This window comes from Arachis hypogaea, chromosome 1 (assembly GCF_003086295.3).
Source record: "Arachis hypogaea cultivar Tifrunner chromosome 1, arahy.Tifrunner.gnm2.J5K5, whole genome shotgun sequence".
Classification (NCBI taxonomy): Eukaryota; Viridiplantae; Streptophyta; class Magnoliopsida; order Fabales; family Fabaceae; genus Arachis; species Arachis hypogaea.
This window is the reverse complement of record NC_092036.1, coordinates 110,995,817-111,067,905: the sequence shown is the minus strand read 5'-3', so window position 1 is coordinate 111,067,905 and position 72,089 is coordinate 110,995,817. Positions and strand designations below refer to the sequence as shown.

General features: G+C 33.0%; 4 protein-coding genes, 1 long non-coding RNA gene and 4 other non-coding genes across 10 annotated transcripts; 5 read left to right on the top strand and 4 right to left on the bottom strand.

Annotated features, from left to right (window-relative positions):
* Positions 1-18,146: 18,146 nt before the first annotated feature.
* Positions 18,147-21,517, top strand: LOC112710172 (cyclic dof factor 3). Its single transcript, XM_025762295.3, has 2 exons — positions 18,147-18,662; positions 19,672-21,517. Exons 1-2 carry the CDS (start codon positions 18,456-18,458, stop codon positions 20,947-20,949), a joined length of 1,485 nt encoding a protein of 494 aa, XP_025618080.1. The 5' UTR covers positions 18,147-18,455; the 3' UTR covers positions 20,950-21,517.
* Positions 21,518-31,737: 10,220 nt separating this feature from the next.
* On the bottom strand, positions 31,738-34,394 carry LOC112710163 (uncharacterized). The gene is made up of 4 exons (XM_025762288.3): positions 33,791-34,394; positions 33,160-33,198; positions 32,301-32,385; positions 31,738-32,183 (listed from the first exon to the last, which is right to left on the bottom strand). The coding sequence occupies exons 1-4, from the start codon at positions 34,181-34,183 to the stop codon at positions 32,101-32,103; spliced, it is 600 nt and encodes a 199-aa protein (XP_025618073.1). The 5' UTR covers positions 34,184-34,394; the 3' UTR covers positions 31,738-32,100.
* A 281-nt stretch (positions 34,395-34,675) lies between these two features.
* Positions 34,676-39,808, top strand: LOC112710140 (agamous-like MADS-box protein AGL65). Of its 2 annotated transcripts, XM_025762253.3 has the most exons (13): positions 34,776-34,824; positions 35,214-35,227; positions 35,375-35,560; positions 36,863-36,922; positions 37,017-37,035; positions 37,171-37,235; positions 37,316-37,331; positions 37,427-37,488; positions 38,084-38,180; positions 38,339-38,386; positions 38,470-38,597; positions 38,850-39,255; positions 39,378-39,808. In XM_025762253.3, the coding sequence occupies exons 3-13, from the start codon at positions 35,376-35,378 to the stop codon at positions 39,378-39,380; spliced, it is 1,089 nt and encodes a 362-aa protein (XP_025618038.1). In that variant the 5' UTR covers positions 34,776-34,824; positions 35,214-35,227; position 35,375; the 3' UTR covers positions 39,381-39,808. The 2 variants fall into 2 exon arrangements, with proteins under 2 accessions (XP_025618051.1, XP_025618038.1); XM_025762266.3 differs by having other exon boundaries at positions 34,676-35,227; positions 38,476-38,597.
* Positions 39,809-40,289: 481 nt separating this feature from the next.
* LOC112710156 (expansin-A10) lies at positions 40,290-42,677 on the bottom strand. Its single transcript, XM_025762279.3, has 3 exons — positions 42,318-42,677; positions 41,076-41,388; positions 40,290-40,938 (listed from the first exon to the last, which is right to left on the bottom strand). Exons 1-3 carry the CDS (start codon positions 42,454-42,456, stop codon positions 40,632-40,634), a joined length of 759 nt encoding a protein of 252 aa, XP_025618064.1. The 5' UTR covers positions 42,457-42,677; the 3' UTR covers positions 40,290-40,631.
* A 1,432-nt stretch (positions 42,678-44,109) lies between these two features.
* Positions 44,110-44,182, bottom strand: TRNAA-AGC (transfer RNA alanine (anticodon AGC)). The gene has a single exon. It is a non-coding gene; the product is annotated as a tRNA-Ala (tRNA).
* Positions 44,183-54,345: 10,163 nt separating this feature from the next.
* Positions 54,346-54,432, top strand: LOC112714709 (small nucleolar RNA R44/J54/Z268 family). The gene has a single exon (XR_003159332.1). It is a non-coding gene; the product is annotated as a small nucleolar RNA R44/J54/Z268 family (small nucleolar RNA).
* A 189-nt stretch (positions 54,433-54,621) lies between these two features.
* On the top strand, positions 54,622-54,701 carry LOC112714882 (small nucleolar RNA snoR122). The gene has a single exon (XR_003159392.1). It is a non-coding gene; the product is annotated as a small nucleolar RNA snoR122 (small nucleolar RNA).
* A 1,204-nt stretch (positions 54,702-55,905) lies between these two features.
* Positions 55,906-55,979, top strand: TRNAI-AAU (transfer RNA isoleucine (anticodon AAU)). Its single transcript has one exon. It is a non-coding gene; the product is annotated as a tRNA-Ile (tRNA).
* A 10,593-nt stretch (positions 55,980-66,572) lies between these two features.
* On the bottom strand, positions 66,573-68,024 carry LOC140184047 (uncharacterized). The gene is made up of 3 exons (XR_011880688.1): positions 67,693-68,024; positions 67,524-67,597; positions 66,573-67,027 (listed from the first exon to the last, which is right to left on the bottom strand). It is a non-coding gene; the product is annotated as an uncharacterized lncRNA (long non-coding RNA).
* Between the last annotated feature and the right edge of the window lie 4,065 nt (positions 68,025-72,089).

Here is a 72,089-nt window from a genome sequence, read left to right as displayed (position 1 = left end):
TTTATTGAAAGGTCTTCAAATTGATATAAAGTTTGTAAAATTTGGATTTTCGTAGAGGAAGTTATGATCATTCAAAGTTTGGTGTCAAAATCTGAAATTCTGCAAAGTTGACGAATTTTGTGATTTCTTATGTGCGCACGCACAGCCCTGTGTATACGCACACACGGGAACAGGGCTACTGGTAAGAGTGTCAGCACGCCCTGTGCGCTCACATAACAAATGAAGTTTTACAATCTGTGCGCACGCACAGCCCTGTGCGCACGCACACGTTGGAAAGGACAATCTATTGAGGGCGCTAGCATGCCTTGTGCGAGCGAACAGAATTGCAAATTTTGGTACCTGTGTGTACGCACACCTCTATGCGTACACACACGTTTTGAAATTTTCTCTGGGCGTGAGCACGCTTACTCCTGTGCGTACGCACATGTTTGTATACTTCTGTGACACCTAATTAAGACTCTTTGGATTAATATTGGGCATTAAAACATGGGAAACGTCTTTGGATATTTGATTTGGTATTATTTTGAGAAGTTAGAAAACAGAGGCTTAGGATTCTGGAGTACTAAGGATGGATCTGATGAAATGAGAAAGGAGAAAGATACCTGAATTGAGAAAATTGACGAACTGATGATTTCGGAATGGCAATGTTGAAATGGCAGTGGTTGAAAAGAGTCGAGAACTCGGAATGGAATGATGGATCCATGATATATTGAAAATGTTTTTTGAAAAATCACTGAATCATTATTTTATACTGAGAAATGATGAGACGATATGCACCTGGCAGGGACGGTCGTTAATCCCGCCTGTCGAGGTAGCGAGAAATGATGAGACGCTATATGCCTGGCAGGGACGGTGGTTAATCCTGCTTACGTTGAGATGTGAGGTCTGTGGCAAGAGTATCCCGCTCGCATCCCTTCATATTAATGGAGTGTGCAGGTACAAAATCCTGGACTATGTTCCGAGCACCATATCTCGGGGGTTCCCAATGATGATTCCGAAGGGCGACATCTCCATGGAGATGTGTTGGGTTGGCAGTTGAACGACAATGTGATATCACAGCCAATAGGGCAGGCATTTATCATGTGCATCTTCTATCTATTTGTTTGCTTTTCTAACTTGAAATTGTCTGCCTAATTGTATAAGATGTCTAATTGTATACTTGAATTACTTGCCTTACATGCCAATACTTGTGTTTTACTTGCATTGTATATAATTGTGCTTTCTACTGGGATTGAGGAGGCTCGGAAGGCAGTGGCGATGGGATCGCATGGAGGATAGGTTGGCGAAGACTGTGGGACAGCGGAGAACTGTTAGACTAGAAAATTCCTTAAGTTAGATTGCCCCTTAAGTTATGTTAAGCTTTTAAGTTATGTTATGGTTTTAATTTATGCTTTGTTGTTTTAGATATGCCTTAAGAGGAATCTTGTGATGGATATGACGTTCTAGGATTGCCTCTGGCGTCCCTGAGTCTTATATCTTACATCATTGGGCACTGTTACCATATTGAGAACCTCTGGTTCTCATACCATATTATGTTGTTGTTTTTCAGATGCAGGTCGTAACCCACCTCGGTGAGTTATTCTGATGGTGACAGAGCGGAGGATCCCTGGATACGTTTTGGATGTCTTTCGTTTATTTGATTTTATATCTCTCATCTTTTGTATTTTACCTTTGCTTAGAGGCTCAGTTTGAGAGAAAAACTTGTATAAGCTTTTTTATAAACTTTCAGATTTATTTATGGTCTGTATATAGCTAGCCGGCTTAAACTCCACGAGCCGTGGCTAGATCTTTACACTATTATACTCTGATATTTTGTTATATTGTATCTCTTTTTTGTGTGTTAAGTTAGTAACTTCGTGTGTACGTTTCGCGCTTTTAAATTCCGTATTTGAGCTTATTTTCTTCATCGGGCTTCTAGAATTATTATTTCTTTCTATATATATTTATGTATAAGCTTTATGATTGTCGTAACCTCTGATTAACTTTTGCTTTACGACTAGAGGTAAGGCCTAGGGTAATTAGGGTGTTACAGCTTCGCTAACTGAAATCTACCAACAGGTGTCACAGAGAGGAATACTTTCCAAGGCAAGGCAGATCTGACCTAGGGCTTCTCTGAAAAAGTCACAATACTATGACTACCACAAGTCCCATAGCCACAAGGCTGAAGATTGCATTGATCTAAAGGATGCCTTGGAGTAAGCAATTCAGGATGGGAAGCTTCTTGAGTTTGTTCAGCATGTTAGACCACTAAGATGGCATAATAATGATGAAGATTGGGAAGCTAGGAACCCTAGAAATGCCAAATCCATTGAGATCCTAGATGATACTACTCAAGTAATGGTGAATGTGGTTGTAGGGAAGAATGAATTGGCAAAATCTAGGAATGTGTTGAAAAAGAATATCAAGGTTGTAACCTCAAAAGTCTTGAAGGTTGAAAATTTTTCAACTATCCAATTCACTATAGATGATTTCCAATATGCCACATCTGACGATGATAAAGCATTGGTAATCACATGTAAGCTGAGAAATGGCATAGTTAAAAGAATTTTGGTTGATACTGGAGCGAATTCAAATATGCTCTTTAGAAATGTCTATGATACCCTGGGTTTGAAGGATCAGCACTTGAAACCATGTCTCCCAGCAGTAATGGATTTAGGAGATCATTTTATCAAGCCTGATGGGACTATAGATCTCATTTTTACAGTTGGAAAAGGTGATGATATCCGCGTGGTACAGACTGAGTTCGTGGTCCTAAAAGATTCTACAACATATAATATAATCCTTGAAAGAAAGAAGATCAATGATCTCTGTGCCTTTATTTTAACAAAGTTTTCAGTAATGAAGTTTCTGACTTTAGAAGGTCAGGTGACCACTATTTGAGGAGATCAAGTAGCTGCTATAAAGTGCAACAAGGCAATTTTGACTTTAAGGGATAAAACCAAGGATTCTACTGGGGTATTTCTGGTAGATCTGGGCTCACGAGTTCTAGAGAAGCCGAGGCCAGAGCCTAAGAAAAACTTGGAAAAGTTCCAAATTGGCGATGTTGCCGCCAATTATACCATGATTAACAGAGATCTATTTCAACCCCTGAAGTCAAAACTTCTTGAGAGTTAATGTAAACTTGTTTGCATAGGAACCTTTCGATATGCCTAAAATAGATCCCACATTCATGTCTCATCAACTTGCTATTGATGTATTCATGTCGGTTGCACAACGATGTCGAATGATATTGTCAGACTGAGCTGTCGAGGTCAAGAAGCAAGTTTAAGGGTTATTAGATGCTAGGTTTATATGCGAATTAACTTATTCAATACATCAAATGGTTTAATTATTAAAAAATCTAATGAAAAATAGCGAATGTGTGTTGATTATACTAATTTAAATAAAGCGTGCCCAAAACATTATTTTCCATTACCTAACATTGGTAATATGATTGATTCTGCCTTGGGATATTAGATTCTAAATTTATTGGTAATATGATTGATTCTACCTTGGAATATCAGATTCTAAATTTTTTGGATGCATACAGTGGTTATAACCAAATATTAATACATCCACCTGATGAAGATAAATTGCTTTCTTTACTTTAGAAGAAATTTATTGTTATACTGTGATGCTTTTACGAGATTTACACTAAGGACTATTATATCTAACGAAAAAAATAATGGATATTGATCTATATATTAATTTTTCTTAAAAACTAAAATCTACACGTTTAAAATTTTTGAAGATTAATTTGAGTAATTATTTTTTTATTTGTGAGATGGGTCGATCAGTCTATAATCTTTAACATTATAACATGAATAATACTAAAGGGCCAATATATATAATTTATTATTTTTTATTAGTAGATATTAATATTTAAAAATGTAAACTAAAAATATAGTTAGATTGTTGGACAAAATACTAAACTACTAAACTACTAATTAAAAATGTTTGCCAATATAAAATAAATGCTACTCTTAAACTTTTTTATTACAATATCACAAATTTATCTATACTACATACTCTGACAAATAATATTTATTAAACCACTCTTCCACCTTAGCCCATGATAACAATAAAGACGTCTCACGGCCCACAAATTCAGCCCAACAGAATACACAAATTAAATTATAATTTAGTCTTTATCTTATCTTATAGTTATCTTTATCTTTATCTCTATCTTATCTTTATCTACTTTTATCTTTCATAGGCCAATACTCTATATATACTTAGTTTTACCTTCATAGTTTACAATTTTCATTCAACAATCAATAAAATTTCTTCATCTTTTTCTTTCACAATTTTCTTATTTTGCTATTCTTTCACAATTTTATTATGGTATCAGAGCTCCTTTTGAGCTCTGCTGACATCCATGGATCAAGGAGAAAGGGCACACCAGCAACTTCATCCGGAGTCTCTTTTGGACCTTTCGTCAGCCCAACACTTTTCTTTCATGGCACTTCCTTTCAATGAAGAAGCTCGTCCTTCAAACCAACTTGAGCTTCTGCCAAGTCCAACTACTCATTATCTTTGTTCTTTCAATACCTTTTCTACTGTTAACAATTCTTCAAATCGAGATTCATTCTTGAATACTTGGATCATTGATTCTGGTGCCACAGATCACATTGCATCAAATTTGTCTTGGTTTATTTCTTACACACAAATTTCTCCTATTATTGTTCATTTACCAAATGGTTCTCGAACTACTGTTTCTTATAAAGGCATCGTGCAATTTTTACCATCCTTGGTTCTTCATGATGTTCTTTATTCACCTCATTTCAACTTTAATATTATTTCTGTTTCAAAAATTACTTCAGCACTCATATGTGAACTCACTTTTTCATGTTCTTCTTGCACTCTACAGAGCAACAATTTGGGGACAGTTGATTTGGCCAGAATGAGAGAGGGATTATATGTCTTTGAACCCAATTTCGGTAAAAATCCATCCACTACACACTTCATAAATTCTATCCAATCTCCACCCATTACACCTTCCAATATATGGCATTTTCGTTTAGGACACCTTTCCGGGAAAAGACTTAATCATTTACATAAACAATTTCCTTTTATCTCTATGCATCATGATGAGGCTTGTGATATTTGTCATCTTTCTAAACAAAAGAAACTTTCATTTTCTCAAAGTTTTAACAAAGCCAATGCAAGTTTTGATTTATTACACTTTGATATTTGGGGTCCGTTTCGACAAAATTCTATTCATAATCATAAATATTTTTTTACTATTGTTGATGATTTTAGCCGTTTTACATGGGTTACTTTATTAAAATCAAAAGGAGAAGTACAAAATCAAATAAAAAATTTTATTACTTTAATTGAAACACAATTCAACTCCAAAGTCAAAACTATTCGTTCCGATAATGGACTAGAATTTATTTTACCTGATTTTTATGCTTCAAAGGGCATCATTCATCAACGTAGTTGTGTTGAAACTCCTCAACAAAATGGAAGGGTAGAACGCAAGCATCAACATATTTTGAATATAGCTCGTGCTCTTATGTTTCAATCTAATTTACCATCATCTTTTTGGTCTTATGCTGTTAGACATGCTGTTTATTTACTTAATAGAGTTCCATCATCCGCAATTAATTTTAAAACACCATTTGAGATTTTATTCAATCATCCACCAAATTATCATGACATTAAAGTTTTTGGATGTTTATGTTTTGTTTCTACCCAAATGGTAAATAGATCAAAATTTGATCCAAGAGCCAAAAAGGCTGTATTTATTGGCTTTCAATCTGGTTTTAAAGGGTATATTGTTTATGTTTTAGAAGATAAAAGAATTGAGATTTCTAGAAACGTGATTTTTTATGAAAAGATCTTGCCCTTAGTCACAAAAAATGTCCAATTCCAGACACTCAGCCCAACATTGCCAAACACACCTTCTCAAAAACAAGATTTAGTTAGTCTTCCAGTTGAACCCTCACATATACCCATTGACCCAACTCCACCTAGTTCTTTATTTTCTCCAACAACCTCTCCTTCTTCCTCACTATCGTTTCCTAACCAAGTTGAACCCATGACCACCGAATCACTTTCAACACTAGACACCAGTCCACCATCACCTTCTCATCCCCCGTCACCTTCTTCACCACCTGAGCAACCCCATCCTCGTCATTCTGACCGGCCTCACCGACCTCCAGCATATCTCTCTGATTACTTGTGTAATTCCTCTCTCATCTCTACAAATCAATCTCCCTCAAAGTGCAAGTACCCTTTATCTTCAGTTATGTCTTTTTCTTCTCTTTCATCTTCACATAAAAGGTTTCTTTTATCTCTACATTCTGACGTTGAGCCAAAGTCTTTTAAGGACGCCAATCAACACTCTAATTGGCGTAGTGCTATGAAAGATGAGTTGGATGCTCTTGAGCTGAACAAAACTTGGCGTCTTGTTGATTGCCCTGCAGGGGTTAAGCCGGTTGGATGTAAATGGGTCTATCGCATCAAACGCAAGCCTGACGGTTCAGTTGATTGATATAAAGCACGCCTTGTGGCTAAAGGGTTCACTCAAACTGAAGGTGTTGATTTCTTGGAAACTTTCTCCCCTGTTGTCAAGCCTGCCACTATCAGATTAGTTTTGGCATTGGCCTCTATGAAGCATTGGCCTATACATCAGTTGGATGTCAATAATGCTTTCTTACATGGGGATCTTTCTGAGGATGTTTATATGACTCTGCCACCCGGATTTATATCTCCTCAACCGAATCAATGCTGTAAGCTACTAAAGTCACTGTATGGTTTACGACAATCTAGTCGTATGTGGTGTGACAAACTTTCTCATCTTTTGCTATCTCATGGATATCAACAGACCTCATCTGATTATAGTTTATTTGTCAAATTCATTGGTGATCAAATTTCTATCCTTTTAGTCTATGTTGACGACATTGTTCTCACTGGTAATTCCATTTCTGAACTTGCTGTCATTAAGTCTATTTTACACCAACACTTTCGAATTAAAGACTTGGGCCCATTAAAATATTTTTTGGGTATTGAAGTTGCTCAATCAGAGAAGGGAATTTGCTTATCTCAGAGAAAATATTGTCTTGATCTTTTAGAGGATTCTGGTTTATTAGGTGCTAAACCTGCCTCTGTTCCAATGGATAGTACCACAAGACTATATCAAGACAAAAGTCCCCTGCTATCCGACCCTTTTGTATATCGTCGTTTGGTTGGCCGTCTTATCTATCTCACCACTACTCGACCGGACATTATGTATGCCACTCAACAATTAAGTCAATTCATGGCATCTCCTACTGAATCTCATCTTCAAGCTGCCAAGCATGTGTTACGATATCTGAAAACTAGTCCCGGCAAAGGACTTTTCTTTCCAAGGGAATCAGAAATTCAGCTTCTCGGCTTCAGCGACTCTGATTGGGCTGGATGTCTTGACACTCGGCGATCTTTAACAGGTTATTGTTTCTTCTTAGGCAGTTCTTTAGTCTCTTAGAAGACCAAGAAACAAACCACCGTTGCCCGCTCTTCCACGGAAGCAGAATATCGTGCACTTGCCAGCACAACTTGTGAACTTCAATGGATACTAAATGTGCTACAATTTTTACGCATCTCTCCTATCCGCCCACCAGTTTTATATTGTGATAATCAGAGTGCTCTTCATATTGCTGCTAACCCGGTTTTTCATGAACGGACCAAACACTTAGAGGTTGATTGCCACTTGGTTCGACAAAAAGCTCAAGCTGGAGTGATGAAACTTCTCCCAATTCCTTCTTCTGGGCAACTAGCTGACATCTTCACCAAGCCTTTGTCTCCTCAACCCTTCTATCTTAATCTGAATAAGCTTAGTGTTCTCGACATCTTCCAGCTTGCGGGGCATATTAAACCACTCTTCCACCTTAGCCCATGATAACAATAAAGACGTCTCACGGCCCACAAATTCAGCCCAACAGAATACACAAATTAAATTATAATTTAGTCTTTATATTATCTTATAGTTATATTTTAAAAACTTTTATTCACTATTTAATCTGAACCAAGTTTTGAATCTACAAATAAATTAGAATTGTACCAAGACTTTTTTGTAGGTTATTGACTATGCTTCTTTCCCCCACCCAAAACTCAGCAGAATAAAGCAATGTATACAGAATTCGAAGTTTCTGATTTATTCTTGCGTCCATCATTAACTTTTGATTTTATTTTGTTACATTTTTAACCTATTTTGGACCATTTGACTATTTGGTCATATATAGATTATTTTTATCACCGTCGTATATATATTATGTAGGGTTATTAGGGTTATGCCTAACTCCAATGACTTTTGTTGAACAGTTGTTTCATTTGTACTTTTTTTTGGTAAAAGCCAAACTAAAGTATATAACTAATGTCAAGCCCATGTGATGGGTTGATGGAACACTAATTTTAAAGTCAATGTACTCATTTTTAGAGTTTAGAGTGCATGGATGCATGACATCATGATGCACACCAATAGTTTTCTGCATTCACTTAATTAAATTTGGTTTCTTAAAGTTCAAAATAAAAAATCAAAATTTATCTCTTTCACACACTAGCTACACTACTCCTTTTATTATTTTATAAGTATTATTTTTACTACAAAATTAGCAATCAAAAGCCTTTGTTTATTTTTACTTTTTAGAAGGGTGGTTATTCTTTGAGAATAGAAATTTAATTTTAGAAAAACACAGAAACAACATAAATCTTTGTGCTTGTAATTTAAATTTATAACAAGCAGCGGTAAAACTAACTGCATTTGATTATAAAAATAAGATCTTGACATATAAATATAGAGACACACAATTATATTTGATAGATGAAATATAAATAAAGATATTATATCTTGTAATACTAAATCGGTATATATTATATCTAAGATATATATTAGATAAAAACACAATTTATTTTATCATTTTTTTATTTTATTGTCATTATTAAATTTTTATAATTATATTTTTTATTTTAAATTTTGGGTGAAAAAAAAGGTAAATTAAACTTTTTTATTATTTGTTCTATTTTATATTTAATTTGTCACCAAATAAAGGATAAATTACTAAAAAGGTACTTAGATTATTTTATTGTTGACAAAAATATTCTTAAGTTTTATTATTGACAAAAATACCCTCAAATTATTTAAAAACGTGATAAAAATAAATATTCATATGCTCAGATGTTTTATATTAACAAAAAAAATATGTCAAATAAAGTTTTTTTGTGATAAGTGAGACTCTAAAATTAGCAAATGAGTCATGACTTACTTTTTCATTAATAGAGAAGGCTTTTAATCATGACTGAGTACTTTTGGAATATTTTTAAATTATTTGAGAGATTTTTATCGATAATAAAATTCAGTGATAATTTTGTTAGCGTCAAAATAATTCAAGTGTATTTTTGGTGGTTTATTCCCAAACAAAATATAAAATTATTATTTTTTTAGTCTCTGTGTGTCATTTTTTAAAAATTTTGTCTTATCCTATCCTCAACGTCAAACACTAAAACGTTGAGTACCGTCGAATTTATCAGCGGAATAATAAAAATAATCCGTCAATAAATTAGTTACGTCAAATTTTACGTCGGATACAATCCGACGGTATAAATCTCGCTGGTAATTTATTACCGACGAATTTATTTTTCCGACGGTGAGTTACAGAAAAATTAGTATCAAAATATGATGTTAAGGTTACAAAAATTTGATGTTAGTTACCATTAAAAATTATTCGATAATAAATTTGGCACCAGACATAAATTCAACCATAAATCTGATAATATTCAACATAATTTAAGGAATAAACATTCATCTCCAACAAAAGAATTAGGGATATTTATGGTCTAATTCAGCCGAAAATTTTGAACTAAATTAATTTATTCGAACTAAATTTCGATATTATTTCATTTGAATTTGATTGAACTCGAAATCAAATAATTTTATCCGGTCATATTATATTCTGAATTCAGCTATTATTCGATCCCATCGATTGAATAAAAAAATTAAAAAATATGAATTAAAACCCATGCCAACATGTTAGTGCAACTAAACTCTATACTAACCTACTACAATTTTTTTCTTCTTCTTCTTTTCTTTCTTTATATCAAAACAGTATTCCACTATCTTTGTTTCTCTCGTTAACTCTATTTTCATTTTTCACATCACTCCAAGCTATTCCTCATTTGAAATTTCTTCTTCAATTCTTACTTTCAATTAAGTTTTTTCATTAATTTTTTTTATAAAATAATAAGAATAAATATAAAAGATACAACGAAAACAAAAAATAGATAAGTAATTTTTTTATTAAATTTCTAAAAAATCTGTTCGTTTCTTAGCAACTTAAGTCATTAAAAGAATTTTTTCTACTAAACTTTCAAAAAACTTATCCTTAACAACCTAAATCAAAAGGCTAAAATTAAAAGAATTAACACTAAGAATTATATTAAGTTGGATACTTCAAATTTTTTCATACAACAAACAAACTAAATCATTTATCTTACCGCTTGATCACACAAGATAAAAACGTGCATAAAACAACTTAGAATTTTTATTAATTAAAAAGTGATTAGATTGTCTCATAAAAATGTTTAAATAGACCCTTAACAAATTAGTCTAGAGGTCAAATTTTTTTAGATATGACCCTAAAATTAACTCTACTAATTTAAATTAGATTTTATTTAAGTTAAAGCTCCTAAAATATATAATAACTAATTTAAATTAGATTTTATCTTATTAAATTATATCAAATTTGATTTAAACTTAAAACTCTTAAACTTACAAATAAGCAAATCAAAACCAAATCAAATTTTTTGACAATTCTTAACAACAAAACAAAATGAAATATAGATTAAATAATTTTAAAATTAATACCAAATTTATGTTTTCTACTTAACTTAAAAAATATTATTAAACTTCTTACTATCGTAACTTAATCCAATAAATCTTGTACTTTTTTCTTTAGTTAACAATTGATATATTTTATGAGCACTGCTAAGTTTTTAAGGCTTTCCTTAAACTTCTTTAGTGATAAAACCTTTCAAAAAATATGAAATTTTTATTTTACCCTTTTGTCTTAGAATATGCATATTATCCTTTCGAACATATATCATTTTTATTGGATTATTTATATTCTTTATAAATTTATGGCTATTGTTTAACGTGTCGTTTTGTGACAATACAGATATTTAATGGGTATGTTTGGTTTTTCAAAGGTAATGAACTAATATTTAAAAAATTTCATATTTTTCTCTATTGTCAACAAACTTAGCATAATATATAGAGTTTAATATTTTAGTTTTAAACTTCATCTAGATCAGATTTTTATCGGTCTAAATCTGATTTTATTGTGATTTAAAAATAATAAAAATTTTATCAGATTTAGATCAAATAAGAATCTAAACTCGATTAATATTTAAGATAAAGTCAAATCTAAACCAAAACAAACACTTTTATTTAACCCATGAACAACCCTAACAGGAACAAGTTCAGGCAAGAGCAACGACCAACCATTTTTTAGAATTTTCTGTTTTCTAAAATTAATCAAATAATAAAATAATAACTTAATCACTATTAAATTTATAATTTTTATCAGTGGCAGAGTCACGTTATTGCCCCTTCCAAATTAGTAAGATGTATATATGTATAACTATAAGTTTCTAATTTTTTAGTTTAGTCTTTTTTTTTAATTTTTAATTTTTTTATTTATATTTTTTATATTGGCCCTTCTCAAAAAATTTCGAACTCCGTTCCTGATTTTTATGACTTTTTATTTTCTATCTCTACAAATATTTTTTCCTACAACTTTAGTCATTTTTATGCCCATTGTCTCCTTAGTCCTTTTTTTTAGTTAACAGAATTTTATTAGTTAGAAATAGAGCCTAGCCTTAATACATATATAGATTTATCATTATACAATAATTTTAAGCTAAACGTACAATTTAATTTTGCTTTTTATGGTATTTCTCAATCAAAATCAAGAACTAAATCGAAATTTCAATTAAAAATTTTATCGTTGACTAATATGTTGCTGCATACACAAAATAGAATTCAAACTTTAATATTTATTATTGATAAACCTACAATTTTAAACCATGAAAATTTTCATCTTACTCTGTATAATATTTTTTATTTTCTTTTTGGTATAATATTGTTTTTTTTTTTATTCTATAGTCTCCACTATATTCAAGAACATTATTGTTTGGGTCTCTAACCATGAGCCCATAATTAAGACTGGCCCAGGAAAATGTTTTTGTTGTGTAGTGAAATAGTCGATCTTCTTTGAACAACATTTTTTTTTATCAAAAACAGTTAAATAGTCAAAAAAGTATTTAATTGATCAATGTTGCCTTGATTATCATTATGTTGCTCTTGTTTTAAGCTTCCAATAATAATCAAGTGCGTACAAAGTACAAACTACAACTATTACTACTACTAATTTAGTGTGAGTCCTAATCAAAGTTTAGGGAGATTGTTATTATTAATATTAAAAGTGGTTTTAAGTGACCCTATCAACCGTCCACTCGGCCGCCCCTTCCATTATCAAATTCAAAAAGCATTATTGTTAATTAATCTCAGTTTAATCTCCTCTCTGCTTTTAGTTTTTTGTACTTTTTCTCCTTAATTATTTGTGTACTCCCAATGAGAACATTCTTTAATTAGTAGAAGATGCATGTTTACTTTGCTAGCATGATGAGACTTGAGTGGGTTTTACTGTTTTAGTAATCACTTCATTAATGTTTCTAAATAAAATTTTACTATTATCAGTAATAAAATCGTAAGTTATTCATACAATCCACTAATTAAATAGAAAATATTGGTATTTAAAAATAAAAAAAGTATGTATCTATCCGTGTTCCATTTTGTTTTAAAATGAAAAACTAAACCCCAATTTGTATATTTTTAAAGATAATGCTATATTTTAAGTTTTTTTATGAATAAAGTCTAATTAAATTAAATAATAAGACTTAAAATAATATTAGACATAATTAATTTTTGTTATATTAGATTAATTTAATTAAATTTGATAAAAAAAATTAAATATATAATATTATTCTATTTTAAATAAATGTTTTTATAGCTAACATTTTTATATATGAATAATTATAATGTAAAATATAAAAATATTTGATTATATTAATATTTTACACGGTTATAATAGTAACACAAAACGTGGTTAACATTTAAAATTAAAAAAAAATTAATTATAAAAGAATAAAATTTCATTGACGTTTTATAATAAAAAATATTATTTTAATTATTAAAATATAAAACGTCATTGATATTTTGTTAAAAAATATTATTTTAATTATCAACACACAAAATATAATGACATTTTATAAATTATTACAACAGTGTCAAACACGTAGTTTGGTTTTGTCATAGAGGATTTCACATCTAATAATACAATATAAAAAAAAAGGGTTATGTTTCTATATCATTTTTAGTCAATATTAAAATTTCTTGCTAATCAGGACACGTGTCTTGATAATCAAAGAGAGTAGTTGCTTAGAAGTTAGTAAAAGGAGGGAGGTGAATAATGCGGGACACGTGCCAATAATCTTGAGACATGTCTACCCACGTGAGAAATTGGTTTAATATTTTAATATCTTAATGAATGCTTTTAGGCTTTTAGCTCGATAAGAAGGAAAAGAATTAAAAAAAACTTGATAAGAAGGAAAAGAATAAAAAAATAAAATTAAAAAAAAATATACATGGAGGTGATGTGTTTAAGGAGAGCCATCAATGTTGTTTTCTCTGTCCTCCCTTTAGATTAGCATTAGCATAAGCCGTTGGTTTAGCCATAATGCTTGCTTACTTTTTCTCACTTGTTTTTTCAACTTTGCATCAATGCCTCTCACACATGACACTTCCATTTGCTTCCAAAACACAGGTCTCTGAGTTATTTGAGGGTCAATCTCGGCTTTTCATAGACGGACAAGTTTCGTTTAGATATATAAGACAACAAATTAAACTATTTTAAAATGTAAAGGTCTACACTCTCACTATTTTGGATAAACTTGCATGTGTAAAGATTTGAGAAAATTTTACGTTACTTGAAGATAAATGCTCATATAATATAAGAAGGTTGTACTAGCAAACAAATTAAAAGAAAATGAAATAATGATATTCTAACAAATATCCTAAAAGTAATTTTAAGAATATATAAAAATATAAAGATATAGTTTATAACTTTAATGGATGAAACTTAAATTTTTTTTCATTTGAACAATAATATCGATGTAAATCAAGTTAATCATTCAGTTATCTTCTTAATAAAAAAATGATAAAATAATATTATATATTTATTCTAAAATATATTTTATACAAATAATGAATTCGTAGCTATTTTATGTATATTTAATGTATATTTGAGGTATTAACTTGTTTTTAATTTCGATGTTGTGATTCAATTCTTAACCTAATTACAACTTAATTTTCTTTATTATTATTCGAGATAATTAAATTACACTGAATTAAATTAATGTACTTTTTTTACATTTACTTATGACGAATAATGCTAATGCGCCTTAAAAAAAAAGAAGTACAATTTTTTTAGAGATAATCTAATTTATTATTAAGGTAAATAAAGGATAAACAAAAAAAAAATACGTAAAATCCTAACTCTTAAATGATATATTTTAAATTCTAACTATTGATATAAATAAATAATAAAATTTGTTTAAATAAAAAAAATACAATATTCTTTCCTTAATAAAAAATATGTAGTCGATATTTACTGTCTTACAAAAAGTAAAAGAAATTTTTTATTTTAAAATTAAATAAACAGTTTTTATTGTACAATTAATTAAGACTCAAAAGTATGAAGCCGTACAATAATTGTTCAATAAAATTGTTTGCTAAAACAGTTTTTCGACTGTACATGTTTAGGAATAGAAAAGTCGTCCGTGCACTTGGCACCACTTCTGCCAACCAAATCACGCCATGTCATCATTGTCGCAAAGGTTATTTGATTCCCATGTCCCACTCTGAAGCTATCAAGCCATGAAGTTGCCATTTACTTTTTACCAGTTTAGCAGGGATACACTTTGAACATTTAATTTGTACTTTTTTTTTTGGTGTTATTTAATTATTGTATTTATTTCCTTTTATTTTCATTAGTTTTTTTTTTCTAACTTTTTTAGGTAACTTTGATTTAACAGTTAATTTTATTGTTTTTAAATCATATCTAATTTCTGGACTAATTTTAGGAGAAAACAAAGAAAGAGTGTTGATAAAAAAAATTGACAACCCTGAAATATAAGTTATATTTCAAAAAAATTAATATAATATTTAAACAATAAAGCTGGGAGTTCAAAATTTTTTAAACTCTTTAATTATGTAATGGTCGCTTTCTCTTTATACGCAGGTACATGCTGCTTTTTTGTTTTTTTTCTCTTCTTTCTCTTTTTTTTTTATTTTCTATTATTATTATCGTCGTTGCTGTCGTTATTGTTGTCTTCTTTTTCTTCTTTTTATTTATTTATTTTTTTTCTTCTATTAAAAACAAGAGGTAATTTGAAAAAAATAATTGTGTATTATTTGAATATATTCAAATTGTGTAAAATTATACAATATAAAAAAATATTTATAGATGTTAAGATATTTTTTGATATTTCTTGCATCTAATGCGAATTGATCTCTTTTTTCACTTCCCATGAATGTAGTTACCACTTACTACAATATTTTCTCTTTTTCTTCCTTTATCTAAAAGTTTTATTTACTCATGCTTTGTTCTAGGGATATAAATGTTTATATATTTTCGTATATAAAAATTGACAGATATTAGTTGACTCCGAAAAATATCACATTCATTTTTCTTTAAAAAATACCTGTTATACCGGTAATAAATAAATTAGTAATATCTTTACCTACATAATGACCAAATAGATAAATAGTAGTAATGACAATATTAGGCTTCAAGTAGGGATGGCAATTTTTTCCGGCGGGATAGGTATTCGCGGGATTTATCAGTCGAGAGACAGATTTAGGGGACAATTTTCCTCTGCACGTGGCGGATACGGGTCCCCGTTTAACAAACGGGGCGGGGGCAAAGGAAAAGGTACCCGCCCCGTAAATATCCGTTTATGTGAAATTATAAAAATGTCCTCTTTTACATATATATATATATATATATATATATATATATATATATATATATATATATATATATATATATATATTAATTTGAAACCCTAGGTTTCACGACTTTAGCGCCTCCCTCATTAGTTTCTCACCTCTCTCACCTAAGCACTCTCTTTGCCTCACCCAGACCCTTTCCTTCCGTCGCTTACTCTCAAGCCACCTGGTGTGTCGCCAACGAGGCTCCCACCCACGCTTTTGTCTTCACTTGTGCCTCCTTCTCTTCCTCTCAAACCACTTGGTGTGTCACCAGAGAAGCTCCAGTCGCGTCGCTACACCTACCCACGCCTCTGTCTCCACTCGTGACCCTCTCTTTTCCTCTCAAACCACCTGGTGGCGTCGCTGGCGAGGCTCCAGCCACGTCGCTGCCCCCACCTGTGCCTCTATCTTCACTTGCGCGGCTGCTTCACCTTCACCTCTATAGGCATTGCCGCTTCACAATCCAGTGTATTAACTTTCTCAGGCTTCGATTTGTTCTTTCTTTCTTTCTTTTTCAGTATTTGAATTCATTGCATGTTCTGTTCTTATTACTCTAGCAAATTTGGGTATCAAGGAATAACAAAGAATTGATGAAATTAGTTTTATATTTGATGAAATTGATATGAGATTGGAACTAGATATATGAAATTGTTATAAGATTTGTGTAATAATAGATGTCTGTTATTGAAATGATTAGATTTGTGGTGGATTCAAATGTTGCAATGGCCATTGGACACAATATTTTCGAGAGACTATGGTTTCAGGGTTTGAAAATTTTGAATTTGGAAATTAGAAACAGATGAAGATGAGGAGTTAAATTTATTGTATATGTGAAGAAAACTCAATAATTCTGTGAGATGAAAACAGTTGAATTTGTATAAGTATTGAATTGAATTTGTGTTATGGTTGAATTGAGTTCTAAACTTATTTGCTTGCTGGGAATTTATTTTTTTTATTTTTTTATTTTTTTAAATCTGCGGATATCCGTGGAGACTCCTATTCTCGACAGATACGGGTCCCCGTTACCCGTGATGAAAACGGGATAGGGACAGAGACGAATTATGGTTGGCAGAGGTGGGGAGCGGGGGCATGTTCCCGCCCCCATGAGGACCCGTTGCCATTCCTATATATGTATTAAGTAAAGATATTAAGCACAAAACTTTTAGTGCACAACATAAAAAAAATTAGTACACAACATAAAAAAATTTATATGCTATGTCAATAAATTTTGGTTATGTTAAAAATTTTTTGTATTATATTTATAAATTTATGTACTATGTGCTGCATGTAAAAAATTATGTATTATGTAATAAAATTTCTGTGTTCTATAACAATTTCTATGTTATATAACAATTTTTGAAATGAAGAAACATGCAAATAAAAAATCACATAACGAACGTCCACATTTTTTTTTGTTAGGCTTATGCTAACTTAGTTGAATAATGTTTGTATATTTAACATCACTAATATTTAAAATCATGAAAATTATTCTTTTACCAATGTTTTAGATTAAATAAAATGTAAAAACAAAAATATTATTTGTACACTAAAATTCAGTTATTTCATTCTATATTTATATATATTTGTATATATTATATTGATTTATATATTTTTTTAGCTAGATAACGAGTTGCTAAAATAATTCTACGTGACATAATAGAATAATCAAATTTATTTATAATAATATAATAAAAACTTTTAATTAATAACTAAACTTTTATATATATTTAGCATTTTTAATAAATACATGCATAACTATATATTTTCAAATTTTTTTCTTCTTTCTTGTTTTTTATACTTTCAATGTGAATTTCAAGTTTTCAATTTAGCCAAAGTGATCTCTCTCCTATTCCAAGGATCATTAACCTATACTTATGCCCTAATTGATTTTATCACTTAATTAAAAAGTCTTTAAAAATAAAAATTTATATATAGTTATTTTTATATAAAATTAATGTTTGTGAATAACTAAATAATTTTTAACTACTAATTTTATACAAAAATAATTGGAAAAGCTTAATGAGATTGGAAAAACCAAAGAGAAGAGACAAAAGCAGGTGCAGGGGAAAGGAGTGAGGGACAGTGGTAGAGAATCCAAAAATACAAGACAGCAGAGCAGAAAGAAAAGAAAGGAAATAAAAAAGGCAAAAAGGAAAATCTAACAGAGGCCACAAGAACTTGTGGCTAGAAATCGAAACAACAATCTGACGTGGCACCCGAACGTCGTTGGTTTATACGCAAAATCAAAATCAAAATCCCCCATTACTCCTGTGCCCTCCATTCTGTCAGATCCTAACATTGCAACAACTGTAACCACTCCCACCCACCAACCCCCCTCAACTCTATACTCTTCCGCGCGCTCTTTTTTTTTTTTTTTTTGATAATGGAGGACCAAAGTACTGTTACTATTAGGGACCCTGCAATTAAGCTTTTTGGTCAGAAGATTCCCCTTCCCGGAGATCCTGATGTTCTTCCCGCCGCGCCCATGGACCATGAACAGGACCTGCATGAAGAAGACGAAGAAGAGGAGGAGGAGGAGCTGGATGACGACGAGGAAGACGGAGAAACCCAAGACACTCACGAGGACAAGGTAAAATTGTTACAAAAATCTTCTTTTTTTCTTCTTTCAAAGACAAAGCTTTGTTTTTGGGGATGACCCATTTCTTCCGATGATGGAATAAATTCTGGGTCGATTTTGCCTTCTTGTTCTTTTCGAATGAAAAAGAAGAAACGAATTTTATTTATTTATTTATTTTTGGGGTCGTATTCATTCCTATTGAGAGATTTAGGACTTCATTGCTAATCAATCAGTTTTGAATATATGGAAAATTCTGCAAGATCCTTTCTTCCCTTGTATGAACAAAGTTTAACTGATTCCACTCTTTTTTGAATTCCTGATTTTGCCGATCATGGTTTGTTCTTTTTTTGTTTTGTTTTGTTTCATAGTTTGGTTGACATGTTAATGAGTACTGTTCAACAGTTTTTAGTCCAGTATGTCCGAGGAAAACATGAAAATGACTATTTCTTTTTGAGTAGTAAATTTTAGCTTTTCAACAATCAGTACTTACAAACAGTGAGCTGTACTTTATGTTGGCATGGTCCTAGTCCTACTCTAAATCTCTGTAAATAGTCTACTATGCAGCCAGAAGGATCTCTTTGACTCCTCTATATCTTTGTATTCAATGTAAACAAGTTTCTTCTTCCTAGTTAACTTACTTGAATTCTTGAATCTAGCACTTTCATCTCCTTAGAGTAAGTTTTTTCTTATGTTGGATACTGTATTGAAGAATTTATATTTTCTTGTATGTTAAAGTTGTTTTATATGGCGATTCATTTTCATTCAACAAATTGAAAATATGCATACAACCTCTCTCCCATGGATTACTAAGATAAGTAATTGCTCTTTTAAACAGTAATTAATCACAACAAACTGATACAAGGTTTTTAGAAGTCTCCTTCCACCTTGCATCTTAGTCATAGCTAATGTTCTTATAATTTCATTTCAACTCATGATCTTCCCCATCTTAATATGCATCTTGGTTTTATTTCTGCGGTTTTATTTACATTGATTAAGCCAATCATTTTTCTCAAAATATTAGGATGCAGAAGCTGAAAATCTTACCACCCAAGAGCAAGAAGCTGATCCTCCTCCAAATGTAGAAGAGGACAAGAAATCAGCCACATCACCTGAGGCTATGGTGAATCCGAAAACACCTGCCATAGAAGAAGATTCTGCAAAATCAAAAAGTGACAAGTCAGATAAGGAACAAGGTGACACATCCATTCCACAAGATCAGAAACCCCTGAAGAAGCCTGATAAGTTGCTTCCATGCCCCCGCTGCAATAGCATGGATACTAAATTCTGTTACTACAACAACTACAATGTAAACCAGCCACGTTATTTCTGCAAAGCCTGTCAACGATACTGGACTGCAGGTGGCACCATGAGGAATGTGCCGGTTGGAGCAGGGCGGCGAAAAAACAAGAACTCTGCCAACCATTATCGCCACATCACAATCTCTGAGGCTCTTCAAGCAGCTAGAATTGATGCTCCTAACGGGACTCATCTCCCTGCTTTGAAAAGCAATGAGAGAGTCCTCAGCTTCGGAATTGATGCCCCAATCTGCGATTCCATGGCATCTGTCCTTAACCTTGGAGAGAAAAAGGTTCTTAATGGCACAAGAAATGGATTCCATCATGGCTTTGATGATCAAAGATTGAAAGTTCCTTCCAAAAGTGGTGAAAACAGCGAAGCTTGCACGAGTTCATCGCCTGTTGCAGTTTCAAATCCAATGGGGGAAAACAGTAAAAGTACTTTCCAAGAACCAATGCTTCCAAGCAACGGTTACCTTCCCCAAGTTCCTTGTATTGCTAGTGTTCCTTGGCCTTATCCGTGGAATGCGGCAATTCCCTCACCAGCTATGTGTCCTCCAGGATTTCCTGCCCTTCCATTCTATCCTGCGGCCTTTTGGAACTGCAGCATGCCAGGGAACTGGAATGTTCCATGGTTTCCTCCACAGTCCTCCCCTTCAAACCCAAAATCTCCAAGTTCCGGACCGAATTCTCCAACTCTGGGGAAGCATTCTAGGGATGGTGACACGGGTAACCAAGATTCTTTGAGCAAAGAAGAGCCACCAAAGCAGAGAAATGGAAGCGTTTTGGTTCCCAAAACGTTGAGAATTGATGACCCAAGTGAAGCTGCAAAGAGTTCTATATGGGCAACTCTAGGGATCAAGAATGAATCCATTAGTGGGGGAGGCATGTTTAAGGCCTTCCAATCAACAAAAGAAGAAAAGAATCAAGTCGAAGCTTCTCCTGTGTTGCGGGCTAACCCTGCAGCTTTGTCGAGATCCCTTAATTTTCACGAGAGCTCGTGAATTTGCGACCAGACTCGAAGTACCTGATATAAAACCATTCATCTGTCTTGGCATAAAGAGGCTTTGGTACCATGTCATTAACAACTGTCTCTCCAAACTATCGGGCTGACACACGTTAATGGTTTAATATCTAATAGAGTTCTTGAATCTTGATGGCAACAAGATTAGTCATTTCTTTGAGTAATGGAGCATTTGACTATGCCTTCATTGACCTTCTGCTGAAACAAAGGGTGGTGGTAGTCTTTGATTTGTTCAGCATAAAAGTGGAGTATAACTTATGTTGGAGGTTACAAGAAGTTTTGGTGAGATGGAAACTAATTTTGTCCTTTTCTTTTTTTCTTTCCATTTGACACTATGAATAGGTGCCTTTTTAGTTTGCTAAGTTTGTGAGTTTCATGTAAATATATATGATGTAGCATATGTGAAATACTGGCTAGATATGGAGAAAGATATTTACTATGTATAAAATGCAGAGGTGCTGTGTTTTCTTTTCCTATCAAATGGGGTCTTCCCCATTTTTGTACCATGGTTTACTAAGCAGAAAATAAGAAAAAACATTGACACTTTTTTTCTCTGAGTTCTGATGAACGATTTAGAAGGAAAAAAAAGGGGGAGGGGGGTTATTTGCTTATTTTTCTCTGTCTATCTTTTATTTGTTAAGAGTGTGTTCAAGAGTGCAAAATTAGGAAGATAACCACAAACATTATGAGCAAGACAATAAAGTAGTGGATAGTGGATACCCGTGTCATACCTGTCAATCTTCTATGATAATTTAATAATAATTGCAACAAAAGTCAGTAAGCATCTGAATTTTTTTTTAAAGGAAAAAGATATGAATTTTTATTTATTTATATTTTTTTGGCTATGAAATTTGAAGGTATCACATTCAGATTTAATAGCTCCCCTTACTCCACAACCAATGATACTTTTTCCTTTCCTTTTGCTCTTTTCACATTAAAAAAATATTATTTAAAAATTAAAATCTCAAACTAATTTAGTGTCTTTAATCTTTATCGTATGACTAAATTACATAATAATTTATTAGATCTTCAACCTAGCTTTTAAAAACTAAATAATGGAATGTTTCCAAAGGAACTTTGGAGTCTAATATTTATTTATTTTATCTCAAATTTTGTCAAATATTCTTTATCAATAATTTAATAAGTTTGCTAGAAAATTAAAAGAAGAAAAGAGTTACCATTTTATGCAAAAAATTGATGGATACATCAAAACCAGATTGACATGTGTCCTCAATCAACCACCCTCGAGAAAAAGATTTTAGATATTTTTTCAACCTCCATCCAATACAAGTCACATATAGTGTATAAGATTTATTTTTATAATGAGTTGTGATGGGACCCTAAAATGCTATCAAATGACCCACTCATATGATATCCTCCTCCCTTGGCACTCTATTTCTGACTTTTTGTTCCTTTTTTTTTTAATATTATTTTTTCTTTTTTCATTTTTTGCCTTTTTGCCCTTTCACTGAGATACAAGAAAGCAATGGCTTATTTCTTTTCCTCCATAGAACCATGCCATTGCCCCAATTTCAATTATTAGGGGGAACCAAAATAATAATAAAGATAATTCGTTGCACGTAAGCATCATCATCAATTTGTAGCCATGACTAATAAAAAATGACATCATTTCGTTTTTCCTTCATACCCAAAATTTCAATTATTAACACCCACATTTTCAGGATATTCTGTAGTATTCATTACCGTGAGTTGAAAAAGACCCTTAATTTGTATTGATCAATTTGGTGATTTTATCCCAATGCCCTAAATTTTTGGTAGCCAATAGCCACACATAGCTTTAACCATATCACCCCAAAAGAATCCTCTATTTAGCAAGTAACAATCAAAGATAGAGATAGCGTAGAGAGGGATGCCAAATTCCATTACCAAAGTTTTAGGTTAATTAGTACGTAGTACCAAGGGAATAACTTTTATTCATTTAGTTAAACTTGGTGTTTGATGCAACATTTATTAAATCTAAACAATTTATAAGGAATTAATAATTTTAAATGTTATATTTTGCACTCTAAAGTAGAACTTTCATTTTAGAGGAGTCAAATTTGATTTCTAAAATAAATATATGAAAAATAGGTATACATAAAAAAAAAAAGAGTAATCATGTCACTATTTATCCTAATAACAATGTACCTTAGCCTGTTTAACACGTCAAAGTGAGTTTTCAAAAAGAAAGAAAAAAGAAGAACGAAGATGGGAAGCTATATCTTAATCATCACATGCAATTGGATGGCAAATGATGGCAAACTTGCTTGCCATCAAGAAATTGGTCCATCAATTTCTATTGGATTAAAGTGCTTAACACTTTTTAGTATTGGATTTGCTGAAAAATGTAATTAGTCAACCATTGCTTTTATAATCTGAATTATAATTCTGGTGAAAAAGGGTAAGCTAAGAGACCTAAAGTCTATGGTCAGGACACGGTATAAGGAAGTATATGTGGCCACTTAATTAGAAATGTTGACTTAAGATAATGACAATTTCAAAATAAACTCTAAAATAATCCAATGTCAACCTTAGTAGACTCTGAATCAATGTCCACTATAAGGTAGCACTTGATCTAAATTCTATAGTTTTGTTGGAGATAAGTCAGATAACATAAAATAAAGCACACAGATTTACATTTCAATTCAATGCTCTTGGTATCTGTTGTATCAACTTCAGATATTGATTATCATGAGTTTCATTTGCAGCTTAAGGATTCAAATTTTTTTTTAAAAAAAGGAAAATCTCAACAGAGTATATAACTGATATTAAACAAATAAATAATTAGAAATTATAATCAAAATCAATTCATATCTCATTTTTAGCATAGGCATCAATAACATAAATTAATTATTATACTATTTCTTAGAGTAATAAAGTAATCTAATAACACAATTCACCATGTCTATTGTTTTATTTTAAAATACAACACTATTTCTTAGTAGTTAAATATTTTATATAACAAAAAAAAACTAACTATGTTTTATACATTTTTTTTAAAGGCATAATCTTTGAACTTTCAGGTGTGTGTGGTTTAAGTATTACTTTGTTATTCAAATTCTATTTCTATGGGAATCAAATATACCCAGGAAAATATGAAAATTGAAATGATGGTATTTTGATTCCATAGAATCAAACTTGCTTGAAAATAGTTTTTCAAACTTTGAACCAAACATAGAAATATGATATTTCCATTTTAAAATTTCTAAGAATTATTTATAATTCTCCCAATCATACACACTCTCAAAGTGTTCTTTTATAGTTTCTGAAATAGTCCAAGTATGACCAATGTCAGTAATTCATATGTACTATACCTACTAAGAAAATACACAAATAACAAATAGGTGTTGAAATGTTGCATAGTTTCAACATCCTTCTTACATAGAATGCACACATTATCAACATATTCAATGATACTCAACCTATTCAACTAGTCCTTAGTACTGACATAGCCTACTAAAATAAACTAGGTAACAACTCAACTTGAGACAACATTAGTCCTTTTCAAATTTCATTTGTGAATCTGTTAGCTAATTATATCATCCGCCAAAGTATCTTTTTGCAGCACCTACACAAATGAGTTAGTAGAATAAACGTCTTTCTTATCAAATTTTCACACCACTATATCTTGTACTTCTGTTATCAATCTAATAGATTTTCAGACATCAAGCATTTGATTTAAGATTATATTTCTGCCTCCCATTGGCAGAGTTTTCTTCTCTACTAGAAGTTCCAAACCCACTCTAACCCATCCCAAAATACAAATTCTCCAATTTTGGATCCTTTTTTATTTGAAATCAAGAAGAGTCACGGAAATGAGTCTTTCAACTTTCCAGCTTGTAACCATGTATTCTCCTAAAATCTTGTTGATCTACATTCTCCTACCTCCATGGCAAGTCCATCAATCATCTTTTCTCTAGTATATTGCTTATTTATTTGCAGATGACATATATCTCTTCACGGAGTTTCTCTAACGCATCTCCCACTCTGCCACTCCCAAACCTCCTAGCTTCTTTGGTACTTGTACCATCTCTCACCTTACAAGGATTAAGCCAAGTCGCTCATCTTCCTTTCCCCCAAAAAAATCTTCTTTGCAATGAAATTATTCTTTGTGCAACTATATTTGACATCTTATACAAACTTAAATAGTAATAGGTAAAATGTTGATAACTCACTTAATAACGACCAACTTTTCATCTTTATTAAGAACCTTTGTTTTCCAAAAATTAAGTTTCTCCTCCACCTTATCTCTTACTAGCTTCCATGCTTTTACTAGCTTTGGATTTGCTCCCAGATTAATACTAAAATACTTTATCGGTAGTGTTGCCGCCTGACACTACAATAATTGACGCATTCTCCCAACCCACTCCTCATTATAATTTATTGGTATCAAGCTAGACTTCTCAAAATTAATACTCAACCATGACATTATTTCAAAATACTGAAAAAGTCTCTTATAATTTCTAACTGTCTTCTCTTCCAGTAGACAGAATAATACAGTGTCATGCAAACTGTATATGTAATAATTCTATATTATCTCTACCCACTAATAATGTAGATATTCTTCTATTCCTTATCACCTCCCCAATTATTCCATTCAACACATTCACCACAAGAACAAACAAAAATGACAACAGTTGATCACCTTGACGAAGTCCTCTCACTATCTTGAATGGTTTCGATAGTGACCTGTTTACCAGAACAGAGATAGATGCCAACCTAATGCACTCCTTAATTCATGTCCTCTATCTTCTACTGAACACAATATCAATAAAGCTTCAATTTATTCTATCATAAGCTTTATGAAAATTCAGTTTGATGATCGTTGATCCCTTCTTCCTCAATTTTAACTATTGTACTATTTCACATGTAATTAATGCTCCATCATATATTTTTCTCTCCTTGACAAAGGTACTTTGTGATTCTTCAACTAACCCTACGCTCCTCATTTTTTTCGTGAATACTTTAGATATAACCTTAAACACATCTAACCATGCTAATATGTCTGAAATTTTTTCTCTCTTTTGTCCAACAACTTTTGGAGTCAAAGTTATCCATATAATATTAGAATCTGTTGGTACTTGGTAGCCTTGCCGTCTCAAAGAAATTCATCATATCTACAGTAAATTTTGCTCCAATCTCCTCCCAACTCTTCTTTATACTACATCATCATTGATATCCAAGTGAGAATTTTGGTCACAATTTTTGTGGTACCACAACTCAATCCAACATGACAAATTTTTACGTTTTCTCGATTATATTTAACTTGCTTTAAACATATTTTATAGTGACCTTTTTTAAAGAAAGTATTTGTGTGTATTATTCAGTCAAGGAAAAGTACAATGTACAAGGGGTATATATAGCTGCTAGAAGAATCAAAGTAATAAAAGCATATAATCCTACAATTAATATACAGATGCGCTATATAAATACAAATGATACTAATTGATCTAATTTGATTCTAATTATTCTCTTAACATTCCCCTCAAACTCAAGTGGGAGCTAAGGACACCATCTTGAGTTTGGATAACAAGGTCCGGAAACGAGTCGGATGATGAGCCTTCGTGAAGATATCAGTAGTCTGATACAGTGTTCCAACAGCGATGAGACGAATAGTGTCAATAAAGATACGTTGCCGAACAAAGTGACAATCAATCTCAATCTGTTTGGTGCTTTCATGAATACATCATTATGGGCAATCTGAATAGCACTGCGATTGTCACAAAAAATATCAGTTGAGGATGACTAAGGAGCACCCAAGTCTTCGAGAAGCCAACAAATCGAGATAACTTAAACAATGGTGTCAGCGAGAGCACGATATTCAGCTTCTGTGCTTGATCGAGCAGTGAATGTTTGCTTCTTAGCTCGCTAGAAAATGAGAGAGTAGCCAAGAAACAAATAATAACAAGTAGTGAAACGACGATCAGCGGGATCACCAGCCCAATCAGCATTGGAGTACGCCCGAAAGGATAAAGATGAATGGGTAGAAAAGTAAATGCCATGGAATAGGGTGCCTTTGATGTAGCGAAGAATACAAAGAACTGCCGGATGTGAGTAGTACGAGGAGCTGACAAGAACTGGCTAAGAACATGAACCGGATAGGCGATATCTGGTCGAGTGACAGTTAAGTAGACAAGTCCTCCAACTAGCTGTCGATAAAGAGTAGGATTATCCAAAACAATGCCATCAATAGGAGTAAATCGAACATTAGGCTCAAGAGGAGTAGACTCAGTACGACTATCTGTAATATCGGCTCAAGCAAAAAGATCTGAAGCATATTTAGCTTGAGAGAGATAGATGCCATCATCGGTAGATATGACTTCTAGACCAAGAAAATAGCTGAGAAAACTAAGATCTTTCATCTCAAAAGTACGCTGAAGGAATGCCTTGAGATAAGAGATACCATCAACATCATCTCCAGTAATGATCATGTCATCAACTTACAGAAGTAGAAGAACAACTCCACGTTCGCTTTTACGAATGAAGAGAGAATTCTCATGAGGGCTGTAAGTGAAACCAAGATTTCATATGATAGTGCTAAACTTGTCAAACCATTCACGAGGAGCTTGCTTAAGTCCATAAAGTGCCTTGCGAAGGAGACAAAATTTTGCTAGAAGGACAAGGATAGCCCAGAGGGGGTTTTATATAGACTTTCTTTTTTAAATCTCCATTAAGAAATGCATTCTTCATGTCCATCTGACTAAGAGACCATTTTTTAACCGCAGCAATGGCAAGAAGAGCTCAAACAGATGTGAGACGAGCAACAGGAACAAAAGTCCTTTCATAATCAATACCATACTCTTACGTATAACCCTGAGCAACCAATCGTGCCTTATAACGGTCAATAGAACTATCAGAGCGAGTCTTGGTCTTTTATACCCATCTGCTTCCCAAAACTTTCTGATTAGAAGGAGGATCAACCAAATCCCAAGTGTGTACTTTTTCAAGTGCCTGTATTTCTTCCTGCATTGCTTGTTGCCAATTTGGATTTGTGGAGGCTTCTCTGAATAACTTAGGTTCATATTGATGAAGAATAGTAGAAAAACAATGATAATCAAGAAGATGGGGAGGTGGATTTCTTAACCTAGTAGAACGAGTGGAAGGAGGAGGCATGACGGTAGGAGCAGGATCGTCGTCCGGTCTGGAATCATCGGGAGATAGAGAAGGCAGAAGAACAGGGGGTTATAGAGGGTGACTCGAGATAGAACCTGTAGAATCATCACTAGGAAAAAGACCAACATTGGGGTTAGTGATAAAAGGCGACTGAGTAGGAGGAATGGACTCAAAGGAGGAGAATCGAGAAAACATGTGATGCTCCCAGAAGACAACATGATGAGATATACAAATACGTTTAGAGAGAGGATCCCAACAACGATAATTCTTATGTTTAGTGCCATAACCAAGGAAACAACACATATGAGCCCGAGGTTCAAGTTTATTATGTTCATGAGGCTGAAGAAGAACAAAACAGACACAACCAAAAATTCAAAGAGAACTATAATATGGGGAGGTATGATAAAGACGCTCAAAGGGAGTAATGTTACCAAGAACAGAAGAGGGGAGTCTATTGATAACATGAACAACAGTAAGAACAGCTTCACCCCAAGTACGCTCAGGACACGAAGAAGAACGAAGCATTGCACGAACAGAGTCAAGAATGTGACGGTGTTTGCGTTCAGCTCGGCCATTTTGTTGAGACGTACCAGGACAAGAAAACTCAGACAAAGTACCCTGTTCTGCAAGAAAGGTTAAAAGTTTGGAATCACGGTATTCCATAGCATTATTTCGTCGAAAAACCTTAATGACCTTGAAAAATTGAGTTTTAATCATAGTGGCAAAGTTAATATAAATCTGGGGTAACTCATGGCGATTAGTCATCAAATAAACCCAAGTAAAACGTGAATAATCATCAATGAAAATGACAAAGTATCGAGCTCCACCCATAGAAGCAGTGGGAGCGGCGCTCCAAACATCAGAGTGAATAAGATCAAAAGCAGAGCAAGCAAGAGAGAAATTATTGTGAAAACATAAAGCAGGTTGTTTGGTAGTTTGACAAGGAATGCAATCAAAAGATTCATTAGGAACCTGACCCAAAACACCCTGAGACACAAGAGGACGCAATTTTTCTAAGGAGTTGTGGGCAAGGTGTTGATGCCATAAGTGAAGGGTAGATGGAGAAGAAGCAGCACAGAGATTTGGTAAAGGAGGAATATGAAGATTCTCGAGTTCAAACAACCTTCCGACCTTACATCCAGTTGTGATGATTTGTCCCGTCTGACGATCCTGTACACGACAACCAGAAATGAAAAAGTAACATCAAAATCCAAATCAACAAGTTGACCAACAGAAAGAAGATTAAAGTTTAATTTGGGAATATAGTAAGTATCAGGAAGATTAAGAGTCGATTGGGAGATAGAATTCTTGTGTGTTGCGTACAAGAGAGAACCATTAGCAGTATTGACAGAAGGTGCATTTGTAGTGGTAGACAGAGACGAGAAAAGATTACGTAATGGAGACTTGTGATTAAAGCAATCCGAGTCAAAATACCATTTAGAATTACCCGAAGGAGTCGAAAAAGCAGTAGGGGTATTACCAGAAAGGGAGAGAAGATGCTGAAGAAGAGACGCAATATCAGATATAGAGATAGGAGACATGTTGAGAGGAGTAGAGGTAGTAGATTTAGTAGTAGCAGCAACAGCAGAAGCAGGCACAATTGTGGAGAAGGTGGGACGAGAATGATACTTGAGTTGATCAGGACGTGGTAGGCGAGTAAGACAGGTAGTAATTAAATGTCCCGAGAATTTACAATAATGACAGAACAGCTGTGAATAATGGTAGCTAATATGACCTTTTTGGTGGCATGTGTGACATTCAACAGAGGGACAGTTGGAGAAAAGGTGCCCGAAACAGTTACAGTTTCGATAAAAGTTACCTTTTCTGTCTGTGGCAGCAAAAACATCTGACTTTTCCATAATAGTAGTCACAGAGATCAAAGAGAGGAGAGAAAACTGCAATTTCATAGCAGAAAATGAGAAATCTAATAGCAAAAGCGAAAAGAGCTCACCAAAAAATTTTAGGGAAGGTCCCACTATCTGCCACGTCAGCAGGAAGGACACGTGGCGTTGCGTGATTGGAGGTGGAGAACACGTCAGCAGCTGCCTAACACGTGGGTCGGGCGAAACGGGTTGAGCATGGGTTCGTGGAGCAAGCTGCCTAACACGTGGCGTGACGGAAGCCGTGGGCGCTGATCCAACGGCGTTGGAGGCGTCTGAAAGGAGAAGAGCTTCAATCGGACAGGGAACTTCGAGCGGCGCGTTCGGCGGTGTACAGCGGTGATTCTGGAGGTGTTGGAAACCTTGCGACGAGGAGAAGGTGATGGTGGCAACGGTGACGAACCAAGGCGTCGGGAAGAAGTTGAAAAATGAGGACAAAGTACTGTCGGAGGAGAAAAAAAAGAGCTAGAAACCAATTGTTACTGAAAAAAAAGTAACCTAAGCTCTTGATACCATGTAAGAAATAAGAGAGCAGTCTAAAAAAGGTATTTGTGTGTACTATTCAGTCTGAGGAAAAGTACAATATACAAAGGGTATAGATAGCTGCAAGAAGAATCAAAGTAATAACATAGAATCCTACAATTAATATACAAATACGGTATATAAATACAAATGATACTAATTGATCTAATTTGATTATAATTATTCTCTTAATGCCATTTAATATTTATATAAAAATAAAAAGTAAATTGTGGATATTCCTATTTAATAACAGTATTTTATGAATATGTAAGTACTTTATTAAATAATGAAAAAACTTTATTATATATTTGCCCTTAACGTGCAATGATGATTAACTTAAATTGTGTTAATACTATTTATGACATAGAAATATATAGACACCAACATAAAAATTCATTTGATTATAAAAAGAGGAATATAAAATATAAATACATATATAGAAAATATTTGTATATCCTTCTATCTCTTATTTCTACTTAAAGAGTTACAGAGATATTCAAATCATCCTTAAGTAGATAAAAAAAAATGGTTTATTTAGTTCATAGAATTGATTAAACCATGCGTATTTTGGTAACTTTTCGAGCAATAAGTGGCCCAGAACTTGAAGTGGTGGACATTACAGGAACTAAGCAAAAAGTTAGGCATGTCACCAAAAAGGAAGCGCATGAAGAAAAAGGAAACAGGAAAGGAAAGAGATAGTAAACTGTTCGTTTGGATTGGAGGGCATATTGAATGAAAGTGTGGACATTAAGCTTTGCTTTTTGATATAAAAAGGCAAGAAAGAAGATAAATGTGTGGTAACCTTTTTTTCACACTAAATCATGAGACCAAGACTGGTTTTAGTCAAATAGGAAAGGAGAAAAAGCTCCAATACACAACTGTAGAATGAAGCAATGTATGGAAATACATGGTTTGGAACCTTATTATATGTTACTCTAGGAATGTCCCATTAATGCTATTAGGACGACACCAAAATTCTGGACTAGATTCTTCCGAGAATAAGATTCAATAATAAATATTGAATTGCAAAAGTTACCTCTATGTACCATAAACAATGTTTAATGGAAACACGTTTATCTTCAACACTAGCAGCCAAAATTCTTAATTTCAGTTTATTTGCTTTTTCTTCAGTCAAGATAGTGGTACACTGGATGACTGGAATATTTTGATTCAATTAAAAGTAAACATATTGGGTTATTTCAATCTTTCCACGGCTGGATAATATGATATTGAGAAATTGCATTGAACTGGAATTATATATTGAAGGTCATTTGCTTTTATATTTATATATATAAAAAAGGTATCAGTTATTTACACTCATTCGACAAGAATAATGATAATTTGTGTGCAACAATAATCATTTTACACTTCTGTAGCAATAAATAGTGTTCTGATGTTCCAGCATATAGGCTAAATGTTCAATGCAATAGTGGCTCTTCAATGGATCAGTATGCTATAGACTTACAAGACCAGTTAAGTCATTTTTTCTTTGCAGTTTCAACTTGTGAGTGCACAAATGGAGCTCCAAAATATCATTTTCAGGATGACTAGCTACAAGGTTATCATTTAGCTCTCATTGGCAATCATCCACAAAACAAGTTAGTATGCTCAATTGTTCATTGGATTCTACAACCCCCAGACTCCGGTCCTCGCCGTACGTTGCCATATGCTGACAGTTCCAAAAGATCCATATCGCGACCTGTAAGGCATCCAGAGCTCCATCAACAGTTGTCATCACTACTCTAGGTAATATACATGCTACCATTGGAAGCCTACAGCAGCAAATATGTATAATCAATTAATCATATAGCCGTACCTGAAACCCTGCAATAAGAACTCTTCTGAATAAGTTCAGATTTGGATATATCTGTTCGATTACCCTTCGATCGGTTAACTGTTGCCTGAAAATCACAACAGAAAAGAACTATCAAATGAATGCTAAGAAAATCAAATAAGGAAACAGACTAAATAACTCATTGGTTTTTGTTCTGAAAATAAAGTCGAGCTTGCATCATAACTTTCTTTATTATTTGCATCCGAATTGGAACTAGCAATGAACTTTAGCAGCAGAACTAAACTGCATATAATTTACCATCATGAAATTATGTGAACACTGTTTAAGGATTAACAGTAAACCTTCCACACCTCATCCTTAGATGGCTTGAAAGTGTGAAGTCACTCAGAAAGAAGTGTAATGGAAGAGACAGGAAAAATGTCAGATTATCTGAGTTATCTAAATGCTTCTCCAATAGAACAAAAAATCTGTTTCACACTATGTCTATATGGCTACATGGTTCTGTTAATGGTGTCCAAGTCTTTGATTTGTTGTTCAACGACCAAAAATATGTTAGTGGAGTTCCCTTTGAGCATGGACAAATCAGTTACATATGGCTGTAATAGGCTAATAGCTAAAGAATGATCCCCCAATAACATCAGTATAATTATCTACATACTACTGAAAAAGTAAATGCTTATAACAAGTTTACTGGCCTTCATTATAGCATTACAGGACACAGCTCTCAGTTGAAATATGTTTGCGTTTATTGAATGATGTTATTGTTTAAATGGATTTTCAAAAGGGAATCCTAGTAAAGCACATCATCAAATAAACGAAAGGTATTATAAGAGCACTGAACGGAGAAATTGAGAAACTGAGAGGAACCGAGACACCTTACCTGTAAAACTTGACAGTTTTCCAGTGTGCTTTTCCCACCCTGTAGTTCACAAAAAATCCCAAATAAAGAATAAGCAAACAGAACAGTAGTAATTGAGTTAGTAAAACATTAATCTTTAAAATGTTTCCTTTCTTGGATTGAGGCGGGTGTTTTAAGTGATGATTTTCCTTTCTTTGGAATGGATAATTATAAATATATAATCCTCTAAGACTTATGGTACTTTAAAATGTTCATACAAATGGATAGTTAGATAGGGATTTGGAGGATCACATTAAAAAAGCCCTCACTATCTAATCCCCAGACTTCCAAATAAGATAATGGTTTATTATATATAGATGCAGATCTCGATTAAATGTACTCCCACCAAAAGATAAATCTAAAAAAGTTAAGCTATTATAATTCATCAAAAGAAGCAAACACCAGTTTCCATTGAAGTTTCATATCCATTAATGTCAGAAACTGTATCGGAATCACACATATGAAAGTGCAAGGTGAATTTGAAACTTACTTCATGGTTCTCTTGGTGCTCATCTACAATTTTGTACATTGAGCATGTAATAATCAATGGAATGCTACATGCATTTCTATAATCTGACATAAAATGCGTCAAAAGAGGGGAAATGAGTGTGACCTTAGAGTAAGGGAGGATGTGGTCGTAATCATGGCAGAGACAACCAGGGCAACCGACGAGCTTGCGAAAGACGGTGTTGCCGAGGGCATCCCTGCGCCAGCGATCGGGGTCTCGGCCTTTGATCTTCTCGGCTTTCTCCCAGCATTGCTGCTTCACGCTGTAAGGGAAGCTTCTAGGGTTAGGGTTAGGGTCCGAAGAGATTCGAAGGTCTTCAAAGTCAGCTACGAGGTCATCGTCGAGCCCGGAACGGGTGAGTGTTGAGGAGCGAGACGACAACTTGGAAGAAGTCGTTTTGGATCGGTCCCTTATGGGCGACTTGCTTGGGCTGCTTCGTCTTCTTCTCCTTTCTTCTACTTCTTCTCTGTTATTGTCACTCCTAGAAGAAGAACTCATCGCCTCCTATCCACTTTCCAATTCTTTTCTCCTTTCTTACCCTACTCCAATGGATAATAATATATCTATTTCTCTTTTCTTCTTTTCATTTTTTATCAGTTCATATCACTATTTTCTTTTTGTACCAAATTCTATTATTTTCACTTGTTGGTAAGAGATTTATTTAACTTGTAGGGTTTTCAATTATCACAACTTAAAAGAAATTCTCCTCAAATGAGTAAAAAATAATAGTGTTTAACTGTTTATACAAAAAGTTAATTACAATTTATAAATGAATTTGGATGACTTTAGAAAATTAAAAAAATTATTTTAATTGAGTGAAAATTTAAAATAACAATTTGACGAATACGCAAAATTTAAAAGATGACCTTGATTATTTATTCTGTTAAAATAGGAGATAAATAATAAATTAACAAATTAAATCCTTGAATAAAATTTATTAATTTACACAACATGAGACTTATATTATTTACATTTGAATAGTGAGTTAATAATGTTTACTTTTTATTGTCTTGTAAGCATGGTTGATAAATGAGCGCACCAATCATTACATACTCAACAGGAGTAAAGGCATCATAGACACTCGGTGAAGGAAAAAAAGAAGAATGGCAATGGCATGACCGATGCACGATACATGAAAGGTGTGTTGTTATTTGTTAATACAAAAAGAAGACGTGGCAAACTACCTAGAAACTGAATGAAAGAGAAAAGGGGGAAATAGTTTGTTGGTAGAGGATAGAGATTAGAAGAAGAAGGGTGTCATTGTTTGTTGTTGCAGAGGTTGGCAGCAGTGTGGAATCTGACCGTACTTTTTGGAAAACAGTATATAACTTGTACGTTTGGGTGGTTCTCCAAAACTTGTATCTACCGAAATCACAGCTCAGCCCCTTCCTCCTCCTTCTTCTTCTTTCTCTCTTTCTCTCTCTCTCTCTCTCCCTCTGTCTCTCTTCATTTCTTCAGTTACCTCACACCACCCTCCCACATTTCAATAATTCCCTCTCTTTTTCTTTCCTCCCTGCATCTTCTTCAGTACTACCTTACGAGGTTCGTTTTTCTCCTATCTACATCAAATTCTGTTATCTTAAATTTGTCGTATTTACATATTGTATTGTATCGATTGTGTTTTTGTGTATCGATTATGATTTATGATTGATTTGAAAATATGTTTGCTCCTACCTCCTAAATGTGCAGGATGGGAAGAGTTAAATTAAAGATAAAGAAATTGGAGAGCACCAGCAATCGCCAAGTGACTTATTCAAAGCGGAAAAGCGGAATCTTGAAGAAAGCAAAGGAATTGTCAATACTATGTGATATAGATATTGTTCTTCTCATGTTTTCTCCAACAGGAAAGCCTACATTGCTACAAGGAGAGCGCAGGTAATAATCATCATTGACACATTCCTTCTAAGATGGAATTTGTTGCTAGTGAATTCAAAATCTATTCCTAGAGGAAGTAAAAAGCAGAAACTGTACTGTGATATGCATTCATTTTTTTTCATAATTTCGGAGTTTATCGTTTCAAGAATCAGAGACAATCTTTGCATTTGCAATAGGTGCAAATCATATTTTATGAGGATGATGAGATATCGTAATATCTGCATGTGATTCTATATATTAGGTATTGTTTCTTGAACAAGGAAGTTTCGTCACGGGGAAAAACTAATGTCACATGCTCAATTCTAACTTCTATACGATAATCAATGAAGTGAATATTGTATGAGGGACGAAAAGGAAGTGTTGAAACAATTTTTTTTAGCTTCCAGATTCGAGTAAATCCACGTGTTACTGTAATTCTTTTCAAGCTGGTGAATTCTTTATAGATGTTCACCTTTGAAGTTTTGAGATGCCAAGAACATGGAAGAATCCCTACTTCTAAATTTAATGTTCGTATTCATAATTGAAATTCTTTCAAGCCAGGCCTAGAGCCACCCTGGAAGTTGGAACAGATATATTGATATTTTTATGTGTGGTTGTAAGACTAGGCAGAAGCAACAGAATAAGAATAAGAGGTGTAAGAATAGGATTATAGAAGAAAGAGTAGAAGAGAGTGTGTATAAGAAACAGAGAAGCTGAAAGATATCAAGGTGATACCCTCCTAGTCTCTGATGTATTATTATTTGAAGAACAAAATCCTGAAAAGTAGAGAACAAGGTTGCATTAGAAAGGCTACCACTCTCCTAAGGTCCTGCCCAGTCCAAATCCTTTCTGTTTTCCTATTAATTCCCTTCATCCCTCTTATATACATTCTCAATCCTCTCTCCTATAACAAAATTCATCTCTCTTTCTCTCTCTCTCACAAAATCCACACTAACTTTTCCATTCCAGCTGTCCAATTTTTTACATCAGCTGGTCCTGCTTTATATTTCATTTTCAACTCTCTAACTAACTTAACTGCCAATTTTTTCTCATTCTTCTTGTTTTCTTCACTTGGGTACTAAGGAACTTTCATATGTGTAAGATGCTACTTTGTTTTTATTTTTACAAAAGAAAAGCCTCGTTTTTATAATAATGGAATCGGTGTATTGATCTTTTAATATACATAGAACATGTCAGCTTGTAAGTATCTTGTTTATCGGAGGATATTATTATAAATTCATCTTTATAATGTTTAACATTCAAATGAAAAAGAGTAAATTCTTGTTGCATTATTAATGACGGTATATTGATGATGATTTACAGCAATATTGAGGAAGTCATTGCAAAATTTGCTCAACTTACCCCACAAGAAAGGGCCAAAAGGTTTGCCAAAACTTTCTGCTGAGGTTGTGTTTTTTCTATTTCATTTTTTGATTATATATGAATTAATCTTCTTTTTGCCATTTTATTTGAGCAGGAAATTGGAAAGTCTTGAAGTAAGACATTCTTTTCATCTCACATTTGTCTTTTCTATATATTGTGCATTTGATGCATCAGGTTCATATTTCGTGTTTCCTCTGAACTTTTATCAGTGATGCTGAACAAACACTCTGGTTGTGTTTAAAATATAGGCACTAAAGAAAACCTTCAAGAAATTGGATCACGATGTAAAAATACAAGATTTCTTGGGTTCAAGGTAAGTTATTGTGATAGTTGAATTGTCACTTTTTTAAGAGCTTTTGATGGGTCTGACTTTGCTTCTTTTCCATCTTGCAGCAGTCAAACTGTGGAGGTACAATTTCTTCATAAACATCACAATGATCATGATTAAAATAGCTTCAGAAAATTTAAGTTGGAAGTTAAACAACAAAAATGTTCCACATGCAGGAATTAACTCATCAAGTAAGGCTTCTACAAACGCAGCTAACAGATGTACATCAGAGACTGAGGTGCAACTTTGGAGCTTTTGGTTGTTAAAGTATTTCTTTTTCTTCTTGATGTTATCTTATTGCCCTCTAACTGAATTATTGTTGATTTGACCTAGGCTTAGTTATTTGTGACCTGAGTCATTTTTCAGTGGATTAGTTGTGCTAGTAAGTGATATGGTGACTAAAATATTATAAATTGATGAATAATCATAAAAATGGATGTGTTATGTATTGTATAGCTTTTTAGTAATGATTAAGATAAATCCACCCACAGTCCATTTGTATCATGTGACGTTTTATGCAGATCATGAAGTTGATTTATACTTTGGATTTTGTCACAATTTGACCACTATTTAGTATTTTGAACCGAAAATATATTGCTTTACTAGTCGACTTTTCTTGAAAGCCCCAGATTTTCTTTGTTAGCAGTTGGGTAGAGCTTGCTTAATAATTTGAATATTTCCTGTGATTAACCTCTACCTTGACCTTCGATTTGCCAGCATTTAACATGATTGCAAAAGCCTCTTCTAACCCTATAAATCTCATGCATGCTCTTGGGTGATGAAAGTTTGAGGCCATCATATATTAATTTTGTTTTACATTTGCAATTTTTTAGCTATTGGAATAATATTGACAAGATCAATAGCATAGAACACCTTAGGCAAATGGAAGAATCACTCAGGGAATCAATTAATCGAGTGTGTTTACAGAAGGTAAGATTTTGTTTGATGTGGTCTAGTCATATTATTTTGACATCTTCAAGTTTCTGACATACCGGTATTTTAGCATATATGCACGTCTTAGACTAACATCTTTCATGTTAAATGAGTTGTGAAGTGGAGTTTATATTATAAATTATTTTTGTCTGCAGGAAAATTTGGGAAAGCACCAAATAATGTCTCTTGAATGTGCCAATCAGGTAGAAAATGTACTCTGTTCATATGTGAATACCATGTCCTTTCTTTGGGGATAAATCTTATTTGGGATATTGTTGCTTCGTAGTTACAGGATGGAATGACTTTACCCTTGATGATGGCTGGTCTGCAAGAAAACCAACCATTGTCTTGGCTTTTGAATAACGATAACCATCAGTTGATGTTGCCGAGCGAACCGAAATATCTGCAATATAGGTGGGTCAACTGCTATATAAAGCTTCAACTCAATTCTACCGAGCGTAGAGCAACTTTTGTTCTAGCAAAATTGAATAACATTCCTTCTAAGAAAGCTTTACATTTCAATTTATTCACATGATCTAAAATATTCTCCTTAATTATCATGTTCTATTGTAATTATTATTTATCAAATATTTCCTTTTATTTGGTATGGATGGCCTTGTGCTTTATTTGCCAAACTAATTACCGAATTGTTTGTATAACATACAGCGATAATACCAATAGAGAAGCTGAGCGCTCAACTGATGTTTCGCTCCCTGGATACTCCAGTTACATTGCCAATAATGGCAAACTTGACAGCTCTCCCCAAGTCAATACCATAGGTCAGGCAGGCAGTGGCTTGAATGAGTTGAACGGCACTGCTTGCTTAAATATACAACGTTGTGAGCAATTTGCATACCCTCCTCCTCCTCCTCCTCCTCCAGATAATGAGGAAGTGAAACATCGCACGACAATGTATAATGAGAATGGCCATGATAAACTAAATACTTCAGATTACCAAGTTCATAATGGCTTTGATTTGCCAAGATCACTGTTTGAAAACGGACACCAGTTCTGGAATTCTGCTCCTGGGCCTTGTGGGGTTGCCATGTATAACGAGAATGGCTACCATAGGGTATGCAGTCCTTTTGATTTTCACCATGTTCCAGCTTTGGCTTTTGTTCTTCAGTTTTATTATAAACAAGATGGCTTGGATTGGCTTGAAACTAATTTCTATTCTTTTCATTCTTTTTGCAGTAATCGATTGACTCTGCCACCCCTACTAACTGATTGGCTTCTAACATTTTTATCCTTTGATGATGTTAACTTTGAAGGACTCCAGAAACCAGATTAGGTTGCATCTCCAACTATGAGGGTCAATGCACTTCATAAGGGTTGGTTGTGTTAGCTGTATATACTGTATGACTTAATAGGATGCAGTTTGTCCACATACAAATATTTTCTGTTATTTTTCACTTTTTGTTTACTGTTAGATTCTTGGAGTTGATGCAGTTATCCAAGCCATGAATGTAAAATATTGTAGAAAAATTAAATTGATTTACATTGAGTAATGAGTGCAGTTGTAACTACTAGTATTAGGAAACTGCTTCTTGAAGTCAAATGTTCATTACTAACCAAAGGACATGAGTATGATTTTAGAGCACACATCCAATTATCTATTTGCAATATTCACTCATGTCATTCAAGACTTAAGAAGCATTTTATATATGTAATTAGTAACTACCACAAAATGCTGAAAGAAGAATAAACTTACCCTGTTTTGTTATTAGAAAACATTATGCTTGTGTGATAGTGGATATATATTAAGGTATAGTCTATAGTGTATGCTAAAGTAGTGTGCAAAAATACCTATGCTAATCAGAGAAAGACACTGTGTTTGATAATTAGTTTAGAAGATTATTTTTCAAAATCACGATTTCTTTCCTTATTTGGAAATAAATAAGATATTGTCTTTGTTTGAGGTCCAATATTTAGAGCATAACCAGTCCATTACCAAGTTATTGTTTAGATCAGGGTAAACAACAATGTTTTTCTGCCAAACTGCACCAAGAACTAGAATTTATGCAGTGTATCCAGAAACAAGGAAAAGATAATCTATCACAGAACACTAGTTAAGGAATTAAAGCTGATAACTAGCTAAGATAAACATTGCAGCAAAAATGCTTCTTATTATATATATTCTTGTTATTCTTGGCTAAGCTCAAAAATCATGCTTCAAACTTGACTAAACCTCACAATAGACCAAAAAAATAAGATAAAATGGCCGGTGATAATCTCCCCACTGCCTTTAGAAAGCAGCGCATAACTCTTATTGTAATACAATCCAAATGATAAGGAACAATTTAAAATAATCCCCTCCCATTTTCTCTTAATGTCTTACTCCTATATTTGTTTTACTCTGCATTATAAATTTATCCTACTGAATATCAACCATAAATGGTAATATAGTAGTAATTGTATGAGAAATAAGGATCTATGTTATTGTGTCTCCTAAGGGAATTGTTGGCCTGTGAAGGTCTGGCCAAAGGACCAACCAGGAGGGGCAACATCACTGGAGACAAGGGTGCGGCCGTCGCTGGCGGTGATCTTAAAGGAGAGGCTTTGTCCATTGAGGTAAGAATTGCTCTGCCAGTTCTGACCCCAGTTCCTGGACATTGGTTGCCAACCGGTTCTTGATCCTTTGATGGAAACCGCGGTAACGTCGCCCGCACCCCCAACATTGGTGATTAGGACTAAGTTGAAGTAAGAATGGCCATTGATGGTGAATCTGATGCCTCCTTTCCTTTGGCATGGGACCCTGCTCTTATCACAAAAGGAACCTAAATTTACTTGACACACTAATTCTAACAAAATCTTTTGAAGCAAAATATCACCATTGCGTTGTTCTGCAATCATATAATAACAACAAATGATAGATTATGCAAAAAGAATTACCTTCGATAAGCTACAGAGACTATGCCAGCTCTGTATTGAGCAATTTGTTGGAAGACAGGTTGAGAGAGATCAAAGTGTTGAAGGGGAGGGTTGCACCAACCGCCGTTATCGCTTGGGAGGGCATTGTTTGGAGGACAGAAATTGGTGGCAGTGACCACAACTGAGCCAGGGAGGCACCATCTTTGATCACTCACACACTTCACCTCAAAACATGCCCCACAGCTCATGCCATTGTTGAACAATGCACTGCTCAAAGCGGCTGTTTCAGTCCCATATCCTTGCCTAATCAGGTTTCCATATCCACAAGCTCCACCTAAAATCAATCACAAAACGATAGAAATTCAAGATTTTGTTGTTATTCTCACACAAATATTGAGAAAAACTAATATTTCAAGGGTCATTGAAGACATGGGATGAAAAAGTTTAGAGGCAGCACTTTTATTAAAATTTGACAAGCACTTAACTAGTAAAAAAAAAGTGAATAATCTTATATTATTAGATGTAATCTCACACCATTAAAAATATTAATGATGACTAATTATGGCTATAAATTACAAAATCTACTAGCTCCTACCATTCCTCTACTTAATTTCTAATAACATCAATTATTAAGTGAAAGAAAAAGTGTTACTTGTCTAAAAGATTAAAAATATATTTGTAATTTGTTAGAGATATATTTAATCAAATGCTTTTTTCTCTATGCTTAAATTTATAAGGTAAGTAATTTTATGATATATAATTAAATTTTTTATGACAAAAAAATTTAAAGTTAGTTTCTTATTATCCAAAAATAAATTAATAAATATAAAGCAAATAAAAAAAAGTAAAAGAATGTCTATATAAAATTCACATAAATTGAAAAAAAGAATTATTTAAAAGAAATTCTTATGTGTGAAAGACATATTAAAAATATAATTATTTATATATTTTTTTAATTTCTTAAATTTTTATAAAAATAGTTTCATGATAATATTAGATATTGAAGTAAAGAAAGTACATACCTCGAATTGAGTATATTTAGAAATATATTGTGAAATCACTTCTACCTTGTAAAAATTTCAAAATTCAGTTGATTTTGAAAATCTTTTATTGTAGGTGTTGTGATTCCCCTCTCTTATTATTGAAATGAAAGAATAATTTGTCTAGCAATTTAATTAGTCAAATCAACCTTAAACCTTGTCATATATATAACTCATATAACCATAATAAACATTAAAAAATAGGAAAGTGTGACGCACATACCCACTGTGGCAGAGGCATCACCCCCACCATAGAAGGTTGCATGGGCATCCAACCAACTATTACCATTAGCATCATTCCCATGAACACCTACTCCTACTAATAAAATAAACCCCATCAACACAACTCCCAAAAATCCCATCTTTCATGCAGCAGTTAATGGAGTGAAGAATAAATGGAACTATGGAAGAAGAATGCAAAAGGTAGTGGAATAAATAGATGCTGCATTGTGGCCAAATAGTAATAACTGTGTCAAGTGTGGGGATCGGACTCTAATCTTGCCAAGTGTTGATGTTCTATTTTTCTATGCTGAGACAGTCAGACAGCTCAAATTTTCCTTAAACCACGTGGTTTTCATCATTTTCTTTCTTTCTTTGTTTTGTTTTTGAGTTAAAGAGTGCATAATTTAATTTGCTCTTGTATGTGGTAGTGAAAACTGTCACTGTCACCACACACTACTTTCTTTCTATATATTGTTACCAAAATTTGGTGAATTTGTTACCCAACTATGCATAGAGTGAGTGGAATTTGAACCCCTTTTTTATTCCTGAAACGCTTGATAGATTGCATGGTTTAGAATCATAGGAATGAAATTAATCAAGTAAATGATTATATATATTGCGTTAGAAGTTATAGAGGTGGACACGGGGAAAAAACACAAGCAGCTAGCTCCTCTCAAGTCTCAACTCTCAATCAATGCTAGCTAGTACTACACAATTTGCATGGCAGGTTGCAAGCTTGTTTCAAATTCAATTAATTAAATAGTATGTACCACCATGCTTTGATTTGGAACATCAATCAAATTGGGTCCAATTTTCTACTAACAAGTTCAATCATGTGGGTGAGGCGGTGGTTGATTGATAATAACTCTACCAACAAAAGTTAAATTAGAGGACCATCACGACCACTCTCATTTATTACATTTCATTCCATTAAATTAATGCTAACGTGAAACTTACTAAGTTGAAATTACCTACAAATAATTAAGAGAAATTTTAGGAGACTAGCATTTTTATTAAAGAAAAAATATAGGTGAACAATAAAAATATTAAACAATGTAAATAATAAATATATTGGATGTTTATTTTACTAGTATACGAATAGTTATTTTAATATTAAAATTTAGAGAGTCAAATTAAAAGTGTAGTGTGTTTTTATTTGATTGGTGATTGTTCATATTATTAGATAAAGTCATTATTCTCCTAGCATTTCTCTTTATTAAAATATGACCATCACTTAATCAACAAAAAAGTGAATAATTCTATATTATTAGATATAATTTTATACCATTAAAAATACTAATAATAACTACAAATCATAAAATTTGTTGACTCTGACTCCTATCACTACTCGAATAATTAAACCCTATAATTAAACCCTAGTTGAACTAAATTAAACCTCGCGCATACAGTAGTTAGTAGTTTCATGTGGAAAAATTATTAAAATATTGGCAACTACGTACTAAGCTAGTTTAACCGAACCATATATGAGTTGTAAACTTGTAATTTTAAATTTAATTGTAGCAGTTTGAGTTTGTATCTTTGCAGCAAAATTTAAAGTCCTGTTTCGTTTTCGATTCTCTTCTTCTAATAATGAGTACTCATCAGCAACGAACACGTGTTTCCATATTTACGGCAATTGGATCTTAGTGCATAGTGCATATGTATATAGCTAGCTTGACCCTTTCGGTATATAAAACAAAGAAGCATGTCATGGTATGATTTCTGAATCGAAAAATTATAGAACAAAAATATAAAAAAGTCGGTTCTTTTGTGAATTATAATAATTATTGAAGTGGAGATGCGGGGTATCGATCCCCGTACCTCTCGCATGCTAAGCGAGCGCTCTACCATCTGAGCTACATCCCCATGTTGCTTGCTGATCCAAAATAAAATATTATTATTTAATTCATATTTAATACGCTAGTACGCATACGCTTCAATACTTCATAATTTCATATATAGTTGACAGCACATGGACAGAAACAAAGACAGGTCATATATCTATCTAGCTATGCACCGATGTGAATGTGGTACAAAAACATGGAAAAAGAAAAAGAAGCAACCACTTAATTTTCCATTTTTTTGGGCGATCGAGAACACAAATCAAACATTATCATGTAAAAAATAGATATATAAAGTGTGGAATCACTTTGAACTCATCAACATATATTCAACATAGTATGTAGATCTATTTCCACCGTCACTTACAACTCTTGAAGGATATCTTCCCTGTTTCAACTTTGGTGAGTCAATCATTATTCTGATCTTCCGAATGAAGACATTCACAAACACTGTACAATTTCTTTTTCTTTACTTGCCTCTAAAACAATTCAATCCTTGTTTGCACATGTGGCTATTATATCTTTACTGCATTTAACGGTGCTTCTTGTTGTATTCCAATCCAACACAAACACACATATTGTCTTAATCAGAATATCTAGCAATATATTCGTACGTACTTTTACAAAACTCATAACAATCATACTTCGACACATACGTACTTCATGACAGTTAACATATTATCTGATATAAAACATTAGATCATCAAACATTAGATCTTTAACTTATTGCCTCTATTTTTTTACATACAGTAAAAGAATAATATAAAGTAATAAAGAACTACTTTAGATATGGTACTGTACCCCGTATTATTTCGGAGGAACTGACTTATACCTCAACACGATTCGCTTTAAAAAATAAATAAATGACTCCATCTTAACAGAACACCGTTCACGATCTCGCCACGAGATTGGTCACGAAGATCTCAGCTGAAGTCGAGGATCTATTCAACACCAACTAGACTATAAAACGAGCATAAGGCCGACTATAGTTAGAACAAGAAAAAAGACTATCACACAAACAATTCACCGATATATTCACGCTTTTCTTAAAGTAATTCTTTATTGATTTGGGCGTCGGAGTCCTTTTTGCAGGTAAGTGCAAGTTCACGATAATACTCTCAGTTCGGTTCGAGTTACGGATGCTTTAGGATCAACACACAGCTGACACATAGTTCAAAAAGAGTATCCTTGGCAGAATATTTGGCGCCCACCGTGGGACCCACGCCTTGCTTTCTAGTTTTTCGACCTAAACATTATTATATCCACCCTGTACTTTTTTTTTTTTTCAGGAACTGTAGCATGACGGATCATTCAGTGACCCCTTAAATCAATCCGACCAATGCCGACTTCTTGGCTGTTAACGCTACCCTACTGGCAGAAAACCAACAAATGGCCAAAACATTAGCAACAATGTAGAACAACATCGAAGGAAAGAACGACAATAAGGATCAACACGAAGATCATCAGTTAGAATCAAATGCAAAGACGGGGAAACACCTACCAAAACAGGAAGACGACGAATTAATCCTTTCTTGGAAGAAATAATGAGTTTTAAAATGCCTAAAAATGTTACACTTCCAATGACTTTGACACCGTACAAGAAGATCGGAGATACTAAACTCCATGTCACTAAATTTGAATCTATGATGTTTCTCAATAACGACTCCGATCCCATCTTGTGCCCATCTTACCTGCAAGGTCGATATCAAGCTTTGAAGAGTTCGCTAAATTGTTCATAAACCACTTCGCAACATCCAAAATCTACGTGCGAGACTCAAATTACCTCAATACGATCAAACAAGGACAACAAGAGAGTTTGAAGGATTAGATGATGCACTTCACAACGGCTGCCATGGAAATCTCAGGCCTTAACTCGGAAGTACAACTTCACGCAATAAAAAGTTGTCTCCAACCTGGAAAATTTCAGGAAGCAATAGCCGTCGCAGAGCCAAAGACATTGGAGGAATTCAGAGAAAAAGCAATCGACCAGATCGAAATCGAGGAATTACGCGAAGCTCGGAGGAATGAAAATCACCATCTCGGAAGGAAGAGGAAAAACCTCACAGGTCCTAAAATAAGGACTCTAAAAAGCCTTTCAAACTAACCTCAAAGTTTGATTCATATACCAGGTTCAACACTCGAAGAGAGGACATCATTAAGGAGATACTACACAACAAGCTGATAAAACTACCGAGCAAAGCAGAAACATAACAATACCAGAAGTACGTTGATAGAAGTAAACATTGTGCATTTCACCAAAAGTTCGACCACACCACAGATGCATGCATCGTAGCCAGAGATCTGCTAGAAAGATTAGCAAGGCAAGGCCTATTGGACAAATACGTCACTTCTAGAAACCAAAAAGAACCAACCAGGGATACAGAGAGGTCGAGCTATAGCTCAGATCGCAAAGAAAAAGGGACATGGCATGGACCGATCGAAACCCCTACTTCTAAGGGAATTATAAATTACATTTCAGGTGGTTTCGCTGGAGGTGGAGCTACTAATACAGCCAGAAAGAGAAGCTACCGATCTATGATGACAATGGAAGGATATTATCAAGGCCTGCCAACCCCAACCTTATCCGCCCAGATCAGTTTCGATGCTGCTGACTTTCAATATCAATCCCCAAATTTAGACGATCAAGTGGTGATCTTAATGCGAGTAGGAGAGCTAACAGTAAAAAAGGTCCTGCTCGACCCAGGAAGTAGTGCCAACGTCTTGTTCTACTCCACATTCAAAAAGATGCAACTAAGTGACAAGGCATTGCAAATATCAAGCGGAGAATTGGTAGGGTTCTCCGGAAAAAGAGTTCCCGTATCAGGTTATGTATGGCTAAGAACGACATTGGGGGAACCCCCAAACTCAAAAATATTAGATATTCAATTTTTAGTAGTCGACTGCGTTAGCCCTTATAATGTTATTTTGGGATGTCCGTCCCTCGATTCTTTTGGAGCTATTGTTTCCAAAATTCATCTGTGTGTTAAGTTTCCTGTGCAGGATAACATAGTGGCAACAATGCATGTTAACCACAAGGAAGCCAGACAATGTTCTAATGCAGGTTTGAAGACCGTCTCAAAGGAGACCATTCCAAGAATCCATTATGTGTACAACTTGGAAAGCATTCCAACTCTGGCCGAGATTGACCTAAGAGACAACAATAGTCGCCCCGCCCCAATGGACGACCTGGAAAAGGTACAACTTGGACAAATAAATCAGTTCACTAACATTGGATCTGCTTTTTTTTGCAGGAACAAAACAAAATTGGTAGACATACTAGAGACCAGTGCCGACCTATTTGCATGGACCCCTGCTGATATGCCAGGGATCGATCCAAACTTTATATGTCACAAGTTGGCAGTCAATCCTAACACCTGACCTGTAAGATAAAAGAAGCAAAATCTGGGCACGGAAAGAAGAAATGCCGCAGCAGTAGAAGTACAAAAATTACTTGATGCAGGCTTCATCTGAGAAATTCACTTTTCCTCGTGGCTAGTGAATGTAGTGATGGTCAAGAAAAGCTCGGGAAAATGGCAAATGTGTGTAGATTTTACGGATTTGAATAAAGCTTGCCCGAAGGATTCCTATCCACTGCCGAACATTGACAGGCTAGTAGATGAAACCTCAAGATATCAAGTGCTCAGCTTCATGGATGCATATTCCGGTTACAACCAAATAAAAATGCACCCAAATGACGAAGACAAGACGGCATTTATAACTTACCAAGGTAACTTTTGCTATAAAGTAATGCCTTTTGGACTAAAAAATGCAGGGACAACCTATCAAAGACTGATGGACAAAGTGTTCAAGGATCAAGTTGGACGAAACATCGAGATTTATGTCGACGATATGGTTGTCAAGTCAAGCTCAGAAAAATAACGTGAAGCTGATCTTCAAGAGGTATTTCAACAGTTCAGAAAATACAATATGAGGCTAAACCTAGAAAAATGTGCATTCGGAGTACAAAAAGGTAAATTCCTTGGATTCCTGCTTACAAACAGGGAAATAGAAGTCAACCCCGACAAGTGCCAAGCTGTCATAAACATGCAGTCACCTCAAACTATCAAGGAAGTGCAATGCCTCAAAGGTCGTCTAGCTGCCCTGTCCCGATTTCTACCAATGGCAACCGCCAGATCATACTATTTCTTCAACATAATGAAGAAAGCTTACAAGTTCATCTGGATGGGAGAATGTGAAAAGGCCTTCGTCGAACTCAAACAAATCCTAGGGTCCCCACCTACAATAAAAAATCACAACAAGGTAAACCACTTTTCCTATTCCTTTTAATTTTCACTAACACGGTTAGCTCCGTGCTTGTAACAGAAACAGGAAAAGATCAACACCCAGTATACTTCGTGAGCAAAGTCTTACAAGATGCCGAGACCAGATACCCGATGATAGAAAAATTAGCGTTTGGATTAGTCATTACTGCTCGGCGCCTACGACATTACTTTCAATCATATCCAATAATAGTTCGGACTGGACACCCCCTGCGACAAATATTGTCACGACCAGCCTTAGCAGGCCGACTCACAAAATGGGCGATAGAGCTCTCTGAATTCGATATTTCATACCAATCACGAGGATCACCTAATGCCCAAGCATTGGCCGACTTCATCTTGGAGTTCACAAACAAAGAAGAAATACCCAAGACATGGGAACTATACATAGATGAAGCATCAAATGAAAACAGATGTGGAGCAGGCATCCTTCTGAAAGACAATACTGGAGTTCGAGCCGAACAATCAATCAAATTCCTCTTTGAAACAACCAACAACCACAAGTGGAATATGAAGCTCTACTGGCAGGCCTAAGGCTAGCCAGGGGAGTAGAAGTCACAAGCTTAAAGGTGTACTGCGATTCACTCCTAGTAGTACAACAAGTAAATGGGTACTTTCAAGTACGAGATCCACTCTTAGAAAATTATTTACACTCGGTCAAAACTATGTGATAAATATACATTTTATGATATTTATTTGTTCTATTTGGGTGGATTTCATCAACTTTTCTTACACTTATCCATTGAAATAGCATAGTTTCATGATTTCTTCTTAAATTGTGCTTGAAAGTAAAAACATGCTCTTTAGGCCTTTTAATTGCTAAATTTTATTCACTTTAATCCCATTTGATGCCTTGATGTGTTTGCTAAGTGATTTCAGGTTTTTAAGGCAAGTATGGGTTGAAGAAGTGAGAAAAAGAGCATGCAAAAGAAAAGAAACCATGAGGAAATAGAGTTTGAAAGATTCAGCATCTGTGCGTGCGCATAGTGATGCGTGCGCACACACAAGTGCGAGCTTGGCGACACGTGTGCGTGACCCACGCGTACGCGTGAGGATGAATTTCGTCAGGTGATGCGTACGCGTAACCCACGTGTGTGCGTGACCTGTGTCACGTGAGCTCATTAATTGTAAATCGTTGGGGGCAAATTCTGGACCTCCAAAACCCAGTCCAACTCATTTTTGAAGCTATTTCAAGTCAAAGTGAAGAGGAATGAAGGGGGGAGCAATTAGGTATAGTTTAATATCATGTAGGTCATTTTCTAGACAGAGAAGCTCCCCCCTCTCTCAAGAAATTAGGGTTTTTAGCTTAATTTCTTTGTAATTTTTATTTTTAATTCTTATTTTCATCTAGTTTCTTCTACCTTTTTTTGTTCTATTGTCTTAATTTCCTTAGTTTATCTTGTTAATTTCTCAATTTTGTCACTTTCATGTTTATGGATACTCTTGTTAATTTTAATTTCAATTAATGCAATTTATGTTTTCATGTTAATTGTTGCTTCTTTTAATTGTTATTATTATTTTCTTGCTTTTGATAGCTTTAGAATTTCATTTCATTTCAATTCAATTTGATTTTATTTTCATGCACACCAAGTGTTTGACAAAATGCTTGGCTTAATATTTGCTTCGTTTTTTTCACTCTTGACTTAGAATTGAGGACTTTGGTGACCCTTGAGTCCTTGATGTCCATTTTTGTTTGATACATTAGAGTAGTTAGTTGATTTGGTTTCCACTAACTCTAAGTCTTCCATTAATAGAGTTGACTAGGACTTGTGGATTGAAATCAATTATGCCTACTTGACTTATCCTCGATGTAGGGTTGACTAAGTAGGATTAACTCTTCATAATCATCATGTGTTTGTGGTCAATGGCTAGGATAGGCAACCTTAACTCTCAATCCTTGCCAAGAGATTTTTAGCACTTGAATTCCCTTTTTCTCTTGATTAATTGCCTTTGAATTTAATTGCTTTCATTTAATTCCTTGCATGATCATTTACTCTCTTGCTATTTACATTTCTTGCTTCTCTTGCCATCAAACCCCCATTTTCCTCAAAGCCAATAATTAAACATTTCATTACAACTCCTAAGGAAGACGACCCGGGATTTAAAACTCCCGATTATTTTGTATTGATTGTGATAATCCTTTGATTTAAATTTGATTCTTGGCCAGTTGTTGGGTTGGGAACTATACTTGCAATGCCAAAACTTATTTCGAGAAAAATTCCTAGCCTGCTTAAGGCCCTTCATCAAATTTTTGGCGCCGTTGTCGGAGAGTTGCAATAGTGTTATGTTATGAGCTATTGTAAATATGTTAATATAAAAATAGTTTGCTTTTTGGTTGTCTTTTGTTTTTGTTAATGGTTAGGATTGGGATCCTGGAGGACATTGGAAATTTAAGCATTGGTGGGGAAGTCAAGTACAAGCCACCATAGCAAGAGCTCTCCCAATTATCTATCTTAAAGACAATAAATAAAAGTGCTAGGTGGGAGACACCCCACCTTGGTAACATCTTTCTAACTCTCCCTCTCCTTTAGTATTTGTTTGTTGAATTTTTGCTTCTTTTAGTTAGCTTAGTTTGGTAGAATTTTTGTGTTGATCTTGCATTTTTAGAGTAGAATAAGTTTTGCGGTTGGAAAAGCTATTTTGGATGTTATGTTTGGTGTCTTAGAGTACTAAATTTTTTTTAGAAAAAAACAGAGCATGTGCGCGCGCACACACTTGTGCGCATGTACACCTCCCCAAATTCTGCATTTTGTGCGTACGCACCTACCTGTGCGTATGCAAACTCATGATCCCCCCTCTGTTTGGAGCGCTCGCACGCCATGTGCATTTGCATCCCCCTTCTTTTTGCCCCTGTGTGCGTACGCACAGATGTCGAATTTTGACGTTTCACATTTTCTCAAAAAAAAAAAATTGCCTTTCTGTGCGTGGGCACAGGCCTGTGCATGGGCACACTTCAATTCAAGGCCTCTGCCTGTGGCATTAGCACACATAGTCCGAACGTACAACCTCTAAATTTGGCCCATAACACGTACGCGTGACCCCCCCATTTTCTCTCTTTCACGCGTACGCATCCCCTACGCGTCGTTGATTCCCGTTTTCACCCAAGTCACACGCACGCGTCCCCCACGCGTACGCGTGACCCCCTCCCCTATTTCACACTATTCTTTTCTCCTCTTCTCTCTACTTCTTTTCTTCTTTCCTCTTCCCCTCTCTTCTTTCTCTCCTCCAACTACCACCCACCACTATCATTCACCACCTACCATGCTCTCCTTTAGTTGGTTATTTAGTTAGTTAGTTAGTTAGTTAGTTATTTGTTTAGTTAGTCAGTTTAAATTTTTTGTTTTGGTGCTAAGTGTTGGATGATTGCCATGATTTGCTGATTTTATTGAGACATTATTGCTGAATTGCTGATGTTGTTATTGATAGTTATTGTTGGATGTCTTTATTGAGGTCATACTTTGTTACTTGGTATCGAGTTTTTCATGTTTAATTTTGCACATACCAAGTACTTATGACATTACCTTCAAGAATATTTTTAGATTTTTAAATTGCATGTTTTGGCCACCATGTAACTGGATCTCATTATCTATAGATAGGCAATTTGTTCTTAGTTGAATCATTTTTTGTTAGGTGATACTTGTTATGATTGATTTTTATTTAAGTCACCTATTTGATGCATTGACATTAAAAATTGTGAAATTGGATCATAAGCTTACCTAATGACACTTTTTGAGCTTTTTTTTAAGTTTTGTGGACTATGCTTGCCATGTTTTTCACTTCATGTCAATTAGGTGTTGCTTCATGATCCATTTCACAATTCTTTGATTCTTTCTTGAATACTTTTATACTTCTTTATTACTTGTTTGTTTATCTTAACCTACAAATTTTCTTTAAAGCATTTCATGCACACTAGAATGAGTAAAGTGCATGTTTTTTTTGTGTAATTGTGACATAGCTTTCTTTGCTATTATGTGTGTTTTAAACCGCGCAACTTAGAATTCACACACTTGTTTCTTTCATGTCACAAACCAACTCACTCACTCAATTTAGTGATCATTACCTCATTCCAACAATCTATGCTTCATTATTCTTGCATTTACTTGTCTTATGGTGTTATTTCCACTTTTTCATGAATGATTCATCGTAAGCAACAAGGGAAGTGGGAGAAAGAGCACGCAGCAGCCGGTTGATCCACCAGTTGAAGGTGGAAACTTGTGAAGTCGCCGTACCCCCCATTGGTCACCTTTGAATGCATGGAGGACTGTGCAAGCCTTTAAGTGTGGGGAGGTTGTCACCGATCAGTAATCTTAGGTGACAATTTCTAAATCCTAAACACTTTCACATTTTATTTTTTCTTAGTTTGTATATATTTTAGAGCTTTAATTGCATTCTTTCTTAGTTTATTGCATGTCTTTGCATACAAATAATAAGCTTAGTTAATTTAATAAAAATTTTCAAGAAAAACATTTTTGATAGGGCATTGACATCCTAATTGATTTGAGTTAGTATTTGTTTGATTGAAACTTGTTTGAAATATATTGTTGAACATGTTTTTGAAAGTGCTGTAAGAGTAGCTTGAGAGTGTGTGAAATTGGAAGATCAAAGGAGAGAAATTTGCAAGATAGAAGCTAAATCAATAAGTGGCAAAACTCATCATTCACTGTAGGCTCATTTGTCTTATATACATATGTATACACCTAACTAATTATGCAGCCACTGTATCTGATAACCTACTCTAATAAATATCTCAATTAGCTCTAACTAACTCTATCACTTGCTGAATTATACTAACTACTTGAAACTAACTAACAAACTGCAGTTAAATGATTTTGTAAGTAATATTTAATGTGTATTTTGTATTTTAACATATAATTTATTCTAATGACTGATTTTAATGTACACGTAGCATACTTGATTTCACTAATATGCTAAAATCATTTTAAACTATCAAATTGAGTTTAAAATAAAGATTTTTTTTCAAAAGATAATGTTTTTGTTCAAATAGCAGAAGTTCTTACTTCTTTTTTTTTTTTTGGTCGGTAAGTTCTTACTTCTCAAACTCACTAAATTTTTCAGTAAAAGGAAGGGGCGGAGCCCAAAGAATTTCCTCCATCATGTTCTTTCTTTTTTTTTTTATGTTGGCTATCCATTAAGCTGATTGTTGTTGACAGGCCTAGTTAATTAACGATTCAATTTCTATTGCCATTTGGACCCAACCCAAGTTCCCTACTAAGATAAGAAAAACAAAAGCAAACTGCTGCATAACAACTTAACGCGCCCCCTTCTGAAACCCTAATCTCTCTCTCTCTCTCTCTCCTATAAATCCGAGAATCTGAAATCCCTAAAACTGCAGGGCAGAACCAAAAGCCGTCAAGGATTTTCCTTGAGCTTCATTACTGGTTTCTCTTTCAATGCTGTTTTTATTCTTCATCTCCGTCTCTAATTTCACCCCTTATTTACCAGGGGAAAAGAACACTGACATCGTGGTTTTACATTTAACAACAAATGCTTATTATTCGATCGCAACATTATTTTGATCCCGTGATATGTGCCAGTGATGGTGTTAAATATACTTCGAGATTTAATTCGATGATATCAACTTTGAGCTGAGGCACCCGCTTTTTCTTTCACTATTTTGTTTTTCCCCCTTTTTTCACATCTTCATAATAGGAAGCTCTATTTTTTTAATCTATTTAGCAATGCATATTCTGCGTTATTGGATTTTTAAAAAATTGAAACTGGCATTCTACTTGTGTGAAGAATTGAATTCAAGTTTTTTCTTTTTTTTTTCTCATTTATTATTTCTCTGGTTGAATTATAGTTACGATCTCTGGGTTCGTTATTAGTGAAACTGAGGTAGTGTGTGAAAAATCCATGTTTAAGCTTGCAAATGCAGTATTTCTTACTATTCGCAAATGATGACAAATAGACAGGGACATCAGCACTCTAAGGAGAGTGATGACTTAGTCTAAAATGGGAATCTCTCTGATGCGTTCATATAAAATCTACAATCTTTCTGTTGATTTTTCATTTGTCAATGAACCTGATGTTAAAATGTATTTTGTTTTTCAACATATGTATGTTATTGTTTTTACTCTATTAAAAAACCAATTGTTTTAACTTTTAAATCAATTTTCAAATTATACTTGGCCTTTGCTTAATGCAGACACCTTAGTAATGGTTTGGCCAATGATGTATTCTATTGCACGTATTATCAGATATATGTATCTGATGAAATCTTAAATTGTCACTACCTCTGAGGCCATCCATCTTATATAGTTAAATCTTTTTACTGGTCTTTGTTATTTGCATGTGTTGTTAGCTCACTCCTGCTTACATTCCTCCGATTCCTTCTTCCTTGTTTGGAGATCATTTTGGTGCCAAGGATGATTAGCAAAAGAACCATGGATGGAGCTGCTATTCAATGTGATACAAGCCTGATGATTGTAACTAAGAACGGAGATTTGAAGATTGCTTTTGTTGAAGTCTGACCACAGTTGGGCTCCAAAAGAATCTTATGAAATAAACCAATCTATGTTGTTATTAATGAAGGCTTGTAATCTGTTGCAACATTCTTGGCTCACTAGTTCTTTACATGATTGATCACTTGTTCAACTTAACAACAATCACCGCAACCACTGGTTTTCCATTATCTTTCACTACTATCTCAAACTACCACCATAAAATACAAGTAAAAATTAATATCAGCAGACTTAGAACTTTAAAAAGTAAATAATAGTAAAAAAGAACGAATTGAGTGGAGGGAGATAGATAGATGGAAGAGGGTGGTGTTGGTGGTGGTGGCAGAGGTGATAATAGCAGTCTGTGAGGTCTTTGTGTTAAGGGGAAGGAAGTGAGGGAGAGGTGGTTATAAATTAGAACATATGGAAGTGTTCATTTTTTCAACTCCAAATTTAATATTTGTGCCATAAACAATGGCATATAAATAAATAATTTGAAAATTGTGACAATTTAGTAATAAATTTAAAAAAGAGTGACATTAGTTAAACAACCGGATTTAGGGTAATAAATTATTTTTTATTTTGAAATTGTCATTGGAACTTTTTCTAGCCATGTGGACTACATTCACGCTATGCTAAAATGTTAATTTTTCAATTAATTTTCCTATGATTTTGTTAAATGTGATTTCAAATGTAACTTAAGAAGAAAATGAATGGCAAGAGATCATATATGAAAGGAGAATGTTAGGGCAGGACAAACAAGTCCAACATAACACAGCCTTGAAAAGCATGTAAATTGGCTTTAGTTCCCCACGTGCCCTCTAATTCTCACAGAAAGGTTGTTACAAACCCACAATGTTAAATAACTTCGTTGCTCATAAATGACTGAGATACCCGAAATTGTGAATAAATCTATGAGATGATATGTTTGATTTGATAGCAAGAATTCTTCTTAACGTCGCATTGTTATTTGTTATATAAAATATTTTCGTTCATTAATAACAGCTGGCCTATTAGCTCAGTTGGTTAGAGCGTCGTGCTAATAACGCGAAGGTCGCAGGTTCGAGACCTGCATGGGCCAGATTTTGATTTTTGCTCTTCTTTATCTTTTTCCCTTTTCCATTCTCTCCCCTTGGCCCTCAAATGTTGACAATAGATTGAAATTCATTAACTTTCAGCAGTGGGAAGGGAATATCTTCTAACTTTTGAATTTGGTGAACTAACATTGGAGAATCATTGAAAGCAATTTTTGTGTCCTTTGAATCACATTGTAACTTTATATGACAACACAACATATCTTTCAAGTTTGTTGCGTGTCTTTGTTGAACAGTATAGTTTCATCATTGCATTGGCTTGTTAGTTGTTAATAACTTGACACACATTACACTAACAACTATTTCAGGTCCCTCAGTTTCTAAGAAGAACATTCACAATAAGGAGACTAGGAGAGTAATATTAATGACTTGATGTTAGTAATCTTAGGAGTCAATAGAACTTTTCTCTTTGTTATACTTACACTAGTCCTTATTACTCTTATCTTGTCTTATCTAAGTTTTGCTGTTATTTTCTCAATATATATGAACGTTACTTTAGCATAGGATAATTATCATAAAATGTGCCTACACAATAACCGCTAAAATATAAGATTATACACAGTGGGAAGGGGGTAAAAAAAAGTTGCATAGTACACCTGTATATTTTTTTCTTTTTGTATAACTTGGGTTGATAACTATGTTAATGTTATCCTTGACTTTAGAAATGGTGTTTATTTTGATACATATTAAAAATGTGCAAAAATACGGAAGAAAAAAATAAATATTGTTTTGTGGGTTTTTTTTATTATTTACTCTGTATGTTATGTACCTTCTTATACTGTATTTGAGTGTGAACCTTTAGATATATGCATCTTTTTTTTATGTAAATCAAACCCAGTAAAAACATGGCATGCTTTAGTTTATAGCGATAGAAAAAAAAAATCTAAATATACACATTTATAAGATATGTTTTCAGTTTTGGCTAGAATAAACTAATATTTATGTTTTGGATGATTATAGTAAAATCAGTGGTCAAATTGTAAATATTTTAAAATTATTAATTTTTTTAATAGAAACACTCCAAATCATATTCGCGATATTTTGGCATAGATTCTACAAATTTTAAATATTGAAAACCAAAATAAATATTAAGGTTTACTGACAATAATTCAGAATTTGAAGAGGAAGACTTTGGTTACATCAAGGTAAAGTGAAGAAGAAGTTACAGGCATTATCAGTCAATGATAAAGAAAGTGCTGATAAAGGTTGTGGCAACTGTAATACCTATGTATACTTTTAGCTGTTTTAAACTTCTTGACACCTTACTAAAAGATATCCAAAAATATACCATAAACTTTTGATGGGGTTAAAGGGTTTGCTTAGAGAAAAAATTACAATGGGTGAGTTAGGATGTTATGTGTCGCGCTAAAAAGTCAGGTAGTTTGAGTTTTAAGAATCTAAAAGTTTTTAATTTAGCTATGTTGGTTAAACAAAGTTGGAGGACTCTGACAAAACCTGATTCTCTAATCAATAGATTATACAAGAGCAAGTATTTTCGATATTCCTCTGTTCTAAGGGCAACACCAAGTCAAAATCCCTCCTGGACCTGAGGAAGCATTTTAGAATGGCAAAAAATTTTAGAAAATAGATTACAATGGCAGATTAAAAGAGGCAACTAAATTAAAATATTTGAAGATTCATGGATTCATTTTATAGGTCCTATATCAACTAATAGGTAGAGCAATACAAAATTTAATTTCCAATAGATTGGCCAACTAATCATTAACAATAGGCAATAGAATGAAGATTTAATTAGAAGTAATTTTGAAGCATAGATTGCAAACAAAATTTTGCTAACACGAATTTTAGAAGAAGAGGAAGATGTGATAACCTAGAAGGATGAGAGAAGTGGCAAGTACACGATAACTTTAGGTTATAGAATTGCATTCTATAAATTTTACCACTAAAAGACCAGCAGTCGATAAAAAAGATTTTGAAATTTATTATGGGAGTTTTGCTATCCTCTAAAGATCCGAGCCTTTTTCTGGAAAGTATTTCATAAAGGTCTCCCCACATGGTCATGCCTCAATAGAGTAAAATTCTTATTATATTGTTGATGTGTTCTCCAATTTAATATCCAAAAGCTAAATTGGTGTGGAGTAAAATAGAAATGGGTTCCTACGTTTGTGCAGATTGGTTGAAACAGCTCTGGCAAAGATGGTTCAACATGGTTTTGGAGACAAGAAGACGATCCATTTAAAAGAAAAGCATTCGATTGGCAGCTACCCTTTTTTGAAAATATTGGCAAGTTTGAAACCTCCTAATCTTCTAAGAGAAAGAAACGCAGTTGACTTCATTCTCTTCTTGGTCATGGAGTTCACGAAAGAGTATCAGAGACAAACTGAAAATTAGTATTTACTAGAAAAAATGTTGTTTAATTTTTAAACAATATTTTATTTATGTGGGTATCCCTCATTCGCATGATTTTATCCTATTATACTACTCTAATGTATTAAGCTCTTTTATAAGGAATGAATATAATATGTATAGATAAAAAAACACATTAATGAGCTAATACTTTTTATCAATATTATTCAATATTTTAGACCAATTTTTTATTTTTATACTATTAAAATTTGAAGTTTAAAATTTAGTATAAAAATATTTTAATTAGCAAAATATTAGTTAAAAATAATAAATTTTATTAGTCATATAACATTATTCTAAACAAAATTAACTTAATATTTATAAAAGATGATCTTTTTGTGACAAGAATATTTTGACGATAACTTTAGGACAATTTACTTTAATAAACCAACAACATTCCAATATTACGTAGATCCCATAAAATGTAAAAGGCTACTTGAATGTCCCAAGTTGCATTTCTATATAAATCGAATTTAATAAATTCGATTTACCCAAATACGTACTAAATCAAAGTCATTGGATTCAAATTGCATGTAAATGGATTTCACGTATGAATTGATACAAATGGATTCGATTTATATATGCTAGTGAATCAAATCCATTCAATTCGATCTCTAGACGTGAAGAGAAGCCCATGGTAAATCGAAGCCAATGGTTTTAATTTAGTGGTTTTAGTAAATCGAAACCCATAGATTCGATTTACATGCGAAACCTCTCTCAAGCAATTCGAATCCAATGGATTCGATTTATGGTGAAAATGGCTATATATATATAAATCAAATTTCATTCATTCAAACTACAAAACATACAAACCCCATACCCAACCCCACCACCCAGATCTGAAATCATCAGAAAACAGCCCTGGAATATTGGAAGCTGAACATATGGAGGACAACCCGAATCGTTTATACCGGCTAGATGGAGTTGCGCATATTGCTGGCGCCATCCACCTCAAGGTTAATGAACAAATTTTCCTTTTTTAAACATAGATTAGTAGTTCTAGTAATGTTAACATAAATCGTGTGGTAGTTAGTTAGAGTATTCTACTGATGTTAATACATGTGCATGTTATAAGTAGTAAGCTATTAGGTGGTTAGATTTTAATAACTTGAAATGGTATCAAAGAAAGTTATTTAGGATTGTAGGATATGTTAGATTTTTGAAGTTATTAGTCTTGTATTCAACGAGACTTGGTTGATGAGTAGTGATAACTATAAAATTTTTTTAGTTTTTTGAAAAAATTAATATAAATATTTTCTGAAACTATAATTTGTTGAGTTAGATAATTATGATTAAAATGTAGAATATGTTAGGTTTTTTAGTTTTTTAATCCTTTGTATTCTCTGTGTAAACGTGTGGGACTATATGCTTTAGTGAACCCTTTTTTTTTTAAATTAGAGCATGCAATGTTTATTGTTTTCAGAATTTCATGCATTGAAAATTGTATTGTGACGATTGTGATAAGAAATTTTCTATTGTTGTGCAGCCCCATCGATGCATCACCATCATGAGACGGCAACACGGTATGCCATTGGACGATAGGATCATTTCGTACTTGCAGATGGCAGGTTTATACCGTCTTACAAGACTAAACGAGACATGGTTTCGACTGGATGAGCCATTGGTCAGCGTATTCGTGGAGAAATAGAGGCCTGAGATGCACACTTTTCACTGCCATTTGAGAAGTGCACAATCACACTCCAGGATGTGGCATATCAGCTAGGGATCCCGATCGACGATCAGTATGTCAGTAGATGCCTTACAGACTTTGCGCGACATATCGTGGGGGGGGGGGGGGGGAGTCGCCCGGCGTGGGTATGGTTTAAGGAGCTGTTGGGTGTTTTGCCTCCTGCGAACTGCATCGACAAGTTCATGTTGAACTGTACATGGTTTCAGGAGACATTTAGTGAGCTGCCGCAGGGGGCAGACGATGAGACGGTTAGGAGGTATGTCCGTGCGTATATCATGATGCTCCTATCCACATAGCTGTTCGAGGATAAGTTAGGTACCCGTCTCCACATTCGTTGGCTACCCTATGTTACTAGGCTAGAAGACATGGGTCAGTATAGCTGGGGCTCTGCTACACTGTCATGACTATTTAGGTGCATGTGCCGTGTGGCGAATAGAAATGTCGTCAAGCGGTCCACTGCAGCTCCTCCAATCGTGGATCTTCTGGAGGTTTCCTGGTTTTCGGCTAGACGAATTTGATGTCTTTCATTGGCTGTTTGCGTCCAGGTACTCTCCCTTTAGTTATGCATCATCTTTTTAATAACATGCCCGTTTACTTTATTATTAATTAAATGTTGTGGTTTTCAGATGGTCGGGTTATCAGCCCACGTTGAGCGACAAGGGGCCTTGTGTTGCGCCTTGGACACTTAGGATAGATTTACTCCAGCCCAGTGATGTGAATATCTTTTGGTCTCAATCTATTCATAACTAGATTAGAGTTTGCATCTTTTATTAGTTATGGTGACTAACAAATAAATACTCGTATGCACAGTTCTTGTGGATGCGGTATAGCTTGCCAGATGTCGTTCAGGTGGTGCACCCCGAGATATTGGAGCCACGACATATGGCGTTGTGGAGGGCTGCGACAGCGTTGATCTATTTCGTTGTCATTAAGTGGCATCCGGTAGATCGGGTACTGCTGCAGTGGTGGGGTTCAGGGTAGACCTCATGCTATCCTGAACATAGATTTTCTAATGTCAAAGGATGAGAGAGGTAAAGATCAGTGGTTTCCTGCTACGCTACAGAGTTGGCAACTTTATTGGGCCAATAGGCTGCAGCATGTGCTGCAGTTTGACGTGGTTACAGATCCAAGACCTTTCCATGAGTACCTGGATTGGTGGTATCAATACGGCATGAGATTCTTGTTGCCTGAGCTCTTCCTAGGTGGTCTCAGGACAACTGCAATTTCAGCGCAGGTGATACATAGAGGTCCTGGACGAGTCCCTGTGATTGACCAAATTCCAGATGTTCCAGACAACCGTCAGGTTGCGCAGAGGCAGCGTGTAGGGACATGATCGAGCCAGCGTGAGTGGATTCAGTTGGAGGAGGCCATCAATAATAGAATGGAGGGGAGGGGTCATGGGAGGCGAGGTAGGAGGTCTCGTGGAGTGCGAGGAGCTATAGGTCGTAGTCGTGGTGGAGCCTAACACAGAGGTAGAGGCAGGCAGGATGATAGTAGTGCTGAGGACGACGATAGTGGTGACGGAGATGACGGAAGTGACGACGACAGTCATCGAGGTGGAGGAGGTAGTGACAGTGGTGGGGGGTACGATGGTGGGAGCGGGGGTGGTTAACCGATTAAACTAGTAGAATTTTTTAAAGGTTAATTGATTAAAAATAACAAAATATAAAAAATAACTTTTTTAAAAAAATATATATTTTGCATAAATATATTATTTTATTATATCTCATTCAATTCTGATTAAATATTAGTTGAATTTTAAATTTTTGAATTTTTAAATTTATTGGTTTGGTGATTGGTTTAATTTTCAGATTTTTTTTATTTTTATGAATAAAAATTATATTTTACTCTTTTTACGATCTATAACGACCTTATTGGCAGCTTTTCTATTGTGTACTACAAGATACTTAGTTGAGACTCGAAGCTAGGTTGGGTTGGCCTTGCCCTTACTATGTAGCCCTAATAACTCAAGCTTGAACTAGCTTATTTATAAATAATATATATCTCAATCAAAACTATTAGCTTCAAGTAGTGCGCAAACTAAATTATCTTAAGTAACATCTTGAATTTGATCGAATCCAAGATTCCTTCATGTATTAATTTCAAGCATTTGCTACGCTACTATGGTCAGTACTAGCTACTTCTCAATTATTGATGTCACAATGCTATGCATATACATAGCATTTTTATCACCGAGTTTACAATGAAAAGCTATAAAAAGAAACAAACTTTAGAAAAACATCATATCTGTAATAATAAACTATATAATTTGTTTGGACCACTCTTTTCATATGCATGTTATTCGTTTAGAATATATTGTATATTATATATTAATGTCAATTGTCAGTTGCGGTTGTGCTGGAAACCAATGAATCATCACACCAATCTCCCTACGATTTTTAAGATTAGGTGCCACAAAAAAGGGAAAAAAAAAAACACCAATACTAGCGATTTCTGTGAAATACCCTTTAGGTCCTTGTCCCTTTCATTTCATCATGTTCACGAGTCCCACAATAACCCAACCCTTAACCAATATAATGTAACCTACATATAATCTTGAAGATAATCTAAAGTAAGCTAGATACAATACAACAATTATTCTAGACTTGACATGTTATTAAATAATTTAGTGTTGGATTAATTAATCCCCCTAGCTAGGTGACATGAATCATCCAATAATTCGAGTTGTTAAGACATAAAAAGACAATTGGTTCGTTCTAATGGGTGACGAACACCAAACAGAAATTGTGGCATATTCTGCCCGCAATTTACTGTAGTGCATGTAACAAGTGGAGAGAGAGAGAGGTGAACTGAAACTAATTAATACATTATTAAAATACAAAAATGAGATATTGCATGCTAATCAGTAATTAATGTACTGTGCCTAACCACCTATGTCTTTAAACCAATCAATTTAGTGAATTTACTATAGGCTATATATATAGGCAGATCCTACTTTTGGGTGAAAATGACAAAATATATAGGAGGATCAGCAAATTAAAATCCAAGTTTTCTATAATAATAATATAATTGCTACCTACGTGGCTCTTTGAATCAAATATAATTTTATCTGTGTCCTTCTCTGGGGAACTCATTGTATTGTTCCGGTATCCATCTTTGACTAATAACGGATTTTCAGCATGTATGATAGTAGGGTTTATTATTTCTAGTGGTAAATTTGAAAGATATATATATATATATATATAATTTTGTCAAATTAATATTTGAAGAATGTTAGAAAATTAATAAAATTTATTGTTTTTGTCTAATAGTTAAATATCAATGTATAAAAATATAGACTAATTAAAAACATGTTATTGAATTACTAAACTAAATGAGTTGGATGAATAACTAAAAAAAACAAAATTTTGCTGACCTTTGAATATTTTTTTTAATATTTAATGAGTAATCAGAGATAGTAATTTATTTATAATAGAATTATTTATTTGCACTAATAACATTATTAGTATTACAATTTAACTATATGGTATAATAAAGATAAAGATATATTTTAGTAGTATAATAATAATAAAATAAACACAGAAATTAGTCTTTAAAAAAATTTAATTCAAACGTTTTAGTCTTTAATAAATTTTTATTTCCTGTAACTACTCCTCAAAAATTATTCATGTTGGATATATTGGTCTGGTCATTGTTTTGATGGGGATTAATTTATTTTATTTGTTTAACACGCAGATTAAAAAATTTAATTGAAAATGACGAAATGATTAATTTATCTGATAAAAATAATTTTCAAATAGTTCCAGTGAAAAAAAATTGTTGTAAACTAAAATATCCAATCTAAAATTCTTTAATTAAAACCAATTTGAATATTTATTCCAAAAAAATTTTAATTTTTAACCTATTCAACACAATGAAAATTTAATTAATAATTTTTGGTACAATAATTTTTTCATAGTATATTTAAAATGTGTCATTAAAAAATATATTAGTAAAATTATTATTATTATTATTAAATTGTGACATAATATTTCTTAATAGAGAAGAAAAGAAGAACACATTTTTCCCCCCAAATAATTCCATAGATTGATGATGAAGGGTATTCTGAGAGGTATTTTATTTTCAGTGAACCGTTTTTTGGTCCTTTGATATGACGTATAAGTCCCTGCTCCATTGGAAACGTTAGTCTCTCTAGCACTTTCGAAAGCTCTATCTGCTTGGTGTCTTTTCTCTAAAGTTTCCATTATTGAACAATATGAAAAGAAAACTGAAGTATATTATTAAGGGGTCATGATCATAGTGGCAATATAATTATCAATTGCTATATATGCTGCGAATCTGTGATATAGATATATATATAGTGATGTTAAAGGAGTTTAAAGCTAACAGGTGCCACTTGATGAAGGAGACAACACACACTCATACCAATTGGATATTCTTTATCTTTTTTTAGTATTTCTCTATGTGCTGCTATTTACTAATAGATAGAGTAATTCATGCGGGTATATTTCACTTGTTCCAAATTAGGATCTCATCAAATTTATTTTCCTTATTACCTTTAACTTCATGTATGTTCTAATAAATTTAGTTTCTTAACAAGTTTAATTTTCATTATATATTAGAATTATTAGTGTAACATTTCACGTTCGTTATGAAAGATGTTTATGAGCATTTGGGAAGAACCACCGCCTAGCTACGTGATGGAATTAGGGTTCATATGCCTGAACAAATTAGAGGAGATTGGTTCTGTTAGTGTTTTAAAATTTGAGTTTAGCTAAAAGTACTATACATATTAAAAGAGTTAAATTTATGAATTACGGAGACTTCGCTAAATTATCGTGTCTGCGTGTCAGATATATTTGGATACGACACTTATTGATATTTGTTTGATACACATATCTGCTGTATTCAATTGTGTCTTAATAAAAAGTAAAAAATTATTTTTCGAATACTACAACAATATAAATTATTTTTTAGGGTTATAATGTGTAAAAGAAAATTAAAATTTGTCAAAAAAAAATAAATTTTGACACTATTTTAATTATGAAAATATGTCAATAAAAATTTTGTCAAAAATAGTATTTTTAACATATAAGTAATTGTGAAAAAAATTTAAATCTTATTTTGATAAATATTGGTTGTCAAAAATAATTTGTTAGAAAATTTTGAGAACATATTTTCTGTGGTACTTATTAATTGTCAAAAATACTATTTATTTTGACACTTATTGACTCTAAAATATTTTCAACAAAAAATTTTAACAAATAATGAAATGAGATCTTGAAACTAAAGAATAAATTGAGATTTTGAAGATAAAGAATAAGTAGTATAATCCTAAACTGAGAGTAGTGTGATGTCAAAATTAACAGAACACAAAGAAGAAGAAAAATAGTGGAGTAAATTGAAAACAAATGAATATCAAAATTGAGGAGTAATTTTCTACGATCAAATTATTCATCAAGAAAATATAGAAAATTTGACATTTGTGATATTTGTCAAAAATATATATTAATTTTGATATTTAATTATGATATTAAAAAATAAAGTGTTAAAATAACTCTATTTTCTTGTAGTGGAATACGCCTGGACACACCTAAATACCATCACGTGTCAGCGTATCCAGTCTTATTCTTAACATATATTCTTGAAATAAATTTAGATATAGTATATATTATTATTTATTAAAATAAAAATATTTTAAATACTTGATATAATTAAAAAATAATTTATATTTTATATGTATGCGTGTCTCCGTATCTTATAAAATTTTAAAATTCGTATGTCAACGTATCTTGTGTCGTATCGTGTCCCGTATCCGTACATCATATGTTAAATATAAAAATATTTTTTCTGCAAAACCAAAATTTTAAATTTTCAATGCATTTTTTCATTTTCATCATATATATTTAAACCTAAAATAAATTGTTTATCGTAATGAAATTATCTTCCGAAATAATTTATATGATTAACTATATACCACAAATCTCAATGTTGGGCAGTTCAATGATTGGTTCAAATGTGCTTATTACAATATTGCTCCATATGACACTTGCCTAACTCCATCTATCCACCACATGAAGATTCAATGCTTTGAATATAAAATTTTGTTAACGACTGGTTTAAGAATACTTAATAAAAATATAGCAATTATTTTTTCTATTAGAAGTTACGAGACATTTAATTTTCAATAACCTTTAATATAATATAATATATATAAAAAATAAAATAAAATAATTAACTAATATGTGTCATAAAACTTTTTAAAAAATATACAAAATTTGAATTTTTAATACATTTATTATATATTTACTAAAATAAAACGTTTCTAAAATAATAAACCATACACACATATTCTAATTGAAATACTATTAATAAATACCCGATAAATATTCACATGTCAAATCATTTAATTCTTTATTATCAATAACTTCACATAAAAATAATAATAATTTTTCACTTAAATACCCAAACTAAAGATTATAAAATATTGTCAACGAATTATAACTCAGATGATATAATTTCTTTATATTTATCTAAAAATCACGGATTCGAGTTTCACTCTTAATATTAAAAAAAAATCATAAAATATCAAAAGTAGTAAGGTAGAAATAGGATTGTTCCACATGGTTGTGTTGTGTCTTGTGTGTCTTTACTTCCCTCATGTCGGAACAGGCAGTGGCGGAACCAGAAATTTCATAAGAGGGGGGCCAATTAAATATAAAATATAACAAAAAATTAACAAAATATGATTTGTAGCATATATATCAAAAAAGTAATTATATTATATTATATAAAAGTCAATGTTCAACTACATACTTTAAGATTTTGATATTTTTAAACTTGCTCGACGATGCTTCATGGAACTAAAATCATCAATTATCATCTCTGAAGTGAATTTTGAAGCAATTTCCTTTTCAATATATACAATCATACAATCTGCTAAAAATTCATCTTCCATCTTGTTTCGAAACCTTGTTTTAATAATCTTCATAGCTGAAAAGGCCCGTTCAGTTGTTGCTGTTGTCACAGGAAGAGTCAAAACAAGACGAATTAATCTATCAATTAAAGGATATATATTTGATTTTCCTGTCTCTGTCAATTTTTGACACAATTCAGCAAGAGTAGACAAATTCTGAAAATCTGGAGCTTTAACCACATCAAGTTCATAATGTTGTAACTCATAATCCAATTGAATCTTTTCTTGCTCAGAAAAATCTAAAGAATAGAAATTCTTTACAAGATTGCATATGTTGCAAACACTGAATAACTTGAAAGCATCTTTAGGATCTAGAGATGTACTCAGTATGAGGAGCTCGGTTGCTTGCTCACTAAATGAGTGAATTGTTTTCATCTTTGACATTTTTAACTTAACTTGAACTATCTAACAAAAAAAAAAACAAAAATAATTGCATATATATTATTTTCTTAAAAAAAATATTAAACCTATTGAGCAATAACAAATAATTTTAGAAACACAAATATATAATAACCAAAAATAAAGTTATTGATTTACCTGATTATTTTTTGTTCCAAGTCTCACAAAAAAATAATTCTATTGAGTTTCGTCCTCACTTCAATCTTTGAACACTGTCCATTATAAAAAAAAATAAATTAATTATTTTAAATAAATAATGTAAATAATACTTGACATTGTCATTAACTTAAAAAAAATTGAAATATACCTCTTTGAATCTTTGTTGTGCATTCAATGGTTAATATTTTGTTGTTCACTTCTCTTCAATGGTTTTTCTTCATATGTCTTGTTTTGGTATGGAAAGAAAATTAGAATGAGAAGAGTAGAAGACCAAAAGTTTGGGAATCACTAAAAGAGAGAGAAAAGTGGCGCTATGCCTATGATAGTTTGAAACAAATATTTGAAAAATGTACTAGGATTACTTTAATTAATAGTATGGGCTTGGGCTAGTATAATAGAACCATTTTTATTAATTATTAGAATGGGCTATTTGTTAACAAGAGCAACAATAATTCAAATATCTAATACATAATGCAGTTTTTAGTTTTTTTAATTTATAAAATTTTGTAATTTATATTTTTTTTAATATTATATATAAAAAAATTTAATATTATTAATTATTACTATTTACTATTTTTTTAAAAAAAATTTGGGGGGGACCATGGCCACCTTAGGTCCCCCCGTGGATCCGCCACTGGGAACAGGCGAAACAGGGCCCACACATGCACCTGCAGTTTCTAATCGAACGGTCAAAAATACGGATTAGCGTTTGATTAATCACAATCAAAGTCAATAATCATAAACTAATGTGATCTAATCTTAACCAATGTTAGATCCCCAAGTGGCGGCACTGTCAACTTATTTTGTCAAAGGAGAAATTTATAACATTTCTCTATTTTTTTAATTTTTAAATAGAGAAATAATTAGTTATTAATTATTATTATTATTATTATTATTATTATTATTATTATTATTATTATTATTATTATTATTATTATTATTATTATTATTATTATTATCATCATCATGTTAATTGTATCTATTCCAGAACTTAGTATTTCTTTTGGTCTCAAATAACTTGGATTGCTAATTTTTGTCTGATTCACCTTTTGTATCTAAGTTTAGTTTAGGGTTTTAATTTAGGGACAATATTCGTTTGAAAATAAGAAAATAACATAAGAAATTATTTCAAAAGAGAAATAAATTAGTCTATTTTAAGATGATGAGTGATGACTATTATTTTAAAATGAATGGATTATTACTTACATCATAATTAATAGTAACGTACTACTTAACTTTCTCCTAAAGAAATTTTAGTCTAAGATAGTTATGGAGTACGTGCTTATGATGAAATTTTTAAATTTGTTTTTCCCGTATAGTAGTAATATTCTAATAAACACACCTACTATATTGATATAATACTTTAACTAAGCAGATATTTAGGATTTATTAAGTATAATTTATTAAAAATGGAAGTATATAATTAAATAGTAATATTAATTTGCACTACTTTTTCACTTATATTTTAATAAAATGGAGTGCTACTTTTGCAATAAGGTCTTTACTTTTAGGCGTGTTTTGTGAGTTGCCAGAAAAATAAATTGAATTTTAAAGACAATGAAGAAACGGTGAGAAGACTTAAAATTGTTTATTCGTTTATACTCATGACTTTAAAATAAATAATGAACAAATTGCAATGTTTATTATATATTTATATGATTTTTTCAGAAAATAACTTATTGCAATTATATAATTTATAATATTATTATAATAATTTTATTAATAAAAAACGTAAACTAAATTAAACTTGGGTAAAAATTCTCCAATTTGAAAATTTTGAAAACAAGGAAATTAGAGAAGTTTAGAGGATTAAAATAAAAAAAAACTCTAAAACCCTTATTTAAAAATAATAAAATTTGTAAACCCTTTTTGTTATTTTCAAAAATCTCTTAACAAACACAGGTGATTTGCATCTGGCTTGATACAGGAATTAGGTTTCCCAGACGAATAAAATTGCTGCTACGCGTGTTCAGTCGTAACAGATAGATATTACTATAAGTTTCCATATTAGGAAGATGCTTTATCTATACGTGCTTTGATTTAAATGTCAAATCACTTTTTATTCAACGCCCATCTAATCTAACATTGATGCATCTGATTTAGACAAATTTAATTTTTTTATCTTATTATTATTGAATGAATTTATGAAATTCTTGTGATGTATAGTCATTTTCTTTGTTATTTTTGCTTTAGATTTAATAAAATGTCAAATGAATTATGAATATGTACCCGTTTCTAGACGAGTAAAAATACTAATGCATACTTATACCCAATTTGGTAACATTTTTAGATAGTTTCTATTTTAAAAATTACAAAAATTTCATTTTGTGTTCAGTAAATAAATATTTTTATTTTTGTTTGTAATTTTTAAAAAATATATAAAGACGTATTTTTTAAAATTATTTTTTATTTATTAAAATTAAAAAATATAATATATAATTTTATATATTAATAAATATTTATATTTATTTTTTCTCTTTATTATATCTATCTAAATTATTTTAAATTTAAAAAATAATGTTACCAAAAATAATTGGTGGGATGCGTATTTATTGAAAAACAATTTTGTTTCGAATTTTTAATATAATTGTTTTGGCCTAAGGTTATAACTTATGATACACGGATACTGATACAGATAAAGAACATGACACGACATAGGATACGCAGATATGTGAATTTAAAATTTTTATAAGATACGAGGATACTACATATATATAAAATATAAAATATTTTTTAGATAAATCATAATAATATTTTAGTATTTTATTGATATTTAAATATAAATTAATTTTTAAATTGTTTTTTTAATATCTTTTTTAATTATATAAAGTATTTAAAATATTTTTATTTTAATGATTAATACTATATACTATTTCTAAACTCATTTTAAAAATATATGTTAAAAATAAAGTTGAACACGCTGATATGTGATGTGTAACACCCTACTACACAAAGCTTTACGCTTAAGCCGTAAAATAGAGGTAGTGTGGTATTATGACTTAAGAAATAAAATATATACATATAACAGCAAAGAAATCAATAAACTAAGAGTCTTGAAAAACAGGTGAAACAAAATCGCGAAAATAAAAAGCGCAACGCTCAGAAGATGAGATAACTTGCGTGCTAAGAAACCTAGAGATTATAGGGGGTAACTAAGCAGAAAACGGGAGTGGAAGGCCAAAAGTACAGAATAACAGGCTCTTAACTCAGCCTGCGAAGTTAAGGCTGGTCGGATAATATATATATCCCGAAAATCCAAAGTATATAACTGAAAACTTAACTCTCCTCAACCCTTTAGGAGGGATAAAATAAACAAGTTTCTTGAAGAGAAAGCTAAGTACATATTCATAAAGCTGTATAATAAAATAAACCCAGAGACTACTCTGCTTCAGAGTCCAGATGCCTAATGATGAGCCTCTCGACCTGCATCAGAAAACAACAACACAGTATAGGGTAAGAACCGGAGATTCTCAGCATGGTAAAGGTGCCACGCATATAATATACAAGGTCCTGATAATGCCAGAGGCAATCCTAAAACGCCGATATTCAAATTAAAAAACTTAAAGTTTTAAACAGAAACAATAACGAGGGTGGTTTTCTAGGGATATCCAAGCCTATAATATGTTAACCTTAGTCCTATCTCCGCTCCACCTTTCCTCCGAACCTCCATCTCTGATGGTATACCACACACAGTTAAACAGATAAAATCAAATACAAGAAGGGTACAAGTACTGCAGATAACAATTATACAAATAGCATGGAAAATACATTTAAGCACTCTCATTTATTGCACAACAAGTAATTCAGGTAATATGCATATGGTGCATGCCTGTCCTATGGCTGATGAGTCTCATATATCGGTTATTAAGCCAACCCGACAAGTCCGGTTTGCTAAACCTTTGGACTGTCTCCTGACACGCATCCCCAAGAGTCTATGCATAGCTTTTTCTCATATTATAAATTGCTCAATGGGGGTCAACCTTCCCGGAAATTTAGAGTACCCGATCACATCTTACGTCGTAGGGTCAACAGAGTATCGGGCTCAACCTGAAATACATGGTGGCAACCACGGTACTTTACCCAGAGATATACGTATCTCAGATAATTTAAATGTGTATGCCTCATACATTTCATAGTAATTACAGAAATCAATTATTCAAGCCTTAGCATCATATATAAATCTTTCAAACATACTTCTCCTTCGTATTGTTTCATCATTTTAACCTTTACTTCACCCTCAAGTTACCCTAATTTCCTAACTTCACATCAGTACTAAGCTTCCTAATCAAGTTTAGAACTAATCAATATGAGAATAGAGGTTTAGAATTTTGAAATTCAGTTTAAAACTAAAAATCTAATTTTTTTCTTTTTGCAAAAAACAGGGCCACCATGCGTACGCGTGGGTATGCGTTTAGCCTAAGACGCGTACGCATCCCCTGATTACGCGTACGCATATAAGTAAGGTAGAAGCAAACGATTGCGAACGAGGAATTCGCGTACGCAAAAGTCCCTATGCCACGCGTACGCGTGGATGCACGATTTTCA

What these genes read in the sequence shown, in the direction of transcription:
- LOC112710172 (XM_025762295.3), top strand. Translation starts at nt 18,456, where the DNA reads ATGGAGGACCAAAGTACTGTTACTATTAGGGACCCTGCAATTAAGCTT. An exon ending in AAGACACTCACGAGGACAAG is followed by an intron (nt 18,663 to 19,671) that starts GTAAAATTGTTA and finishes TCAAAATATTAG; the next exon opens with GATGCAGAAGCTGAAAATCT.
- LOC112710163 (XM_025762288.3), bottom strand. Translation starts at nt 34,183, where the DNA reads ATGAGTTCTTCTTCTAGGAGTGACAATAACAGAGAAGAAGTAGAAGAA. An exon ending in AAAACTGTCAAGTTTTACAG is followed by an intron (nt 32,386 to 33,159) that starts GTAAGGTGTCTC and finishes TGTGATTTTCAG; the next exon opens with GCAACAGTTAACCGATCGAA. An exon ending in TTCTTATTGCAGGGTTTCAG is followed by an intron (nt 32,184 to 32,300) that starts GTACGGCTATAT and finishes GATGCCTTACAG; the next exon opens with GTCGCGATATGGATCTTTTG.
- LOC112710140 (XM_025762253.3), top strand. Translation starts at nt 35,376, where the DNA reads ATGGGAAGAGTTAAATTAAAGATAAAGAAATTGGAGAGCACCAGCAAT. An exon ending in TTGCTACAAGGAGAGCGCAG is followed by an intron (nt 35,561 to 36,862) that starts GTAATAATCATC and finishes GATGATTTACAG; the next exon opens with CAATATTGAGGAAGTCATTG. An exon ending in CTCTTGAATGTGCCAATCAG is followed by an intron (nt 38,387 to 38,469) that starts GTAGAAAATGTA and finishes GTTGCTTCGTAG; the next exon opens with TTACAGGATGGAATGACTTT.
- LOC112710156 (XM_025762279.3), bottom strand. Translation starts at nt 42,456, where the DNA reads ATGGGATTTTTGGGAGTTGTGTTGATGGGGTTTATTTTATTAGTAGGA. An exon ending in TGATGCCTCTGCCACAGTGG is followed by an intron (nt 41,389 to 42,317) that starts GTATGTGCGTCA and finishes GATTGATTTTAG; the next exon opens with GTGGAGCTTGTGGATATGGA. An exon ending in GTCTCTGTAGCTTATCGAAG is followed by an intron (nt 40,939 to 41,075) that starts GTAATTCTTTTT and finishes TGATAAGAGCAG; the next exon opens with GGTCCCATGCCAAAGGAAAG.